Consider the following 72,089-nt stretch of genomic DNA (forward strand, 5'->3'; position numbering starts at 1 on the left):
AACCAGAACCTGCAGATTCCTCCTGAGCAACGTCAGAAGGATCCGCCCATTCCTGACAAAAGAAGCCATCCAACTCCTCATCCAATCAACAGTCATCTCCCGCCGCGACTACTGCAACGCACTGCTCGCTGGCCTCCTGGCCACTGCCACCAAGCCTCTTCAACTCATTCAGAACGCAGCTGCACGAATCCGCTTCAAGGCCCTCGACCGCTCCCGCCTACCTCCGGTCAATGGTCTCCAACTACACACCCTCAAGACCCCTACGCTCTGCATCTTCTGGCCGCCTCAGACCCACTCCTATCCGAGCTCCGGGAGGGTCATCAAGGAGAAGTCGCCTATTCTCAGTCCTTGCCCCACAATGGTGGAATGAACTACCCACCCCAGTTAGAACAGCCGAAACCCGTCCAATCTTTCGCCGTCGACTAAAGACGCACTTCTTCAACCATTATCTGAAATAAAAAATGTAAAAATAAAAAAGATATCTAACCCTAACTAACCTTACTGTCATGCACTTGTCCTAATAAACTAACCTACACTGTAGCACTCAACACTTTGATGAACATTGTTACTCAGCTGATAGAGTTGTACCCTTCCTGATGACTTGTCGTACAGAACTTGTAAGTCGCTTTGGATAAAAGCGTCAGCTAAATGACGTAAATGTAAATGGTGCGTGTTCACGGTGCCATGTGGAGGAGGGTGGAGGAGGGTGGTGCGTGTTCACGGTGCCATGTGGAGGAGGGTGGTGCGTGTTCACGGTGCCATGTGGAGGAGGGTGGTGCGTGTTCACGGTGCCATGTGGAGGAGGGTGGAGGATGGTGGTGCGGTTCACGGTGCCATGTGGAGGAGGGTGGAGGAGGGTGGTGCGTGTTCACGGTGCCATGTGGAGGAGGGCGGTGCGTGTTCACGGTGCCATGTGGAGGAGGGTGGTGCGTGTTCACGGTGCCATGTGGAGGAGGGTGGTGTGTGTTCACGGTGCCATGTGCCGTAGGGAAACCGTGCAGGGTTCCCTCGGAGGCGTGTGGTTCCCATCTAGACAAACGCAAACCCCCTGAGTGGTTGTGGGATCTGCCTATGGGCTGAGTTTTACCAGCAGGTTACCTCAAGGAATGTGACAGAGTCAGATGCCCAGCGATACCAAGATCAACAGCTGGACTGTTAAGAGCTGTATTTCACCATAGAACCTATTGGCTAGTTAACCTATTTAGCCTCCATTATCCATTTTACTTCACAAACGATAAAAACACCAACATAAGCCGTGCCATATTTATTATTCGCTATGTATGTATGCATGGGTGAGACCATAGGGCTGCTCTTCATTAACCTCATCACTACCTACCTTACCAACCTCATCACTACCTACCTCATAACCCACTACCTACCTTCATACTTGATTAATTGAAAAATGGAGGACCCTTATGTAAACAAGACGAAAGTCTTTTTCTGGTCTTCATCCTCTTAGCAGTTGTTTGTATTGAGCTGTACTGTATTGTACCCATCTGTTAATAAAGTTTTCAATCAATCAATAACTACCTACCTCATCACTACCTACCTCATCACTACCTACCTCATCACTACCGACCTCATCACTACCATTTACATTTACATTTAGTCATTTAGCTGACGCTTTTATCCAAAGCGACTTACAACTTCTGTACGACAAGTCATCAGGAAGGGTACAACTCTATCAGCTGAGCAACAATGTTCATCAAAGTGTTGTGTGTTACAGTGTAGGTTAGTTTATTAGGACAAGTGCATGGCAGTAAGGTTTTTATAAAAAGAAATTGAGATCAGGCGGGCCGCTGCGTTCTGAATGAGTTGAAGAGGCTTGGTGGCAGCGGCTGGGAGGCCAGCAAGCAGTGCGTTGCAGTAGTCGAGGCGGGAGATGACTGAGGAGTTGGGTGGCTTCTTTTGTCAGGAAGGGGCGGATCCTTCTGACGTTGCTCAGGAGGAATCTGCAGGTTCTGGTTGTCGCTGCGATGTGAGCAGAGAAGTTCAACTGGTCATCGAGGACAACACCAAGGTTGGGGACGCGGTCACAGCTGCATTCTCGACTGTGATGGAAAGGTCGGTCAGGGGGGATAACTACCAACCTCATCACTACCTACCTCACCAACCACATAACTATCTACCTCATCACTACCTACCGCATCACTACCAACCTCATCACTACCTACCTCATAACTACCAACCTCATCACTACCTACCTCATCACTACCTGCATCATCACTACCTACCTCATAACTACCAACCTCATAACTACCAACCTCATCACTACCTACCTCACCAACCTCATCACTACCTACCTCACCAACCTCATCACTACCAACCTCATCACTACCTACCTCATCACTACCTACCTCATCACTACCTACCTCATCCCACCAACCTCATCACTACCTACCTCATCACTACCAACCTCATCACTACCTACCTCATCACTACCTACCTCACCAACCTCATCACTACCTACCTCATCACTACCTACCTCATCACTACCTACCTCATCACTACCTACCTCATAACTACCAACCTCATCACTACCTACCTCATCAGAGACCGAGCTTTCGCTGCAGCTGCCCCCAGACTGTGGAACTCCCTCTCCCCCCTCATCCGAGGCTCTGACACCATCAACCTCTTCAAAACCAAGCTAAAAACCCACCTGTTCACACTTGCCTTCAAGCAACACGGCCCCGCACCCAAGTAGCCCACCCCTGACTTTTTTTTTAAGCCACAGATTCCGTTGTTTTGTTTTGTTGTTTGTTTGTTTGTTAATTTCAACCACTTCATCCAATTGGACAGAACTTGCCTCCTTTTTTATTTTTTTTATCTCTTATCTTATTTGTTTTTTCTTGTTGTTACTATACACAGATCTTTTATGTATTTTATTATATTTTTTCAATTTTATTTCTTGTTTTTTTTCCATCCTTTCCTTGTACAGTGTCCTTGAGTCTGAGAAAGGCGCTTCTCTCTTAAAATCCAATCTATTATTATTATTATTATTATTATTATTATTATTATTATTATTATTATTATTATTATTATTATTATTATTATTATTATTATTATTATTATTATTATTATTATTATTATTATTATTATTATTATTATTATTATTATTATTATTATTATTATTATTATTATTATTATTATTATTATTATTATTATCACTGCCTACCTCATCACTACCTACCTCATCACTACCAACCTCATCACTATTTACCTCATCACTACCTACCTCATCACTACCTACCTCATCATTACCAACCTCATCACTACCTACCTCATCGCTACCAACATCATCACTACCTACCTCACCAACCTCATCACTACCTACATCATCACTACCTACCTCATCACTACCTACCTCATCACTACCTACCTCATCCCACCAACCTCATCACTACCTACCTCATCACTACCAACCTCATCACTACCTACCGCATCACTACCTACCTCACCAACCTCATCACTACCTACCTCATCACTACCTACCTCATCACTACCTACCTCATCACTACCTACCTCATAACTACCAACCTCATCACTACCTACCTCATCAGAGACCGAGCTTTCGCTGCAGCTGCCCCCAGACTGTGGAACTCCCTCTCCCCCCTCACCCGAGGCTCTGACACCATCAACCTCTTCAAAACCAAGCTAAAAACCCACCTGTTCACACTTGCCTTCACGCAACACGGCCCCGCTCCCAAGTAGCCCACCCCTGACTTTTTTTCTAAGCCACAGATTCCGTTGTTTTGTTTTGTTGTTTGTTTGTTTGTTAATTTCAACCACTTCATCCAATTGGACAGAACTTGCCTCCTTTTTTATTTATTTTTATCTCTTATCTTATTTGTTTTTTCTTGTTGTTACAGATCTTTTATGTATTTTATTATATTTTTTCAATTTTATTTCTTATTTTTTTTCCATCCTTTCCTTGTACAGTGTCCTTGAGTCTGAGAAAGGGGCCTCTCTCTTAAAATCCAATCTATTATTATTATTATTATTATTATTATTATTATTATTATTATTATTATTATTATTATTATTATTATTATTATTATTATTATTATTATTATTATTATTATTATTATTATTATTATTATTATCACTACCTACCTCATCACTACCTACCTCATAACTACCTACCTCATCACCACCAACCTCATCACTACCAACCTCATCACTATTTACCTCATCACTACCTACCTCATCACTACCTACCTCATCACTACCTACCTCATCACCACCAACATCATCACTACCAACATCATCACTACCAACCTCATCACTACCTACCTCATCACTACCTACCTCATCATTACCAACCTCATCACTACCTACCTCATCACTACCAACCTCATCACTACCTACCTCATCACTACCTACCTCATCATTACCAACCTCATCACTACCTACCTCATCGCTACCAACCTCATCACTACCTGTCTCATCACGACCTACCTCATCACTACCTAACTCATCACTACCTACCTCATCACTACCAACCTCATCACTACCTACCTCATCACTACCTACCTACCTCATCACTATCTACCTCACCAACCTCATCACTACCTACGTCATAACTACCAACCTCATTGTAAGAGCCAAAGCTATATATATTTAGGGTATTGTATTATATGAATGTTTAATCTTGATTGGATTTAGATAAAGTCATTAACCGTCATATTTGTCATAATAGAGCATTCTGGAACCTAGAACCTTCTAGAACGTTTGTGGTGATGTCATAATAGGCTTTCTGGAACATAAAACAGTCCGGAACATTTGGGGTGATGTCATAGTAGTCCTTGCTAGTACGTAAAACATTATGGAACCACCGTATGACGTCATGATAGAAGGTTATGGAATCTTCGTGATGTCTCCGTATGAGGTCATGACGAACATTCTAGAACCTTTGGGTCTCTATATAAGCACTTCGAGAATCTCCCTTAGAGAGAGTAAAGGTGTTTAAATTTTTGGGAGTTTGGTTTGACGAAAGATTGAATTGGGCTGTTCATATAGAGAAAATCCTGGCAACGTGTGAAAGAATAGTGAATGTGCTGAGAAGTTTGGCTGGGAGTGGGTGGGGAGCGGATAGAGAGACCACGTGCATGATATACCAGGCGATGATCAGGTCAACAATTGATTATGGTTGTTATGTGTACGGCTCTGCGGCCAAGTTTAATTTGCGAAAGCTGGATGTGCTTCAGTGCAAGGCTTTGAGAATCTGCTGTGGAGCTTTTAAGACCACCCCTGCTTCAGCACTATTGGTAGAAATGGGGGAGTTGCCCCTAAACCTGAGGAGAGTAAAGTTAGGGCTACAGTACTGGGCAAAATTGAGTGGGACAAGTCTGTCCTTCCCAGCTAGGTGTTTACTTTCAGGAGATGGGGATAAGTATAAACCTTTTTTGGCCAGTATTGATCAGTGGGCCAGGAAGTTGAGACTGCATCAGGGGGGAGTGGCGGAGCACACTCGGTGGCTATCAGTGCCATTTTGGCTATTGCCTGATCGAGTCATTGAACTTAGGTTCTTGAAGGAGGAGGATAAGGGCGAGATTGTGGAGGAAATAGAGAGGTTCCTTCTGGAATCAGGGGCTCTGGAGGTGTACACTGATGGCTCTGTGGATCCTGAAAGTGGGAGGGCAGGATTTGGGTGGTGGGTGCCTTGGTTAGGGATCGGTAAGGGACAAAGAATATCCAATGGCAGCTCAGTATTTGTGACAGAGTTGCTTGCCATCCTCTGGGCATTGTGGTGGGTGGAGGAAGTGGGACCAAGCCAGGTGATTATATGCTCTGACTCGGCTGCTGCACTGATGGCTCTGAGTGCAGGTGGGTCTAAAGCTCGCCCTGATCTCATTCAGGAAATAATGTTGGTTTTATATAGGATTGCGAAGGCAGGCTGGTCAGTGGAGTTTTGTTGGGTCCCGGGACACGCTGGGATTGCGGGGAATGAGATGGCTGACTCCCTTGCCAAACAGAGCCTGGGAAGGGAGGAAGAGATAGGTATTTCAATGGGAAGAGTAGAACTCAGAGATAAGATAAAGAAAGGAGTTGAGGCTGAGTGGCAGGATGAGTGGGAAAGGGGGACCAAGGGAAGGCACTATTTCTCTCTGCAGCCTCGGGTCAAGATCAAGGTGGAGGGATATGGGTCAAGGAGTGATAGGGTGAAGATGTGTAGACTGAGGCTGGTGCACTGTGGGTTGAACAGTAGCTTGTTCATTGTGGGCAAACATCCAGATGGGGTGTGTGAATGTGGAGAGACTGAAACTGTCGGGCATGTCTTCCTAGAATGTGAAAGGTATAGGAAAGAGAGGGAAATCTTTTATAAAAGTCTGGTAGAGCTGGGAGTATCTTCCTTCTCTCCTAAATCATTCTTTGGCATGGATAATGAGAACCACCAGTTGATCACAGAGGCAGTGCTGACATTTCTGCATGCTTCAGAGTTGTACCAGAGGATATAGCGTTAGTGTATGTATTAGTATTGGACAGGCAAGAGGAGCAGAGAAGAAGGAGAAAGTGTGAGTTGAAGAGGCCTAAAGATGGAACACCACTAGTGTAGTATAAGAAATCCCGCGGAGGGGGGCTCAGACAGGAAGTAGCAGCAGTAGCTGCACTCCAATGGACAATGTAGGTGATGACGGGGTCCAGTAGAAGAAGAAAAAGAAGGAGAAGAAGGAGAAGAAGAAGAGCCCATAAAAAGAATTGCGGAGGGCAGTAATACGCCTCGATGCGTCTACTCTGCCGGAAATTCAAATAAGAAGAAGAAGAAGATGATGTTTGGATTGTGATTGTATGACAAGAGGAGCAGAGAAGAAGGAGACAAACAAGAGGAGCAGAGAAGAAGGAGACAGAGACAATAGTAATGTGTTTTGAAGATGAGAAGAAGAAGAAGAAGAAGAAGAAGAAGAAGAAGAAGAAGAAGAAGAAGAAGAAGAAGAAGAAGAAGAAGAAGAAGAAGAAGAAGAAGAAGAAGAAGAAGAAGAAGAAGAAGAAGAAGAAGAAGAAGAAGAAGAAGAAGAAGAAGAGTGTAAACTAGATTGTAGTTAGGCAGCAATACGCCGAAAGGTGTCTAGACTGCCGGAAATTCACGAGAAGAAGAAGAAGAGCGGCAGTTTTGCATCTTCGACCAGACTGAACGGGACCGAAAGGATGGACTCAACAATGGACTGAAGCCAGAAGCCCGCAACGGGATTTACGGCTTTCACATTATGAAGGAATTTTCATGTGTCGAGTCGGCTGTGATTTTGGAGACTGGGAAAACCACTTCTGTAAAGAAAGACTTTGCAAATAAACCATTTGGATATCTTTACTATACACTGGAGCGGCTGTGGACATTGCTTTTCTTTATCAACGGACGTACTACTCACGAGTAAGTAATTTGACCAGTGGAGTGGATCGCCGGCCCTCACATTAGTAAGAAAACTCTGTTCCAAGAGGAAAAATGAACAACACGAACTACTGGAGCGCTGAAGGAAGGATAACAACAAAATGTCGAGACCTAAGAAGGGTGAAAGGACACAAAAGGTCCAGGAGGAAAAGTCTGTGATGCCATTAATGAAAGGAAGGCTAAGTTAGGTAATCTAACTGATCACATGAAGGAGATGAATCAATTAATGGATGCGGATGACGACGGTAATTTGGAAGTTGTACAGCAAGGATTGGTAGAATTCAACAGTCTGTTCGGAGAGTTTGGTGCGCTTCATACCGCAGTCCAGGCCGCACTAAGCCAGACCTCAGAAGAGAAGAGGAAGAAATATCAGGATGAATGGTTCACGCCGAAGGCGGACACATTGTCCCACTTCACAGAAAAGGCTGGCACATGGATGGAGGAGAGAGAGAGAGAGAGCGAAAGAGAGAGAGAGAGCAGGCCTGGGATAGAGGACTAAAAACGAACAATGACATCTCCAGATATATATATATATATATATATTTATACAATATATATATATATATATATATATATATATATATATATATATATATATATATATATATATATATATATATATATATATATATATATATATATATATATATATATATATATTGTATAAATATATATATATATATTTATAGCGCCCAGCAGGTGTCAGCCACAGCGGTCTCTCTGCCCCGTCCCACACCCCGTGGCTGCTCTGCTCCACCGTATGAAAGAGAGAGAGGCGTGGGGGAGGGGGGCACACAGGGGAGAGGGTTGGGGGATGGGGGGGTGGGGGTGTGCGTGGGGGAGGGAGGAGGGGGGGCCGGGCAGCTGCCGCCAGGGATTAGGTACCTGAATCCAATCTTGAGGGGCAGTGGGCTCCAGTGGCCGTTAAAGTGTTTTCTGGAGAATTTCTCGTGTTCCCACACCAGCTTGTTATTTCCAGATTTTAGTGCCGCCTCACTGGAGATGAGCTCTGCACAGTTTTGTCAGTCGTGGTTAAGATGTAGCTTGACGCTCAGATGACTTGTATAATCCCATCTGGAGAGGCAAACCCCACAGGCAAATCATTAGTCGCCTTTTTTCCCCTGTGTTTTGCATTGTTTTCACAGGATGAGGTGTCGTCATCTGAGAACATATTAAATATTATATACATGCCTTTCCTGCTGTTCAGCTGTGACAAGAACCGTCCCTGCCGTTCAGCTGTGACAAGAACCGTCCCTGCCGTTCAGCTGTGACAAGAACCATTCCTGCAGTCAGCTGTGACAAGAACCCTCGCTCTTGAAACCAGAGATTCAGAATCGCAGCCACAATCTCCATAACATGTGTGTGAAGAGATCTTGATAAAAAACGCACATGTACAAGATGGCGGCTCCCACGTAAATCTTCTATTTTCTACCTAAAGTTGAGCCTAAAATAGTTTCTGACAACATTTTGAATGGCAAGATTGCTATCCTATTGCTGGATCTCGAGTCATATTTGATCTGCAACGTCTAGTCTGAAAGTTGGATCTGAATTTCGTCCAGCGGAACTTTAACTCTTGTGTGGTGGTGTTTGCGTTTCTTTTACTACTGTCTGGTGGACCCACAACATTATTGGGATTTTAAAATAATGAAGCTGTAACAATTTATGTAAAATACTTAACAGATGTTAACTTTATCTCAATTGCAAGCAATCTAGACAGCATAATATATGGTTAGGATTTGCCATTTACCTCTGTTAGATCACATTTATCAATCAAAGTGATTGATAACTCATTATAAAGTATTCTGTATTTTGTTCTGACAAATAATAAACAAACTTGAACTTGAACTTGAACTTGAAGCGCTATTTGTTTTTTGTGATAAAATCTGATGTCTAAGAAACATGAAGACATGAATGGAATAAATCATGTTTATCTTGAAAGATATAAATGAAACAAGGTGCAGACAGTGAAGGAACACAGTGTATATAATATAAATGAAACAAGGTGGAGGCAGTGAAGGAACAGTGTATATAATATAAATGAAACAAGGTGCAGACAGTGAAGGAACACAGTGTATATAATATAAATGAAACAAGGTGCAGACAGTGAAGGAACACAGTGTATATAATATAAATGAAACAAGATGGAGGCAGACAGTGAAGGAACACAGTGTATATAATATAAATGAAACAAGGAGCAGACAGTGAAGGAACACAGTGTATATAATATAAATGAAACAAGGTGGAGACAGAAAGTGAAGGAACACAGTGAACCTTTTCGTTGAATTTGTACCATAATTTACTTGTTTTCACCTACACCTGACACACGTTGGGATCCAGTGGACCAAAACACCATGTAATATAAATGTGTAGGGGGTGTTATTTTATATGAGACGTCACAATGCAACACTATGGTAAATGGTGCATTTATATAACTCTTTTATCCAAAGCCCTTTTCAATTTGTTCCTCACATTTTTACCCATTCATTCACACATTCACACACCGGAGGCAACCATGTGTAGCAGGGTGGATTATCCCTGCTTTATGGGAGTGGTTGTACACGGCCACCTGGTAGCGGGACGCAGCAGAACTCTAGCTGTAGTCTAGCTGGATCCCCGACTGTAGGCCAGGAATGTTGAAGTGGAGGTCGAGCAGCAGGAGTGGATGGGGCCTAGGATTCACTGACCTAGGGATGGTACTCTGGTCCTTCTTGCCCTCCAGGGCGATCAGCAGTCGCTCCCCACACACCCCCACTTCCCCCAATACTTCCTTAGCCCTCCCACACCTGATGGCAGTAAGATGGATGATGTATTCGCTCCCCAAAGCAGTACCCTTCCTTAATGACCTGTAGAGACCTTTAACAACTATAGGCAGGGGGTGGGGAAAGGGTTAAATGAAATACACATTAACAGACACGCACACAGTGGACCCATTAACTGTCCTTTACTGGAAGTCTGGTTCAATGTACAATTGTATTACTCAATTAGAAAAGCTATTCCCACGGTGGGCACCTAGTGCTCTCGCTCTACAATACACATGGAGGAAAGTTATTCCCACAATGAAAGTTATTCCCGCAATGAAATTTATTCCCACACTGAAAGTTATTCCCACACTGAAAGTCCCACACTGAAAGTTATTCCCGCACTGAAAGTTATTCCCACACTGGGCACCTAGTGCTCTCACTCTATATTACCGACACAGTAAGAACCTCTTCCCTTTAAGGGTTATCTACTGCTCCGCTTCGGGGTAGGTGAGCACCAGGTAAAAAGTAAAGGAGTTCAATGGGAATTTTATAAAGAACCACACATTATTATCACACTCAAACAGATTGACAGTGGGCCCACATTAGCAAAACAAGAGTCCTAGCTAAAGCCGGCTTGAAATGGTTGGGGCGCCCCAATGCACTGCTGCCAGCATTCGTTCTAAGCACCGTTTATCTTTGCCCCCAGAGAGCCTGCGCCACACAGTGAATTGTCTACCGATAACGTTTCAGCACTCAGAGCGCCGCTTGTACTTATCTAAGATGGCGGGCCTACTCTCAGCACCACTAGTCCGGGTGTTAAGATGGCCGTCGGAGATCCCACGATAACAGACAGCGGGCGGGGTAGACGCTGGGGCAGGTGAGCTGCTGGGGCAACGGCTTGGGGGGGCTGGAGGAGCGTGCAGTGTAGTGGCGTCCTCTGCTGGGCTGAAGAGGTGGGCCGACGCGCATGCTAAACTGTGGTGCTCGCCTAAACAAAGCTAAGCTGTGGGTCGTGTTGAACCCTCCTGCTATGCCGCCTATACACGTTACCGCAAGGTGGACAATATCTACCACCGGTCTTCGGCGGTTGCTCGCCTGCTGGTTCATTCACAATGTCTCTGGCTCATTAGCCAAACGCTAAGCTACCGCATATTCTTCTAGGATAACCCCGTTTTGTAACTGAGTTTATCTGGCGCATTAACCAAACGCTAAACTACCGCATATACTTCTAGGATAACCTGTTTTGTAACTGAGTTTATCCCTCGTGTGTTGAATCCCTGGAGCTCCAATCCAGTACACCTTCCTCCCTCTGTGGAAACTGACAAAGAGGTCTCTCCGCTGTCCGAGCCCCGCCTCCAGCCCATTCTTCTTCACCTGATGTCCTCCCTGCCCAGCGTGACCACCAGCTCCCCCCGGCGGCACTGCAGTGCATGCTCCACTATTCGCTGTCAAGGTTTAGAATATGGAGGATCAAGAGGGGTCAGTGTCAATGTCAGGGTAGGGATGATCAAGAGCGGTCAGCCGGTTACACAACGTCCTCGTGAACTAGGGCTGACCCCTATTAATCGATTAGTCGACTAATCGGTCTAAATGAGCGGTAGTCGACTGGCCAACCTCTTAGTCGAATATATTAAAAAAGAAAAAAAATTATTTATATATATTTTTTATCATTCTTTCCAAAAGAAAATAGGCCTAGAAGCATGGAAAACGCCAATGACACGCATACCAGAGGCTAACTGCCCATGAAAACAGGCACAGAGGCACTGAAAGAGGATTTCACCCATCTAATGAACACACTAGACTAGACAAATATCAAGATGTATCCATTAGTGGACCAATTGCATGCTTTTGCAGAGGACAAGAAGCCTTCAGTCGACTCCTTCAGACATTAAGCACCCCCCACAGCCCAAATGGATTTATTTAATTTTTTTATTATTATTATTTATTTTTTTATTATATATATTTATTTTATTTAATTTTTGTTGACCAATAGTCGACTAACGGCAAATTTTGGCCAATCCTAGTCGACCATCCAAATCCTTAGTCGGGGACAGCCCTATCGTGAACACAGGGAATGCAAAGGATTAGCGTTAAGACACCCTGAATAATAGTCAGACATATTCACGTGGCTACACATGCAAGTTGCCAACCTGCTCATCGGGAGCAGTTAGGGGTTAAGTGTCTTGCTCAAGGTCACTTCGACACGCTGCCGGAAGGAGTCAGAATCGAACTAGGAACCTTCCGATTACCAGATGACCACTTGGGCCACTGTATGATAGTATCACTTGTCATGGTCGGGGCCCGAGCCTTCATCTGCCCCATCCTGCCGCGCCCATATATGGGCAGCTTCCTGTTGCAGCATTCCCACGCTGCCAGACGAGCATCAATCAGCGCGGCTGTGAGAGATTCCCTCATCAGCAGCCCCCATATCACCTGACGGATCCTGTCGTCCCTCGTCGCAGTGTTAAACTGCCTACCTAGTTACAACGCCTGAGTCTGAAGACCTGCTAGACACTCTCGTGTGATTATTCCTGTTCTAACATTCCCTCTCTTGTGCCCAGGACCTCCGTTCCAGCGAGCCCGTCTGGACCCCTGGAGCTTGACTAAGGAGTTCCTGCTCTCACCCTCCGACACAGCCTGTGTCTACCTTCTCCAGTACTGCACAAGGAGTGCGCCTGTCCTGAAGAACATTCTCCCGTACTGCACAAGGAGTGCACCTGTCCTAAAGAACATTCTCCCGTACTGCACAAGGAGTGCACCTGTACTAACCCCAAGAACATTCCCTATTCCTGTGTGTTGTACATTTCTGGATGTAATTCTATCTGCTTGGGGAGAACTATTAAAACACCCTAAACCGCTCCATTCTCTCTCCTCCTGTGTTTACTATTGGGTTCCGCAAACCCCCCTCCTCACATCACTATTCTTGGGCCACGATATCAAGTCAAGTCAAGAGTTTTATTTGTCACGGCATACAAGCATACAGTGAAATGCGGGTGGTCATGCCCGCAGCGATTGTGAAATAATACAAGTAATAAGAATAAGACATAACAGGTATAATGTACATAAAGTTTACAAAATGCATGGTAAAAGACATGCTAAGGTCCTGCGATAGTGCAATACAGTGTTAGCTACGGATGAGGCACTGGGTCTTATGTACACTACTATACAATACTATACTATACAATATACAGTTATACTATATATCCTTATGCTATCTTGCTATATCCATCTATTTACTATACAAGAACCACTCCTGTTCTTTTTCTTTTCTTTTAAAGTGACCTTTTCATTGTGTAAAGTGACCGTTGAGTGTGAGCGTGTGCAGCATGTGTGTGTGTGTGTTTGTGCTAAAGTGACTGTTAGTGTGTGAGCATATACAGTATGTGTGTTGTGTGTGTGCTCATGTGTGCTTGTGTGTGGAGAGTTCAGTGTTCAAGACTCTGATGGCCTGGGGGAAGAAGCTAAGCCGAAGTATCTCTGTCCTAGTTGCTGGTGTGCGCAGGCGTTTGCCTGACTGCAGCAGCTTGAACAGGCTGTTGTTGGGGTGGTGAGGGTCTTTCATTATTCTGCAGGCTCTGGATTTGCACTTTTTGTTATATAAGTCTTGCAGGGGTGGTAGTGCAATACCCGTAGTGCGCTCAGCTGAGCGCACCACTCTCTGTAGGGCCTTCTTGTCCTGTGCCGTGCTGTTTCCATACCAGGCAGTGATGTTTCCAGTCAAGATGCTCTCTACAGCTCCGGAGTAGAAGGACTGGAGTATCTTCCCCGATACTCTGAACTTCCTTAACTGTCTCAGGTGGTAGAGGCGCTGCTTTGCCTTTTTTACGACTGAGTCTATGTGTGTTGTCCATGTCAGGTCCTCTGAGATGTGGACCCCCAGGTACTTAAAGCTGCTCACCCTGTCCACGGTAGCCCCGTTTATCCACAGTGGTGTGTGTGTCCCACCACTGTGTCGTCCGCAAACTTCACTATGGAGTTGGAGCTGAACCTGGCCACACAGTCATGTGTGTAGAGTGAATACAGCAGGGGGCTCAGAACACAGCCCTGTGGGGACCCGATACTCAGGGTGATGGTGTTGGAGGTCGGACCCCCCACCCTGACCGCCTGGGGCCTTTCACTCAGAAAGTCCAGTATCCAGGCGCTCAGAGCGGAGCTCAGACCCAGCTCAATCAGCTTGTCCACCAGTCTGGTGGGGACTATGGTGTTGAACGCGGAGCTATAGTCAATGAACAACAGTCCCACATAGCCCCCCTTCTGGCTGTCTAGGTGAGAGAGGGTGTTGTGTAGTACCTGAGAGACCGCATCGTCAGTGGACCTGTTTGACCTGTATGCAAATTGCAAAGGGTCCATATCACTGGGGAGGGAGGCACAAATGTAGTCCTTAACCAGCCTCTCAAAACATTTCATGACCACAGAGTGCCACCGGTCTGTAGTCATTAGATAGATAGGTTTATTGTCACAGCTTTTAGAATGTATACATTCCGAAAACGTGAGATTCTTGTTTTCCTACAGTAGGCTCCTCAACCGTAGTAGTGTGCACATACATTAAATAAATAATATACAGTACATTATATACATAAAATACATTATATACATAAAAATACAATGCATTGCAACAAATATACTTAAAGGGGAACTATCTTATAAATGGCCTTTTTGAGTGTTTAGCATTGTTTCCTAGCTATGTGAACTTATATTAATATGATCTATGTCTCAAAATTCTCATATTGGCGCATTCTTCCAATTCTCCTCTCACAATATTCACCCTCACTGAACTGAGTCATTTGAAAATGTGCGCGATATGTGATGTCAGAGAGACACCGCTGCATGTTAATGTTCAGGCGAACCAGGTGCAACCATTGTGGTTGGAGCCCAGGCTCAAAACGGCTTAAGATCTTGAGGTAGAAAAATGCTGTTTTTGAGGACTTGATTAGAAATACAAAACAATGAATAAAAAAAATATATATATTACAGAGGTGTTCCATAGACTCACAGGAATTGTGTAAAAGTGCCCAAATAGTGAAAGAAATAGTAAAATAGTTCCCCTTTAAAATAATCCTATACTATACGATATAACTTTAACAAGACATTTTGTATGTGACCATGATGGTTCAGAGTCTCTCAGTCAGTAGCCTATTGGCCCGGTGGAAGTAGCTGTTCAAAGTTCTTTTGGAGGTGGATCTGAGACTCCGGTACCGTCTGCCAGACGGCATGAGCTCGAACAGTTTGTGGTTGGGGTGGCTGGGGTCTTTCAGAATCCTGTGTGCCATGCTGACTAAATCAAATCAAATCAAATCAAATTTATTTATAGGGCCCGACAACACACGTTAATGTCCCCATGGGCCTATGGTGGGTAGCTTGCTTCCACAGATCTTCTCGGCTGTTCGCACTACTCTCTCCAGCAGTGGCGGTTCTAGACCCTTTTTAGGGGGGCTGAATGTAATGTTAGCCGCCCTAAGATTAAAAAAAAAGAATAAATTTTTTTTGTAATTCGTTTAAAAATATATATTATTCTTGTTTTATTATTATTATTATTATTATTATTATTATTATTACAGACATGGATTGCCGGTAGTAGCCTGTTGACCTCATTGGTTAACTGTAATACATTTTTTTAATGTCAAAGACGTTGTAACGTCATGTGAAGTCCCAGTCCGACATTCAACACAAGACGTGGAAGCAGATGTAGCTAGCTACCTACTGTAACTAGTTTAGTAATAGTGAATTTGCCAGTGCTGATGGGCAACAAGACAAGTATGTTGAAACGTTAGCTAGCACTATATAAAGTTACTGACTATTCTGAAAGAGAACGTTGTCAAATTGGTCATTAGTTCCATGGTGTTGGTGTAATAATAGTGTCAAAGAATGTTAACTAATGTTAGCTAGCTGATGCTATTCGCTAGTTAGCTATCAAGCTAATGTCAGTTCAGCTAATATTAGCTAGCTAGCCGAGGTAATCTGCTTGCTACAAAGGCTTAATGCTGCCATGCAAAATGAGAAAAATATGTCGTGGCCTCAAAATGTATTTAGTTACCTCAAATTAATCAATTTGGGGCCTCAAAATAATATTTTGTGGCTTCAAAATAGAAAAATATTTTGTCGCTTCAAAATAGAAAAATATTTTGTGGCCTCAAAATAGTTACCTAAAGTATTTTGTTCCCTCAAATTAATCAATTTGAGGCCTCAAAATAGTATTTTATTCCCTCATGATTTGAACAAACCTTCACTCACTGGAAATGTCTTTTTCCCATATATGAAAGTCTCCCTCTACCTCTCTTTCTCTCCCTCTCTCTCCCTCTCTTTCTCTCCCTCTCTCTATCTCTCGAACGAAGTGAGCGCTCCGTAATATGATCATTATCATTATGATCGACTGGAATAAATAAATTTAATAATAAAAAATTAAATAATAATAGGTTTACTACTTACATACTGTAGTTGTTCATAAAAGTTACCTAAATGTCATAAGTGAATTGTATAGAAACAACTCACCAAAATGTACTATTGCACAACTGATTTGACAAAAAATCTACCAAGGGGGGGGGGGGGGGGGGCCTTAACCCTTAACTTAAAAAAAAATAAAAAAAAATAATAAAAAAGCTGTAGGTGTGTTGATTCAGTTTGGCACCACATACTTATGTGAATCTGGGTTTTCTACTCTAGCATACATGAAAAACAAATACAGAAACAGACTAAATGCTCAGCATGGCGTCAGAATAGCACTTTCAAAAACCAAGCCCAGAATAGATCTGCTGGTTGAAAACTTCAACCAGCCACATACCTCTCATTAGATTTCATTGTGCCATAGATGAAATATTATACCCCTTCTAGCATGATGTCAGGTCAGTATAATCTTTAAATAAGTCAGTACAAATTAATCAGAATATTGCTCAATGTTGGGGTTTAAGGTTGAGGGACGGAGGGAGGGGGTAAGAAATGAAGTTGAAAAAGGTGAGAAATAGAAAGGAGAGTAGAACATGTTTGTTCATTTAAAAGTGTTACAAAATTGTATGTATATGTTATGAGGTGGTGAGCAACTTAACATTACACTCTGATTATTGCTGTGATGTACTTTTATAATTAAATAAATACATTTCATATACATTTGAAATGCATGGTTTGTTGTGTTTTTTATCAGTAGTTTATAAATGTATGTTATGGCAATTCATTTTTTTTATCCACTTTTTCTCCTTATTTTTCTATTTTTCTCCCATCCCAATTTCGTATTGCCAATTCTCCCCTCCCCTGTCTTGAACGTTGCTAGACTATGCCTCCCACTGGTCGGCTGTAGTGAGGATAGAAGCATTGCATCACGTGTGTTACACGAGGAGGCAGCCTGTCGCATCTTTTCACCAGACAGCGCGGACTCTCAGTGGCGAGGAGTAACGCGTGGGAGGCTCACGCTGCCCCCGATACTTCCTGTCTCTGCTGTACAAGTGTCACCCAACCGACCTGTAGGAGTCACTGTCCACAACGTCCAATCCCCACCCATCGACTTTCCACCCGCTACCTCTGCCAATTGAGATAGTATGACGACTGGACCAAGCCGCAGGCAACGCTGACTCGAGACCGGAGTCTCTTGCATTGGTGACGAGCGCAATCTCCACTACGCCACCCAGCCGCCCATGTTATGGCAATTCATGATGTATTTTTGTAAGTTTGGGTCCCGGGGAAACACCAAATTTCTCTTTTGGGTCTCGAGCTGAAAAAGTTTGGGAACCCCTGCTCTAGGGGCTGAGCCCCCCTAAAGGTCTGATGCTAGAACCGCCCCTGCTCTCCAGTGCTCTGCGGTCGCTTTGGTTGGCATTTCCAAACCATGCGGTGGTGCATCCTGTCAGTACGCTCTCCGTGGTGCCTCTGTAGAAGGCCCTGAGGATCTGTGGCTCCATGCAACATTTTTTAAGTCGCCTGAGGTGGTAGAGGCGTTGTTGGGCCTTCTTCACCACGTGGCCAGTGTGCACTCCCCAGTCCAGCTTCTCTGTGATGTGGACCCCGAGGAACTTGAAGCTGGCGACCCTCTCCACTGCGACCCCGTTGATGTGGATGGGGTCATGTCCCTCTCCCCCCACCTGTAGTCGATGATCAGCTCCTTGGTCTTGTCGACGTTGAGAGTGGGGTTGTTTTCCTGGTACCACTTTTCCAGGTTTACAACCTCACTCCTGTAGGCTGTCTCATCGCCGTTGGTAATCAAGCCAACGACCGTCGTATCGTCTGCAAACTTGATCACCAGCTTGGAGCTGTGTGTGGCTACACAGTCGTGGGTGTACAGGGAGTAGAGGAGGGGGCTCAGGATGCAACCCTGAGGGGCTCCTGTGTTGAGGGTCAGGGGGTCAGAGATGTTGGAGCCCATCCTCACCACCTGCGTGTGTTCATTAAAACCTGCTGGAGAGGATTTCTTTTGTACCAGGATTATAGTGGACACCTTGAAGCAGGCAGTATGTATATTATCATCAATACGTTAGTTTAGCAATAGGTTAAAAGTGTCATTAGATAGATTTAACTTTTCAATTTGCTGAAGTCTATTCCGAGAGGGCGACCATTTTGGAAATTTTGAACCATGGGAATTGTAGTCTTTTTGTGGCCATTTTGTAATAGACATCGCTAGCTGTCGATCAGCGTTGGAATTTTTACAAACTACACTTCCTGAAGGGATCTATGGGGTTCAAGGTTCATAGTTCTGTATGAATTTCTGTAATAACTCTTATTATTCGGGATAATATAACACAAAAGGTAAAGTTTTTGACAAATATTGAAAGGCTTTCAAGTTTCTCTTCCCTATTGTTAACATGTAGGAACAATTAGATCTGAAATTAGTTTCAAAACTGTTGCACTGTGGGGAAAATAAAAAAGTACAGTAGATTACAGTAGATTTCGTTATCTGTTCTTATGCACGCCTGGTGATACTAAATCCAAATTGAACTTGGGCATTTGAAAGATAATATATATATATATATATTAAGGCTGTCAAATATATCGCGTTAATATCGCGTTAACTCCCGATTCTATTAATGCCACTAATTTTTTTAACTCAAGATTAACTAAATTTTTTTTTTTTTTTTTTTTTTTTTTTACTAGACTTCATTCAGGTGTATTATTGATGCTCTCATTGATACTATGTTTGTTTCTGAAGTGTGTGTGTGTGTGTGTGTGTGTGTGTGTGAGATATAGAGAGAGAGGGGGGTGAGAGAGATGAGGAAGGGGCAAAAGAGAAAAAGATCTGGGAGAGTGTGTGTGTGAGGGAGAGAGGGGGGTGTGTGATTAATCAGCCCTTGTGTGTGTGAATGTAACAAGTTCCTAACGTTTTCTTTCCCCTATTATTTCATGCACACTTTATTCATTGTTTTAAATTATTATTTTCTTTTAACACTTTGGGTGCCGGCCAAAAATCCGGAAAATGACTGTGGGTTGCCAGGATTCCTGGACGATTCTAGCATATCTCATGATCTTAGCGGAGCTATTTCTATATTTTATATTATAACTATGGGGAAATGGTTGGGCTCATTTGAAGACGACAAGTTGATGTACACAATGCAAAAAACCGTTTGTTTCTGCATGTCTTCGTTCGTTCACAATTACAAGTTAAAAAACGTCAACAAAAGATAAAAGTGGAGGTAAATTATTTAGAACAGAAGTTACAGGCACTTTTATGAAAGGTGTGCCGGCGGGGGGATAATAGGTACTGAACGTGTTATAAAGCAATTTAGACTGGGATGGATGGATGGATGGTTTGATTGATTGATTGTTTGACAGATTGTTTTATTGGTTTGATTGATAGAATGTTTTATTGTTTTGTTGATAGTTTGATTCATAGATTGATTTGTTTGATTGATTGATTACTTTGTTGGTCATTTGATTGATAGAATGTTTGATTGTTTTGTTGATAGTTTGCTTGATAGAATGTTTGATTGTTTTGTTGATAGTTTGCTTGATAGAATGTTTGATTGTTTTGTTGATAGTTTGATTCATAGATTGATTTGTTTGATTGATTGATTACTTTGTTGGTAATTTGCTTGATAGAATGTTTGATTGTTTTGTTGATAGTTTGATTCATAGATTGATTGGTTTGATTGATTGATTACTTTGTTGGTCATTTGATTGATAGAATGTTTGATTGTTTTGTTGATAGTTTGATTCATAGATTGATTTGTTTGATTGATTGATTACTTTGTTGGTCATTTGATTGATAGAATGTTTGATTGTTTTGTTGATAGTTTGCTTGATAGAATGGTTGATTGTTTTGTTGATAGTTTGATTCATAGATTGATTGGTTTGATTGATTGATTACTTTGTTGGTCATTTGATTGATAGAATGTTTGATTGTTTTGTTGATAGTTTGATTCATAGATTGATTGGTTTGATTGATTGATTACTTTGTTGGTCATTTGATTGATAGAATGTTTGATTGTTTTGTTGATAGTTTGATTCATAGATTGATTTGTTTGATTGATTGATTACTTTGTTGGTCATTTGATTGATAGAATGTTTGATTGTTTTGTTGATAGTTTGCCTGATAGAATGTTTGATTGTTTTGTTGATAGTTTGATTCATAGATTGATTGGTTTGATTGATTGATTACTTTGTTGGTCATTTGATTGATAGAATGTTTGATTGTTTTGTTGATAGTTTGATTCATAGATTGATTTGTTTGATTGATTGATTACTTTGTTGGTCATTTGATTGATAGAATGTTTGATTGTTTTGTTGGTAATTTGCTTGATAGAATGTTTTATTGTTTTGTTGATAGTTTGATTCATAGATTGATTGGTTTGATTGATTGATTACTTTGTTGGTCATTTGCTTGATAGAATGTTTGATTGTTTTGTTGATAGTTTGATTCATAGATTGATTTGTTTGATTGATTGATTACTTTGTTGGTCATTTGCTTGATAGAATGTTTGATTGTTTTGTTGATAGTTTGATTCATAGATTGATTTGTTTGATTGATTGATTACTTTGTTGGTCATTTGATTGATATGCCTGGCGCTAATGAACAAGTAAGTTTTATAACTACTGGTGTAGGTCCAGACAACATTATTATAAAATACAGAATACTTTACAATGCAAAAAACTTGAAACTTTGATGCCATGAACATTTTTATTGTAAAATATGTTCAATAAACTGGGTGACAAGTCATCAGTACCAACCATTGTTGCTGTGCATTATATGCTGGTAACATTCACAGTATAGGATTATGGTAATTTACCAAGACAATACCTTATAAAAAGTGAACACTGGAGGATAATCAACCATTGTTTCAGTGCATTTAGGAGTTTGTTGGTAACATTCACAGTATAGGATTATGGTAATTTACCAATACAATACCTTATAAAAAGTGAACACTGGAGGATAATCAACCATTGTTTCAGTGCATTTAGGAGTTTGTTGGTAACATTCACAGTATAGGATTATGGTAATTTACCAAGACAATACCTTATAAAAAGTGAACACTGTGATGATAACCAACCATTGTTTCAGTGCATTTAGGAGTTTGTTGGTAACATTCACAGTATAGGATTATGGTAATTTACCAAGACAATACCTTATAAAAAGTGAACACTGGAGGATAATCAACCATTGTTTCAGTGCATTTAGGAGTTTGTTGGTAACATTCACAGTATAGGATTATGGTAATTTACCAAGACAATACCTTATAAAAAGTGAACACTGGAGGATAATCAACCATTGTTTCAGTGCATTTAGGAGTTTGTTGGTAACATTCACAGTATAGGATTATGGTAATTTACCAATACAATACCTTATAAAAAGTGAACACTGGAGGATAATCAACCATTGTTTCAGTGCATTTAGGAGTTTGTTGGTAACATTCACAGTATAGGATTATGGTAATTTACCAAGACAATACCTTATAAAAAGTGAACACTGGCTGATGATAACCAACCATTGTGTCAGTGCATTTAGGAGTTTGTTGGTAACATTCACAGTATAGGATTATGGTAATTTACCAAGACAATACCTTATAAAAAGTGAACACTGGAGGATAATCAACCATTGTTTCAGTGCATTTAGGAGTTTGTTGGTAACATTCACAGTATAGGATTATGGTAATTTACCAAGACAATACCTTATAAAAAGTGAACACTGGAGGATAATCAACCATTGTTTCAGTGCATTTAGGAGTTTGTTGGTAACATTCACAGTATAGGATTATGGTAATTTACCAATACAATACCTTATAAAAAGTGAACACTGGAGGATAATCAACCATTGTTTCAGTGCATTTAGGAGTTTGTTGGTAACATTCACAGTATAGGATTATGGTAATTTACCAAGACAATACCTTATAAAAAGTGAACACTGTGATGATAACCAACCATTGTTTCAGTGCATTTAGGAGTTTGTTGGTAACATTCACAGTATAGGATTATGGTAATTTACCAAGACAATACCTTATAAAAAGTGAACACTGTGATGATAACCAACCATTGTTTCAGTGCATTTAGGAGTTTGTTGGTAACATTCACAGTATAGGATTATGGTAATTTACCAAGACAATACCTTATAAAAAGTGAACACTGGAGGATAATCAACCATTGTTTCAGTGCATTTAGGAGTTTGTTGGTAACATTCACAGTATAGGATTATGGTAATTTACCAAGACAATACCTTATAAAAAGTGAACACTGGAGGATAATCAACCATTGTTTCAGTGCATTTAGGAGTTTGTTGGTAACATTCACAGTATAGGATTATGGTAATTTACCAAGACAATACCTTATAAAAAGTGAACACTGGAGGATAATCAACCATTGTTTCAGTGCATTTAGGAGTTTGTTGGTAACATTCACAGTATAGGATTATGGTAATTTACCAAGACAATACCTTATAAAAAGTGAACACTGTGATGATAACCAACCATTGTTTCAGTGCATTTAGGAGTTTGTTGGTAACATTCACAGTATAGGATTATGGTAATTTACCAATACAATACCTTATAAAAAGTGAACACTGTGATGATAACCAACCATTGTTTCAGTGCATTTAGGAGTTTGTTGGTAACATTCACAGTATAGGATTATGGTAATTTACCAAGACAATACCTTATAAAAAGTGAACACTGTGATGATAACCAACCATTGTTTCAGTGCATTTAGGAGTTTGTTGGTAACATTCACAGTATAGGATTATGGTAATTTACCAAGACAATACCTTATAAAAAGTGAACACTGTGATGATAACCAACCATTGTTTCAGTGCATTTAGGAGTTTGTTGGTAACATTCACAGTATAGGATTATGGTAATTTACCAAGACAATACCTTATAAAAAGTGAACACTGGAGGATGATCAACCATTGTTTCAGTGCATTTAGGAGTTTGTTGGTAACATTCACAGTATAGGATTATGGTAATTTACCAAGACAATACCTTATAAAAAGTGAACACTGGAGGATAATCAACCATTGTTTCAGTGCATTTAGGAGTTTGTTGGTAACATTCACAGTATAGGATTATGGTAATTTACCAATACAATACTTTATAAAAAGTGAACACTGGAGGATAATCAACCATTGTTTCAGTGCATTTAGGAGTTTGTTGGTAACATTCACAGTATAGGATTATGGTAATTTACCAAGACAATACCTTATAAAAAGTGAACACTGGCTGATGATAACCAACCATTGTGTCAGTGCATTTAGGAGTTTGTTGGTAACATTCACAGTATAGGATTATGGTAATTTACAAAGACAATACCTTATAAAAAGTGAACACTGGAGGATAACCAACCATTGTTTCAGTGCATTTAGAAGTTTGCTGGTAACATTCACGTCACATGAACTACAGGGCATATCTTACTTGGTCTCTCGCATCGATGACTGCATTGTCCATTGATAAATGGATGAAGCGCCAGATGATCTGTGGACCAAAAAATATCCAATACATGCTTCCAAAGTATATAAATAATAGGCCAATGGACTGCATTAGAAAAGTGTGGTATGTTACCTACAGTATATACTTTTTTAAACTGGGTGACTGTCAGCAACCATTGGTTCTGTGCAAACGGTAAAAATGAGGGGGGAAAAAGATAAATAAAAAAAAACTATATACACACACAATGCAAATTATGAATGGAGTCGATACAGCTAGATCGCTAACATAACGTCTCATCTGCAAGTGGTCCAAACATGCCTATGCAATATCGACAACCGTGGCCCAAATACATGTGTTCAACGCATTTGTCTTGTACAGAAAACAGTGCAACTACCCATACACTATACTATACTATACTATACTACAATATACTATACTATACTATACTACACTATACTATACTACACTCAGCTAGCTATACTATGTACCGGTACACATGGTTCTGTCTGTATCACACAATAATGGATTATTTAGAAGTAATCTGTACTTCTGTGTGCCGGATTATTTAGAAGTAGTCTGTACTTCTGTATGACAACTAATAAAGAAACTATTTAGAGAAATCCCTCTTTGTGTGGTACAGAGCGAAGCATTTGTCACGATGCAGGGGGACTTTGCACGATGAGCAAAAATATCTGGTCTCACTCCTGATGCCACGCCTACTGCAGACACGACATTTCCTACACGGTAGCTTTTTCTTCGGGGTGGCTTTGTATGCAACCATTACATGCTTCACAAAGCCACCCACTAATCTGCTCTGCGGGTCCCCCAGTGGGGCCCTAGGGTCGACACGCCCCACCTGCTCAGCCCCTGCCTCCTCCTCATCCCCACCCCCTGCCTCCTCCCCTGCCTCCTCCCCTGCCTCCTCCCCTGCCTCCGCCTCCGCCTCCATCTCCGCTGTCACCCCAGGAATCTTCTTCTCCTTACCGTCTGTGTAGGTCCGCGCCACAGCCCTGGTGAACCGGAAGAGGTTGGAGTAATGCCCTTGTGGGTGCTTTTTTTTGTACAAGACAAACGCGTTGAAGATACATATTTGGATCAGATACATCACAAACTTTTTGGTCCACTTTCCAGTCTTACGTGTAACCGGATAGTACGATATATTCTGATCCAGCTGATTGACGCCGTTCATGAATTTATTGTACTCCAGGATTGATGATGGCTTGAGCATCTCCACCCTCAGCGCTTTGCCCTTCTTCTGCTTCTTCCACACCATCGCCTTTTCCATGGTGTCCTCGTGGAAGCTGCTGATGGTCTTCACGATTCTCTTATCGCGCCATGCCACGATCAGGACCTCCTTGTTGTTGACCGCAATGCGCTCCCCCACACCGATGTCACGTTTGGTAATGTTCTTGATGATGGCTGGCTCGCCCCGGTGCTTCCTGAGGGTACCACAGACGTCGGTCCTCAACTGTCGGAGCCTGGCGGACATACGTACCGAGTTGTAGAAGTTGTCCATGAAGAGCGTATAGCCGGCCCCAGACAGACGTCCAAGCAGACCGACGACCGTGTCCCCCAGGAGCGAGCCTTCCCGACAATATGGCTTAAATGAAAAGCAATATCCTGTGCGTGATTCGCACAGGAAGTAGGACTTGATGCCATAGCGGGTGGGCTTGTTGGGGTTGTAGACCCGGAAGGTCAGGCGGCCTCGCCATGCCATCACCCCCTCGTCAATGGCGAGCTCGCGTTCAGGCTGGTACAGCTCCTTGCACCTCGCGTTTACATGGTCGACTACAGGGCGTACTTTGCACAATTTGTCTCTAACCTCCAGGGAAGTATTGTCCGCAAAGTGGAGGAATCGCCAGATCAATTGGAACCTGTTGCGTGGCATGGTATCAGAGTAGTACGGTGTGTACATCATGTCGTCAGTGGTCCACATCTGGTCCACGCGAGGCTTCCGCAGGACACTGCTAAGGAAATGGAGTCCGAGGAACTTCTTCAGCTCCTTCAATGTGAGGGGCTTCCAAAGCAGTGCCCTGCTACTGGTTAGCGTGGGGTCCAGCCGGGCAATGGACTGCTCAGCGTAGAGGTTGGACTGGGCAACAATAGAGTTCAGAAAAGCATCTGTCAGGAACAGATCCATCCATTTCGCAGGCCGGTAAGATCTGAGTGCCTTGGCGTCCTGGAGCAACCCCGGTTGGGCTGTGAAGGGGATCCTTTGAGGCACCCAGCCCTCACGAGACCAGGCATTCTCCTCTTCCTGACGGATCGCAGCCCTGCTCTTCACTCCTCCACGACCTGTCAATTATACAAATATACTATAACACCCCTACTGTAGACATTCATATGCCACGTAGTTACAAACTGTGTGAGTGAATGAGTGAGTGTGTGTGGGGTTCAGATGTCAGAGCTGGACGTGGTGTGGGGGTCAGAGGTCAGAGCTGGAAGTGGTGTGCAGAGTGAGGCCAACTTACCGCTCTTAGATGTGCGTTTCCGCCCTGCAACAGGTTCCGGCATGTCCAGACTAGCATCCAGTTCTAGAATCACATGATGTAATACATTACACTAGGGCAACGCATTGTCATTGTATTTACCACCATCACCACCAGACCAGGCCCTGCAGCAGCCAGTCACCACCAGGCCCAGGCCCTGCAGCAGCCAGTCACCACCAGGCCCAGGCCCTGCAGCAGCCAGTCACCACCAGGCCCAGGCTCTAGCAGCAGCCAGTCACCACCAGGCCCAGGCTCTAGCAGCAGCCAGCTACCACCAGGCCCAGGCTCTAGCAGCAGCCAGTCACCACCATGTACAATTACCTGCAGGAGTAGAATGTGATCCTATGTCGTTGCCAGTCTCAGCATCACTATCTGCAGGGTCTGCGCCAGAATCTGAATTGGATTAAATTCATTCAGTAAGTAAGTCTCACAAAACACAATAGTAATACATTTACACATACATAAATGTAGTTAGTACATACCCAAGCATGTTGGTGTATTGGCCCCGGATTCGGTTTCGGAGTGTTCTGCTGTGTGAACACAAAATAAATCAGCGGCCATCAAAGCATGTACATGTGTGTGTGTTGTAATCAATGGAATTTTACATATGCTACAGAACCATGCATTTAAATATAGGCCTCGCCATGTGCCCATGCCATTGTGTATGTGTGTGCTGTAATCAATGGAATTTGCATATAGAGGCCTCACCATGTACTGCGAAGTTCAAAGGTGTTGGAGAGGATGCATGTCTTTTGATCTTGTGTGTGTGTGTGTGTACACACACTGCACACACACACACACACACATACACACACACATCAAATGGCATGGGGTGAGGCATCTACACACACACACACACACACACATCCATGTAACTAAATGTAGTGGCCTGTACATGCCTACTATATCCTATATCATTCAACTATCGATTTGAACATGCACAAAACAATATTCACATTGCAACATACCAATTACCACGTCGACCACCACCACCACGTCGTATCATGCCCAGCATGCAACTATTATCACTTACATGATAGCTACACACTTCAAAGAGCCACTTCAAAGGGCGTGCACATGCACACACACACACACGCACACAAGACAACCTAACTGTAGCACATGGTAGCGTGGCATGTACTACATGCCTACTATATCCTATATCATTCAACTATCGATTTGAACATGCACAAAACAATATTCACATTGCAACATACCAATTACCACGTCGACCACCACCACCACGTCGTATCATGCCCAGCATGCAACTATTATCACTTACATGATAGCTACACACTTCAAAGAGCCACTTCAAAGGGCGTGCACATGCACACACACACACACACACGCACACAAGACAACCTAACTGTAGCACATGGTAGCGTGGCCTGTACTACATGCCTACTATATCCTATATCATTCAACTATCGATTTGAACATGCACAAAACAATATTCACATTGCAACATACCAATTACCACGTCGACCACCACCACCACGTCGTATCATGCCCAGCATGCAACTATTATCACTTACATGATAGCTACACACTTCAAAGAGCCACTTCAAAGGGCGTGCACATGCACACACACACACACACGCACACAAGACAACCTAACTGTAGCACATGGTCGCGTGGCCTGTACTACATCCCTACTATATCCTATATCATTCAACTATCGATTTGAACATGCACAAAACAATATTCACATTGCATTAGTAAACATGACGTACCGTTGCCCCGTCGACCACCACCGTGTCCGACTCCCACGTCTGAATCGTGCGATGAATCAGACTCATACCTCCGACCCAAGCCGAGATCATCGTCAGATGATTCCGGAGCTAGAATATAATAAATGCATATCAGCGTTAGGTTTGGCAAACTAACGTTACATAGTCACAGAATAAGCGGTAGGTAAATCATCAAATACACGTTTCACACACACACAATCACATGCATATCGCCGGCGTTGGTTTGTCGAACTAACGTTACATAGTCACAGTATGTAAATCATCAAATACACGTTTCACACACACACACAATCACATGCATATCGCCGTTGGTTTGTCGAACTAACGTTACATAGTCACAGTATGTAAATCATCAAATACACGTTTCACACACACACATATATATATATATATATATAAGACCGTGTAATTACCTGGTGGTTCCCAATCGGCGCTCCCATCAGATTCGTGGGCGGTCGAATCGCTGTCCCCTGACTCGCATGAAGAAGCTATGACCACAGCGGCAGCCTTCCTCTTCCTCGAACTGCGTCGGGTAGAGCCGCTCCCGGTCCCGGGGCGAGACGCGTTACTGGGCCCAGCAACGGTCTCACGGCTCTCTCCGATCGGAGCTACCAAAGACGTTGGTGCTGTTGGTGCTGCTGCTGCTTGAACAACCGCGGGTCCAAACGCCAGCTTCGTCTGAACAAAGCGACCCGCCGCCGGATTGTCCCCTCGCTTTCCTACACACGTCTCTTCATACTGATCTAATAATCTAAATGAAACTACTAACTGATCAAACTACTATTACTACTACTGAAATATACTACCTAGACTACACACTAATCCCTCGAATAGTACTACTACTTAGCACGACTAAGTACTTTCTAAAGCACAGCTGAAACCTTACAATTAGTCTGATACTACCACTATACTGTATAACACTATAAATATAGACTATAGGCTGATCTCAATTCAAATCTCTCTCTCAATCTCTCTCTCTCTCTCTATCGCTCTATCTATCTCTCTCTCTCTCTCTCCTCCAAAACCTCGTAGATTCTGGGATCGCGCTAACATTTTATACCTGTGGTTACATTGGCCAGGTATGCTGGCCAATCAAATGCCAGATTCATTGTGGGGTACAATATTCCCCCTATTGTGATAGTGTTAGAAAATAGGGGGACACTGCCACCTAGTGAAATTTGAGAGGAAATGCAGTTTCCGGTTAAAATTTTCTTCCAAAAGCTCGGCGGTGAAGTTCAGACGGGGAACATCGAAAAAAGATGTAAACAGATCAAAGACGCTGTACAGCGTCCTCGGCACCTTGAGCATGGCCGGGAAAGACGTTGTAAATCGTTTCTAGGCACCCAAAGTGTTAAGTTATTTTGTGCATCACTCTGTTTTGAATTTGATGCAAATTTGCAATGCATGAGGGTCATCCTTTTGTGTTAAATGGCTGCACAAAGCAAGCATTTGTTGACTCGCATGTTGATAAGAGTATTAAAACTTGGAACTTGAAAAAGATCTGTTTAAGGTAAAAAAGAAATTAAAAATAAAAATGCGATTAATTTGCGATTAATCGCGAGTTAACTATGGACAATCATGCGATTAATCGAGTTAAATATTTTAATCGTTTGACAGCACTAATATATATATATATATATATATATATATATATAATATATATAAATGTGCGAATTGGCTATAATAAGGTAATTTATAAGCCTCCTATTCTATATTCTATAATAATATTTCAAATTGCATTGGTCCGGATGGGAGAATTCAGTACTGTATCTACAGAACCTTCTGTGTAATCATCTTCCCTTTATTAATTTCCTTAGATTTATTGTACACATGATCTCAAGAAGGTACTGAACGAGATCAGTGGCAGTGTTTAATGTTTGGTCATTATTAGCATGGTGTTATTCACTGTCAAAGATGCAAAGAAAAATCATAATTCATATTCTCCTTTGTGTCATCACAATTTAAGCAAGCCTAGTAATAGACACAATATTTCTGACACTGTGAATACATTCCCTGAGGTCCATAGATGTCCCTAGATACCAAGAATATGCAAATGGTACTTGTGGAAGTGGAGCAATATTCCATTTACCTAGGTATATATTTTAGGCGGATTTTCAGAAAATATTCCACGGGTGGAACAGGTTAAGTATACGTCCTGTTATCCCATCTGGGCCAGCTGCTTTTCTGGTGTTCACCCGCATAAATGCTCTTCTCACACTGTGTTCCGTCAATGAGAGAGTGCCCCCCCCCCCGTGGATGCCCCCCCCCCTCCACGACGACCGGTGCGTCAGTGACGCCGTTAGCCGGTGAGCTAGCGTCGCCACTGTTTGCACCGAACCACGCGTAAAAGGAGTTGAGTTGATCCGCGAGAGAGGCGTCGGCACTCCCAATTGAGGGGGCGCTGACTTTGTAGTCAGTTATCGTGTGTAGTCCTCGCCATAAACCTCTTGTGTCGTTCTGGGCCATTTGCGCCTCCATCTTGCATATGATAGTATAACGATTCTTGAGGGACGATATGATACTATCACAATTCTTGCGTTATGATAATAATAATATTACAATAATACAGGGGGGTCCGTTATACACAGTATGTCTGTACAGTATACTGTGATACATCATGATCTTTAGATAAAATCAGGGTGCGATCCACGGGGGGAGCTCGGTCCGCTATAGCTCCCCTAGATCAGACATCAGCTCCCCTGGGTCTCTAAAGCTCCCCTGGGGGTCTCTAAATTACTGAAAATAAATGCTACTTTTGCCATGCATTTCTAATTTTTCTGTAATTTTCTGTATTATCATCGTGTATAATAATAAACGTATGCTATTTTGGATGTATGATTAATGATTTGCGCACTAATTCACACGTAATATGGCAACATGCATGCTATTCTTGCAATTACCATTCGGAGCGCGGCGGCGCTGCAGCCTGCATGCACGCACGGCACAAATCAAACTTGACCCACTTTGCTCCGGTGGGGACTATTATTGACAACGCCCGGTGACCGTGCCGGCGCCTGCCCTGCGGTCGTACTATCAGAACACAGGATAGGATACTGTAGACAGTGTTGGATGATGATCTATCATCTAACTAAATGGATCCTTTTTTTTTTATCATGGAATGTGCTGTGGAAGCCCAGACCGTCCAGACGGCCGGACCTCAACAAGTGAGTTGTCTAGTATTATGTGTTCTGTAGTTACTGAAACTGATTGAATATATGACAGGATTCAAGAGGTTTATTTGTCACATACATACATACATAAGGCCTACAGGCTACAGGCTACAGTAACGTCTGCGAGTGCGATCACAGTATCCTCCAACAGTCCGACTGCTCCCCCCCCCCCCCCGCAAAAAAATATTATTTGGCTCACCCAAAGACCATGCTATGGTTCGCACACTGGATAAAATAACATAATTGACGGAAGATCCATATGTGGTCTTTCATTATAAATGATTGGAATAGTACAGTGAAAAATATCAAGATACCGGCTGTCACGTATCCATACGTTATCATGGATCTAGTCAGCCGATACCTTTTGCTTTCTAAAAGATACTGGATGGCCTATTGATTGTAAAATAACTATTATTTATTAACAGTAATCGATGGACAAGTGATTTTGTTCGCAGATGATTTAGTTGGAAGACAATTGAACACTGTGTTTGAAATTATTGTTAAGGGTTTTATTGTAATAAGGGGCAGGACCTGCATCTTGCTTCTTCCTATTCCTTTTAGGACAAGAGACTGTTTTGTTTATTATTTTATCTTACTTTATTATAATTTTAGAAATGTTTGAAAATTATCTTTTTTACATTGTATGTTATTTCTTGAATATTTGTATTGTTCAAACTAAACTATTCATGCATTCATTCATTCAGTATCACAATATTATACATATTGATACCCCCCACCCCTAATCAATAACACCATCTCTTATCTCTGTTTCACCTGGCAAACCAGAGGAAGTCTCTCTTCACCTTCTGCTCTCTTCTCACCAGTCAGCACTGCTCCTCCTCCCTCATTAACCTCGTTTTTCCAAGTTCTTTAATAGTTGTCATACAGAAGTACAGAATACTTTCATACAAAATGCTTCTTACTGTTACGCTCCAGAGACTGTGCTAGACAAGATAGTATCAAATAACATAATAACATAATATAGCATGAATTTAGAAGAAGAAAATGAGGTCACAGTGTTCGGTATAGACATATGTACAATGTTCTGAGTTACCATATAATATACAATACACAATACTATGCAGTGTACTAATGTACAGTACGATCTAGTGCAAAGCAGAAATGGGATGAGGTACAATTTTAGGTACAATTTACAGTAAGGTGTACGAGTTGTAGTGCAATCCTTCATCCATAAATATAAAGTGTGGGGAGTGGGTGCTACAGTGTGTTTGTTTAAAGTGGGTGTGTGCTATAAGTGTGTGGAGTGGGTGCTACAGTGTGTTTGTTTAAAGTGAGTGTGTGCGTGTGGATGTGTGTGCTATGTGCGTTTGGTGGTTGTTGTTGTGTAGTGTTCATTCATTGTTCGTTTAGCAGCCTGATGGCCTGGGGATAGAAGCTTCTTCTGAGTCTTTCTGTGCTCGCCTTGAGACTCCTGTATCGCTTGCCTGACCGCAGCAGTTCAAAGAGGCAGTTGTTCGGGTGACTGGAGTCTTTAATGATTCTCTTAGCCTTGCCCTTGCAACGCTTGTAGTAAATGTTCTTGAGGGTGGGGAGCCCCCCTCCAATTGTGCGTTCGGCTGAACGTGTCACTCTTTGTAGTCTGCTTTGGTCTTGTGCAGTGCTATTCCCAAACCAGGAGGTGATGTTGCCGGTCAAGATGCTCTCTATTGTACATGAGTAGAAGTTCTTAAGGATCTTCTGGCTGACTTGGAACTTCCTTAGGCGCCTGAGGAAGTAGAGGCGTTGTCGTGCCTTCTTCACAACACTGTTAATGTGTGTGGTCCATGTCGTTTTTCCACTTCATAGCTGTCCTAATGCAGCCCCCCCGACACCCCCAACACCCCCACACCCCCACCACAAACTCCTAGAAGACTCTAGGGCTGACCTCGACTAGTTGAATAGTCAACTAATCGATCGAAAGGAGCCGTAGTCGACTGCCAACCTCTTAGTCGAATGCAAAATAATTAAAAAAATTAAGTATAATATATACATTATATATATATATTTTGTATCATTCTTTCCATAAGCAAAGAGGCCTAGAAGCGTGGCTAATGCTAATGGCACGCATACTAGTGAGGCTAACTGCCTAAGAAAATGGGCACAGAGGCACTGAAAGAGGATTTCACCCATCTAATGAACACCCTAGACAAATATCAAGATGTATCCATCAGTGGACCAATTGCATGCTTTCGCAGAGGACAAGAAGGCTTCAGTCGACTCCTTCAGACATTAAGCACCCCCCACAGCCAAAATGGAATGATCCAAAAAATATATTATTTTTTTTTATCCACTTTTTCTCCCATTTTCTATATTTTTCTCCCATCCCAATTTCGTATCATCCAATTCAACCCTCCCCTGTCACGAACGCTGTTTCTTGCCTCCCACAAGCCGGCTGCAATGTGGACTAAGTCATACATAGCACAAGTCCCCTTCGGTACTTGAGGTAACAGCAGTTGCATCTTTTCACCTGCGCAGCTCGATCTCTCAGTGGCGAGGAGTAACGCGTGGGAGGCTCACGCTGCCCCCGACACTTCCTGATTCTACTGCGCAGGCGCACCAACCGACCTGTAGGAGTCGCTGTCCACAACGCCCAATCCCCACGCTTCAGTTTCCCTCCCCGTAATACGGCCAATGTGTATTACTGCGGACGACCAGCTAAACTGAAAACAATGTGGAGCGCTGGATTCGAACATGCAAACCCAGCGTCTCCACATTGGTGGCGAGTGCCTTGCCCACTACACCACCTAGCCGCCCCCAAAAAATATATTATAATAATTATATATATATATTGTGACAAGCCTGGTGGTGTTCAGACTCGTCACGGTTAAAAAACAAACAAATTAAATTGTCCACACAAGCACAATTTCAATCAATAAAATATATTGATTGAATTAGAGCAAATTATAGTCCGATGGGCAATTAGAGTAGTCATATAACAGTCCAAGGTCAAAAACACAAAACAGGCTCTCGTACAAAAAAGGGATTGTCTTCCAGTCCAGGGTCAGTTACACAGTCCAGGGTCAGTTACACAAGGGGGTTTCTCAGCCAGTCTAGGGTCCAGTACCAACGAACACCTTCTCGCCTTCACCTCTCCTCTCAACTACCTCTCACATCACAGACTCCGTATAACAATCTCTCTTTGTACTTCGCTCCTTCCTCACCTCCACTCAACCATACTCTGTCTGTCCTAGTGTTTTATGTTATGTGTGTCTGGTGTGTGTGTGGGGGGGATGTGGGTGATCTTGTGGTGCACAGGTGTGTTCTATCAGTCCTAATCAGCTGCCTAATTGCTTCTCCTCTGCACGTGGCTGTAGTATCTCCCATCCTTCACGTAGCCATGGGACGGGGGATTATATCTGCCACAATATATATTTGTTGTCAGCCAGGGGGGTAGTCGACTATAGTCTCCTTAGTCGGGGACAGGTCTAGAAGACTCCAAATCCTCTTGAATGAAAGGCAGTGAGCAAAGACGACGCAGGGCTTCACCCTCCAGCAGAGTCTTCGTCACAACACAAAGACGACGGAGGGCTTTACCCTCCAGCAGAGTCTTCGTCACAACACAAAGACGACGCAAGGCTTCACCCTCCAGCAGAATCTTCGTCACAACACAAAGACGACGCAGGGCTTCACCCTCCAGCAGAGTCTTCGTCACAACACAAAACGATTGTCGAACGTTCAGTTTGTTTGTGTTCACGGTGGTTCCGTACGTCTTCGCTAATTTGATACAGAAGTTGCAGCTTTATCATAATGTTTGTGACATAAAGTTGTCATCATCATCATCATCATCATCATCATCATCTTCATCATCATCATCATCATCATCATCATCATCATCATCATCATCATCATCATCATCATCATCATCATTATCATCATCATCATCATCATCATCATCATCATCATTATCATCATCATCATCTGTCTTCCTGCTGTCTCCCTGCTGTCTCCTGTCCTCTTGCTCTGTCTCCTGCTGTCTCATGTCCTCTTGCTCTGTCTCCTGCTGTCTCCTGTCTCCTCTGGCTCTGTCTCCTCTGGCTCTGTCTCCTGCTGTCTCCTCTGGCTCTGTCTCCTGCTGTCTCCCTGCTGTCTCCCTGCTGTCTCCCTGCTGTCTCCTCTGGCTCTGTCTCCTGCTGTCTCCCTGCTGTCTCATGCCCTCTGGCTCTGTCTCCTCTGGCTCTGTCTCCCTGCTGTCTCCCTGCTGTCTCCTCTGGCTCTGTCTCCCTGCTGTCTCCCTGCTGTCTCCTCTGGCTCTGTCTCCTGCTGTCTCCCTGCTGTCTCCTCTGGCTCTGTCTCCTGCTGTCTCCCTGCTGTCTCATGCCCTCTGGCTCTGTCTCCTCTGGCTCTGTCTCCCTGCTGTCTCCTGTCCTCTCTGTCCCCAGTCTGTGCAGCAGCAGCATATCAGCCTGTGAGAACTATTCCAGCAGCCTATTGACAGAGATGTGTATTCATCTCCAGATGTCCGTCAGAGTCCACTATGAAGCTCATCATCTGGTTACTATAGTAACTAGGGTACATACTGTAGCCAGACTTGGGTGCTGTCATCATAATTAACCTCTTTGTGATTGTCTTTGCTCATTTAATGCAGTTTAGGACGAGCAATTATATTATGTGATTTACTTGAGATCAATGAATTAATTTGATTTACAGATGTACTTGTCGGGAGATGATAGTCACGGCTGACTTCTTCTGTCAGGATCTGAATGATCTGAACTTTCTGGACAGTCCTCTGGCGCCCCGGGGTGGTCTGTTCGCGGTGCTACAGGCCGCCGCCTTTCGTATGGACTTTTGTGTACACATATTGTCAAGTCTGTTGTCTGTCTTGCTCCCTGTGTATCTCCCATTAGTCCGGACCGCTCCGTCGGCCGGCAAGGCCCCTGTGGTTAGCTTAGCCCCTGTAGCCAATGTATCTTTGGCAGCTACCCCCTTAGCTCTCTTAGCTAACACTGCCCAGGCAGCTAGCACAAGCCCAGTAGCTAGTCCTGCCCCTGTAGCAGTTTGCATAGGCCCAGCGGCCCTCACTACACAGGCAGCTAGCACTAGCCCAGTAGCTAGTTCAGCCCCTGTAGCCATTGCAGCTTCGGCAGCTATCCCCTTAGCTCTCTCTGCCCCCACAGCCAAGTCAAGGGTTCCTTCTGTTCGGAGGCTCAGTGTAGGCTCGTTCTCTACCACTTGCTTACTCCCTCCTGCTACTGCTAGCGAGGCTTCTGCAACTGGCAGAACCTTTGGTGATAGAGCAGCCTCTGCAGTAGCTACCTACCTAGCTGTCCTCGCGTGCACAGGTCCTATAGCTAACGTAGCCTCAGATGCCGGGACCGCCCCTTCGGCCGGCATGGCCTCCGTGGTTAGCACAGCCCCTGCCGCTAGTGTAGCCTCGGTAGCTACCGCCTCTGTCCAGTCCGCTAGAGCCCCGCCTGCTAGCGTAGCATGCACTGCTAGCAAGTCTCAAGAGGCTAGCAAAGCTAAGAAGACTAGCATAGCCCTTCCCGCTAGGGTAACTCCTACTGCTAGCACCTTAGCCCCTCCCGCTAGTGTAGCTTCTACAGCTAGCGCCTTAGCCCTTCCTGCTAGTATAGCATCTACAGCTAGCACCATAGCCCTCTCTGCTAGTATAGCGTCCCCTACTGGTCCCGTAGCCCCCCTTGGGGACGGGTTTCATGAGGCACATTCCCTCCTACAAGAATTCATGGGCAATTATTCTCCGGCCTGCAGTCTGGAGGAGCGAAAGAACGCGTATCGCCTGGTGTTCTCCATGATGAAGCGGAGTCCTGAAAGAGCATGCGAACTCCGGGTACTGGCCGGGAACATGTTTAGGGTGCTCTTCCAGGACCCCAGCTCCCCAGCCGACTGCCAAGCTGCTAACCCTGGTAAGGCCTCCACCACCAGCATGGCCTCTACTGTTAGCATAGCTGCTACTAGTTCAGTCCCTACTGCTAGCATAGCTTCCACGGCTAGCATGGCCTTCTCTGCTGGTGAAGCCTCTACCGCCAGTGTGGCCCCGGTTGTTAGCACTGCTACTGCCAGCACCATAGCCCCGTCTGCTACTGTAGCTCCTACTGCTAACAAGTCACAGAGAGCTAGAAAGTCTAGGAAGGCTAGCATAGCCTCACCTGCTAGGGTACCTGCTGCTAGCACCCCAGCCCTGCCTGCTAGCCCCACTGTGTGTGTAGCGCATTCAGCTAGCATGGTCTCCATGGCTATCCCAGCCCCTACTGCTAGTACCATTCCTACTGCTAGCGTAGCTTCGTCAACTAGCCTGTTTCCCACTGCTAGGACTGCCCCTTCAGCTAGTAAGGTCAGTTTCCCTAGAGCCGCCCTGTCGGCTAATCTCTTGGCTTCCACAGCTAGTCCAGCCCTGTCTGCTAGCTTAGCCCCTGCAGCGAACCAGGCCTCAACAGCTAGTACAGCCCCGTCTGATAGCTTAGCCTCTGCAGCTAACCAGGCTTCCACAGCTAGTCCAGCCCTGTTTGCTAGCCTAGCCCCTGCTAGCTTACTCCAGATCGCCCATGTAACCTCTGTAGCTGGCGCCATTGCTATTCCTGCTAGCATACCCTCTACAGCTAGCACATCCCCCACTGCTAGCAGACTCTCTGCAGCCAGTACTGCTCCTGCACTTAGCATAGCCCCTGCTAGCTTACTCCAGATTGCCTATGTAGCCTCTACCACCAGCATGTCTCCCACTGCTAGGACTGCCCCTTCAGCTAGCAAGGTCAGTCTCCCCGCTGCTAGGACTGCCTCTTCAGCTAGCAAGGTCAGTTTCCCTGGAGCCACCCCGTCGGCTAACCCCTCAGTCTCGTCCGCTAGAGCCCCTGCTGCTAGCACCTCAGTCTCATCCGCTAGAGCCCCTGCTGCTAGCGTTTCGGTCCCGTCTGCTAGGGTTCCTACGTCTAGTCCCTCAGTTCCGCACGCTAGAGTTCCTACTGCTAGCGCTCTAGCCCCGCCGGCTGGTGTAGCCCTAACAGCTAGCACGGGCCCTGCAGCTAGCATTTCCCAGGTAGCCAACCCAGTCTCTACTGCCAGTTTAGCCCCTGTTAGGGCAGCTCTAGCTGCCCCTGTTCCTCCTCCGGCTCCCGGGGAGACCCCGACGTCTGGTCCGGGTTGTGCCCCTGCTCCTGTCCCCGGGGAGTCTCCTGCCTCCGGCTCGTCGTCTGGTCCCGGCTCCTCGTCTGGTCCAGCCCTGCGCCGTGGCCTACGCCGTGGTCTACGCCGTGGTCTGCACCGAGGTCGATCTGCACCTGGAGAGTCGTCTGGTCCAGCCCTGCGCCGTGGTCTACGCCGTGGTCGACGCCGTGGTCAACGCCGAGGTCTGCACCGAGGTCAATCTGCACCTGGAGAGTCGTCTGGTCCAGCCCTGTGCCGTGGTCTACGCCGTGGTCGACGCCGTGGTCAACGCCGAGGTCTGCACCGAGGTCGATCTGCACCTGGAGAGTCATCTGGTCCAGCCCTGCGCCGTGGTCGACGCCGTGGTAAACGCCGAGTTCTGCACCGAGGTCTACACCTGGTCGACACCGTGGTCAACGCCGAGGTCTGCGCCGAGGTCTACGCCAGGAGGGTCCCCCATCCGGGGTCCTGCGCCCGGTCCCAAGACCTCCACCTGGAGTGGCTCCCGTCCGGGGTCCTGCTCTGGGGTCGTCGTCTCCGCCCTTCATCTCCGGGTCCCCTGGTTCGGTCCCGGGGTCTGCTCCTGGGGGGGTCCCCGTCCGGGGTCCTGTTCTGGAGTTGTCACCCTCGCCCCTTTGTTCCGGGCCTCCTCACCGGGCCCCTGTCCCAGTGCCCGGCCTCCGCCGTTGGGCTCCTGTCCCCGTCTCCAGCCCCCCTCTCCGGGCCTCTGTCCCTGTCTCCAGCCCCCCTCTCCGGGCCTCTGTCCCTGTCTCCAGCCCCCCTCACCGGGCCCCTATCCCCATCTCCAGCCCCCTCGCCGGGTCCCTGTCCCCGTCTCCAGCCCCCCTCACCGGGTCCCTGTCCCCGTCTCCAGCCCCCCTCTCCGGGCCTCTGTCCCTGTCTCCGGCCCCCCTCTCCAGGCCTCTGTCCCTGTCTCTAGCCCGCCTCTCCGGGCCTCTGTCTCTGTCCCCCTCTCCGGGGCCCCTGGTTCCGTGCCCTGTGCGCCCTTCTCCGGGCTCCCCTCTGGTCCCGTTCCCCGGTCCCCCTGCTGCTGGGCCCCTCCTGGGTTCTTCCCCCCCCCCCCCCCCGGCTCCTGTTTCCTGTGTCCTCGTCCCCAGTTTTTTCCGGGGTTTTCGGCCCTTCGCCCTGCCTGTCCTGTCAGGATCTGAAGGATCTGAACTTTCTGGACAGTCCTCTGGCGCCCCCGGGTGGTCTGTTCGCGGTGCTACAGGCCGCCGCCTTACGTATGGACTTTTGTGTACACATATTGTCAAGTCTGTTGTCTGTCTTGCTCCCTGTGTATCTCCCTGCTGTCTCCTCTGTCTCCTGCTGTCTCCCTGCTGTCTCATGCCCTCTGGCCCTGTCTCCTCTGGCTCTGTCTCCCTGCTGTCTCCCTGCTGTCTCCTCTGGCTCTGTCTCCTGCTGTCTCCCTGCTGTCTCCTCTGGCTCTGTCTCCTGCTGTCTCCCTGCTGTCTCATGCTCTCTGGCTCTGTCTCCTCTGGCTCTGTCTCCCTGCTGTCTCCTGTCCTCTCTGTCCCCAGTCTGTGCAGCAGCAGCATATCAGCCTGTGAGAACTATTCCAGCAGCCTATTGACAGAGATGTGTATTCATCTCCAGATGTCCGTCAGAGTCCACTATGAAGCTCATCATCTGGTTACTATAGTAACTAGGGTACATACTGTAGCCAGACTTGGGTGCTGTCATCATAATTAACCTCTTTGTGATTGTCTTGTCTTATTAATGCAGTTTAGGACGAGCAATTATAGAAAAAAACAGTCTCTCAGCCCCATGGCTATGTGATTTACTTGAGATCAATGAATTAATTTGATTTACAGATGTACTTGTCGGGAGATGAGTACATCTTCTGTCAGGATCTGAATGATCTGAACTTTCTGGACAGTCCTCTGGCGCCCCCGGGTGGTCTGTTTGCGGTGCTACAGGCCGCCGCCTTTCGTATGGACTTTTGTGTACACATATTGTCAAGTATGTTGTCTGTCTTGCTCCCTGTGTATCTCCCATTAGTCCAGATGTTCTAGTCTCCCTTGTATTCCCTGTGTTGTTCTGTTACAATGTTTATTCCTGCCTGTTAGTTCAGTGTCTAGTCTCCTCCCTTGTATTCATGTGTCCTGCCTGTCAGCCCCCAGCTGTTCCTTGTTGTCTAATTAGTACCTGTATATATTCTCCCCGCCCCTGTCTTCCAGTGTCGCGTCATTGTTTGTTGTTTTCCCGTCAGTACCCTTCCGTACTGTGTGTATCTCCGTATCTCCTGTGTCTGTACCTTCCCGTATTTGTAGTCCATGTTTTCCAGCATTTCTGAGGTTTTGTTTTCCCCTGTAACGTGTGCCTTTTGACTATGCTCAAGTAAAGCTATTATTATTATCGGAACGTCGACTCGTTGCCTCGTCTCTCTTACTCCACATTGTCCCGCGATTGAATTCTACACTCCTCTCCTAAACTCGGATCCTCACATCTTCAGGAACCAGAGGCTGTGTGGATGGTTTCACTGGCATTCTGTTGCTAGGAAACAGTTTGGACTGTTTGGACCCAAGTTGATTTCCTGCCAATTATTAATGTTAGTAAAACACTGCGACAGGAAGTGAACCCGGGTCCCTTTTTAAATGTTTACGCTGTCAAGGCGAAAGCGTCTGTAGCTTAAGAGAATAGTTTTACTGGATAGTTTGTGTGATAGGAGAGTGACTAGGGAGACACTGTAACTGCAGCCATGTACATGATGTTAAGATAAGATACTATATTCCTTTATTGATCCCTTGGGGAAATTATGTGTCATAGCAGTATGGGGGAGGGGGGAGGGGAGGTACAGGTATGGGCAGGGTAATAGTAGAGATACATACATATAGGCAATACAATTAGATCTGAATATAAAGATATGAGAAAAATAAACAGGTATGTATGCCCTATCGGTTATATTATATGTTACAATAAATATAGGCAATAAAGAATTTTTATCTGAATATATACTATGAGTAAGAGTAAAAGTAAACACACACAAGGTGCAGTATACACAAGGTACCCTAACTGGTATGATATGATATCCTCGTCACTCGGTCGAGCTCCAGCTCTGTCACTCAATGTCTTTTCCTAAAAGTACCCGTTTTATCTGGCACGGTTTCTGAAATTTCAAAATGACTTCAGGAATTTTTTTTTAGAACATTATTCCACATATATATGGAATATATATGTGGAAAGTCACAGCACTTTGCGAGCGTCTAGCGCAGGGGTGGCCAACCTGTGGCTCGCGAACCGCATGTGGCTCTTTGCCCGCCAATGTGTGGCTCTTCCATCAAAAAAAATTATAATAATAATTATAATATTTTTATTTATTATTATTATTATTATTATTATTATTATTATTTATTTTAATTTCACTCAAACCTGTGGTAAACCTCATATTTTTATATTCAGAGGTAATTATATAGTTTACACTGTTTATTTTTCTCATGTTTCTTATATAAGCTGTCGGGTCATCTGACCCGTTCTGGCGGGAATCAGTGACATTTTCTCCATGGCTGTGCTAGTGTTAATAAAAGACACATAGACACGTTGCCAAGAAGTGAATTCACCTCTTGGTATAGCGGTCTGTGCTGTCGCCCGTGGTGCGGCAGACCCGGGGTTGAAAATCCCTCGGGCATCGACGTCAAAAAGGTGACGTGTCACAACCGTTACATTGGTGCCGTAAGACCCAGATGCCTTGGGTGGAGTGAGTTTAACAACTTTAACAACCGTTACATACAGTATGTATATGTATATGTATATATCTTAAGGCTGTCAAAGTTAATGCGATATTAACGCATTAACGCACAATTCTTTTAACGCCGAAATCTTTTTAACACAATTAACGTCTTAAAAATATATATATTTACATCTTTTTTATAAATTTTTTTTACTAGACTTCACTCAGATGTATTATTGATACTCTCATTGAGACTCATGTCTGTTTCTGACTCAAAGTGTGTGTGTGTGTGTGTGTGTGTGTGTGTGAGAGAGAGAGAGAGAGCGAGAGAGAGAGAGAGAGAGAGAGAGAGAGAGAGAGAGAGAGAGAGAGAGAGAGAGAGAGAGAGAGAGAGAGAGAGTCCTCAGCCCTTGTGTGTGTGAATGTAACAAGTTGCTAACGTTTTCTTTCCCCTATTATTTCATGCACACTTTATTCATTGTTTTAAATTATTATTTTCTTTAAGTTATTTTGTGCATCACTCTGTTTTGAATTTGATGCAAATTTGCAATGCATGAGGGTCATCCTTTTGTGTTATATGGCTGCATAAAGCAAGCAGTTGTTACTCTTTTTATTATTGTCTATTTTTAAACTGCAATAGAATCAAACCATGAACAAGGTGGCCTATTGGGATGTTAGATCCTAATGTGAAAAACTGTGATGATTTTTTATGTCTTAAGTACTCATTTTGTGCCTGTCTTTTTTCAGTTGTGAAGCACTTTGTGCTGCTATTCTTGTATGAAAGGTGCTCTACAAATAAAGTTAATTATTATTATTATATTATTAGCATGAACGGAACAAATAAAAAATGAAATGAAAACAAATTAAATCATGCCTCTACTCAGTCCAGTAAACATGTCAATCATAAAGATTTGAATCTTTAAAACATTTTCTTCCCCTCATGTCCTGGTGTTTATTTCTGTCCTCAACACCATAATGTCTCACAGTCACGTAGTCCCTTCCATTCTGTCATTGGTCCTACATATATAGTCCTACATCTATAGTCCTACATCTATGTCCTACATATAAAGTCCTACATCTATAGTCATACATATATATAGTCTACATATATAGTCCTACATATATAGGCCTACATATATATAGTCTACATCTAATAGTCCTACATATATAGGCCTACATATATATAGTCCTACATATATAGTCCTACATCTATAGTCCTACATATATAGGCCTACATCTAAAGTCCTTCATCTAAAGTCCTACTGTACATCTAAAGTCATTCATCTAAAGTTATTCATCTAAAGTCAATCATCTAAAGTCCTTCATATAAAGTCCTTCATCTAAAGTTCTTCATCTAAAGTCCTTCATCTAAGGTCCTTCATCTAAAGTTCTTCATCTAAAGTCCTTCATATAAAGTACTTAATCTAAAGTCCTTCATATAAAGTCCTTCATCTAAAGACCTTCATCTAAAGTCCTTCATCTAAAGTCATTCATCTAAAGTCCTTCATCTAAAGTCCGACTGTACATTTAAAGTCCTTCATATAAAGTCCTACATATAAAGTCCTTCATCTAAAGTCCTTCATCTAAAGTCCTGGCTTCATCTAAAGTCCTTCATCTAAAGTCCTTCATTATACTGTACTTCTAAAGTCCTTCATATAAAGTCCTACATATAAAGCCCTACTGTACATCTAAAGTCCTTCATATAAAGTCCTACATATAAAGTCCTTCATCTAAATTCCTTCATCTAATGTCCTTCATCTAAAGTCCTACATCTAAAGTCCTACATATAAAGTCTACTTCATTGACAGCTGGCATTTTCCTGAACATACTGTAATGTAAACAAATGCGTTACGTTTAAAGTCGGCGGTCGTCGAGGGGGTTGAACAGAATCCCTGCATTTATCAGACTGTCATAATACTCTCCTGTAAATAAACTCAACTTGGCAGGTGATGCCACCAGGGGTGTAAAGTACTTGAGTAATTGTACTTTGTTACAATACTTAAGTACTGTTTTGGGGGATTTGTACTTTACTCTAGTATTATTAGGTTTGTATACATGTAGTTTTACTCAATTACATTTCAGAGAAAAAAAAACATACTTTTTACTCCTTACATTTAAAATGCAGACCTACAAAGTACAAAGTACGTACAAATCTCGCAGGTCCAACCATTTTAATTCGTATATTTGTTTCTCTGGCCGAACTAACGTTAACATTATTAACGTATTAATCCTGCGGCCGCACTTTATTTAAAAACAGCCAATCAAATCCCCATCAATGGAACATTTACCCGCCCATACCCATGCTGATTGGTCCTTGTGCAAGACTAGAAAGCGATCTTTGTTTAACCTCTTCCACCCGGAGCCTATTTTCGGAAAATCCGCCTAAAATATATACCTAGGTAAATGGAATATTGCTCCACTTCTACAAGTCCATTAGCATATTCTTGGTATCTAGGGACATCTACGGACCTCAGGGAATGTATTCACAGTGTCAGAAATTGTGAGGATTGGTTCTTTCCCCGCCACACGCTTCTTGGGGTGCTGTGATGATTGGTTCGTTGCCTAACGCACACTTCTAGGTTAAGTATCAATTACCATCACGCACCTGATGTGTGTGCTAATCAGCGCCCCAGAGGGCTTTATATACCTGGACCTTCTTTCTATCGAGGCCGGGTCGTTCTGGAATACAACTGCATTTGCCTGCTTTTTCCCCGTTGCTGTTCCTGGTCTACTTTCTCTCCAGGACCTTTCTGTGGAGAACCGCTGTTGAGAACCTTGTTCCCCGTTTGGAGCTGCGCCTCGTTTACCCGCTTTACGCGTTGCGCTTGGGTGAGTGGAACCAAACCCCTCTGGATTATTCTGATTGTGTGTTTTAGAAGAGCCACTGAAGATTTCGTTACCCCTCTGGATTATTCTGATTGTGTGTTTTAGAAGAGACACTGAAGATTTCGTTACCCCTCTGGATTATTCTGATTGTGTGTTTTAGAAGAGACACTGAAGATTTCGTTACCCCTCTGGATTATTCTGATTGTGTGTTTTAGAAGAAACACTGAAGACTGTCACTGTCAATTGGTTCTGGACACAGCTAAGGGAGGAGGGAATCACACTGCCTCTGTGTTTCGTTGGACTCTTTCTGATACCTCTCTCTCTCTCCGTTTTCCACCTTGAGTAAAAGCTGGGAGTATGTGCAGAGCCGCTACAACGTCACATGCCATTTCCCCACCGCTATCACCAGGAGGATTCTGCAGAGCCGCAGATGACTCTGCCGAAGGCAGTCTCCCTGTTTGTTTGATAATTGTACTTTACCCTTTTTTTGACTCTATAAATAAATACGCCCTGGTATTTGGCTAACTCTGAACTACCTGTCTGTGCTGTTGCGTTTGAGGTCGTTACAAACCATAACAGAAATATTGTGTCTATTACTAGGCTTGCTTAAATTGTGATGAAACAAATGAGAATATGAATTATGATTTTTCTTTGCATCTTTGACAGTGAATAACACCATGCTAATAATGACCAAACATTAGAAACTGCCACTGATCTCGTTCAGTACCTTCTTGAGATCGTGTGTCCAAAAGATATAAGGAAATTAATAAAGGGAAGAGGATTAAACAGAAGGTTCTGTAGATACAGTACTGAATTCTCCCATCCGGACCAATGTAATTTGAAATATTATTATACAATATAGAATAGGAGGCTTATAAATGACCTTATTATAGCCAATTCGCACATTTATATATATACATATATTATCTTTCAAATGACCGAGTTCAATTTGGATTTAGTATCACCAGGCGTGCATAAGAAGTGAACAGATAATGAAATCTACTGTCATCTACTGTACCTTTCTATTTTCCCCACAGTGCAACCGTTTTGAAACTAATTTCAGATCTAATTGTTCCTACATGTTAACAATAGGGAAGAGAAACTTGAAAGCCTTTCAATATTTGTCAAAAACGTTACCTTTTGTGGCTTATTATCCCGAATATTAACAGTTATTGAAATAATTCATACAGAACTCTGAACCTTGAACCCCATAGATTCTTCCAGGAAGTGTAGTTTTAAAAACGTTCAACGCAGAACCATATCTGTGGAACTCTGCTACAAAATGGCTGCAAAAAGACTACAATTCCCATTGTTCAAAATATCCAAAATGGTCGCTCTCGCGGATAGAATTGGCCAAATCGAAAAGTTAAATCTATCTAATGACACTTTTAACCTATTACTAAACTAACGTATTGATGATAATATACATTCTACATGCTGTTGTGACATGTTCATGATGTTAATACATTTGAAATTAAAATCGCAACTTTTATACAACACTCTGAAAAATATTGATTTATGACCAGATGTCATTTGCGGTCCGCCGATGGACCGCACAGGGTTAACAGGTTAAACACCTGCTATCAGAAGAATAGACAGTCAGAGTGACGAGCTACAGAAGATGGCCACAAAAGATAGTACGAGTGATGAAGAGAACGAAACGGTCGGCGTGGATGGACAAGACGAGCACCCATGGCCCTATCTCCATGAAATGTTCTCTTTACTTTAACTTTTTAGTACTTAAGTACATTTAAAAGTAGAAACTAGGGATGCACCGATATGAAAATTTGCGGCTGATACCGATACCGATAGTTCAACTAATACTAATATGTAAACATTTTTAAGAACATGTTTTAGCCCTATGCTTGACTATTATTTTAGGCATGGCAACAAATAAAACAATAATAATAAAATGAATAAATAAAATATTAAATAAATAAATAGGCTACACGTCTCTTTTTTTGTGTTACAAATTGTGCTCACCGATATGAACATAGGCCTCTTTACTTACTTAAAAAAGGAAACATCAAGACATATGTTGATATGATATTCCACCAATGCCAATGAGTATTGCTGAAGTCTGAGTCATACAATACCCACTGGCTTTCATAACCTAACAGACTAACTTGACTAAAACGTTTATGAGTTTTAAGAGTTTAAGAGACAGCACTCACTGTATCTCTCTCAAACAAAGCCCCATGTTCTCCAGTAATATCTCCATATTATCTGAATTTGCAATGCATGTGTCATGTCAGGCAGAGCCATACAACAGAACAATTTTGATTGACAGTCGATTCTGCCAATTACATCACACGGCTTGCACCCAGCTCTGCCTTTCTTACCACCAATCGGCAACACTTATTCGTTTTTTTACTTCCGGGAAGTCCGCCATTGATTTACACGAGAGAAGCAAAAACAAACCTAGCGGAGCTAATAATAACGTTAGCTCCCCGCCGTCCACGAGTAGGCTACCAGCTCCGCAGGAGTACCAAACGAGGCATAATGAATTTACTGCAAAGAATGTTATAATAAAAGCTCTTCTATACATTTGTCTGATTGAAAACTTTATTAACAGATTGCAGAATGGCTACAATTCAGTACGGGCTCTCTGAGCAAAGGAAGGAACTGAGATATGAATGACCAAATGCTTGCTAATATGGTCGGGTAAATATGCTGATGTTATTGAATGTGTAACTATAAAATGCTAATGCCACAAAACGAATGCCTTTGTTAATTATAAGTAACGTTGATGCAGTAGCGTGTGGGGGGCTGTGCAGTTCGCTTGACTGAAACCCCATGGTTTGAACATGTGGACTGGACAACACAGTAGAACGAATAATCGAATTCAGATTCAGTTAGTGCCAGAATGCTTGTGACAGTTTGCAGAACGTCGGAGGAGTAGGAAGGGTTTTAGTTGCTTTCATTTTTTCAAAGTTTGAACGTGTGGACCAGATTGACGCGACACAAATTGACGGATATTTATCGGCCACTGCCATCGGCAAATTTAAGCTTATCGGCCGATAGGCCGATGGCAGTCAACAAGGCACTTATCGGCCGATACCGATACCCGACCGATATATCGGTGCACCCCTAGTAGAAACCTTTTTACTTTTACTCAAGTGTGTTTTTAGCCAGATACTCTGACTTTTACTTGAGTACGATTTTGAGATGATACCCATACTTAAGTATAATTTCTGCACTGTAAAAATTAACCAGCTTTTCACAACATTTAACAGTATTATCTTACAGTAACATATTGTAATTAAGGCCTCCTGTAATATCCCAACAAATACATGTAAAAAAAAGACAGTATCTTTTGATTTCACATTATATTATTCGTATTTCACAATAAAATACCGCAATCAAAATCCTCTGTAATATCACATCAGATGTTGTAATCTCACAATAGCATATCAACATATCACATTATATTATTCTTATTTCACAATAAAATACCGCAATCAAAATCCTCTGTAATATCACATCAGATGTTGTAATCTCACAGTAGCATATGAATATTTCACATCATTTATTTATTATTTCACAATAAAATATTGTAATTTTATAAAAAACAAGACGAAAGTCTTTCTCTGTAATATCACATCAGATGTTGTAATCTCACAATAGCATATCAACATATCACATTATATTATTCTTATTTCACAATAAAATACCATAAAATATTGTAATTTTATAAAAAAAAACAAGACGAAAGTCTTTCTCTGTAATATCACATCAGATGTTGTAATCTCACAATAGCATATCAACATATCACATTATATTATTCTTATTTCACAATAAAATACCACAATCAAAATCCTCTGTAATATCACATCAGATGTTGTAATCTCACAGTAGCATATGAATATTTCACATAATTTATTTATTATTTCACAATAAAATATTGCAATCAAAATCCTCTGTAATATCACATCACATTTTGTAATCTCACAGTAGCATATGAATATTTCACATAATTTATTTATTATTTCACAATAAAATATTATAATTTTATAAAAAACAAGACAAAATACTTTCTCTGTAATATCACATCAGATGTTGTAATCTCACAATAGCATATCAACATATCACATTATATTATTCTTATTTCACAATAAAATACCATAAAATATTGTAATTTTATAAAAAACAAGACGAAAGTCTTTCTCTGTAATATCACATCAGATGTTGTAATCTCACAATAGCATATCAACATATCACATTATATTATTCTTATTTCACATTAAAATACCATAAAATATTGTAATTTTATAAAAAAACAAGACGAAAGTCTTTCTCTGTAATATCACATCAGATGTTGTCACATCACATTATATTATTCTTATTTCACAATAAAATACGGCAATCAAAATCCTCTGTAATATCACATTCTGATTGACAAGCTAAAAGCAATTGGTTTTGATAGCTTATCAGTGAGCTGGATGCAATCCTACCTGGAGGGGAGAGAACAGGGCCCTGTTTCTTGTACCTGGATAACTGAGTTAGCCGGATAACTTTAGCTGGATAACTGGGTTAGCCGGACTTTCCGATTTCATGTACCTGGATTTTCCAAATCACCATGACAACATATCCAAAAGTTTGAGCCTGGTCGAAAGCAGAGTTCAAGTTCAAGTTAGCCTGAACTATCGCCACGCCCCCGCAAAGAAGTGACAGCCCGTTTCCTGAAACTATTCCCACAGTCTACGATCTGCATTATACCATTCTGAATTACGTTTTTGTGCTCCATTCTTCCAGAGGGGGCGTTTGAAATGTAAAATAGACCCAAAATGCTGATATTAAATTCACTTTGTCCTAAATAATGCACGTTATATATACCGTGGCGACGGTGGCGCTCGCTCGTGCGATGTACACATGATGTGGTTATTTTAATTGTAACTGGGATTAAGATGTCTGATGAGATGCGCTGTTTGACGGATTTGAGAAATTGAACGAGCCGTTGACGTCACATTAATGAATGAGGATAAAGAGATAAACTTCATTCAAAACAAAGGATATTCTAAACACGGGTCTCTCGTTCATTAATGTATAAACAATGAATTTATCCCATCTGGCCCAGTGGCCCAGCGGTAGTGCTCAAGCCTGCCAATCCAGCGACCGGGGTTCAAATCCCGGTGTTTCCAATATGATTTTTTTGAATATAATATTAATGATTATACGCCAAAGTAGCCTGGTTTTAAGTTAAAATATTATAAATCTACATGCATTGAGGATGTCATTCTTTATATAGCTCTCAACGTGCACCAAATTGAATTATTCCTATATTGCAAAAAGAAGGAAAAGACTAGGGTCTTGAACCCCGGTCGTCCGTGTGAAAGTCAAAAGAAGAACCCGTTACACCACAGAGAAGATAAGTAAAAGATTGACTATACATCAATCAATGGGTAAGAGAGCCGTATCGTAATTCTGTATAACAGTTAACTAATAATTTTCGCTAGCAAGATCTCATTTGATTATTCAATCCAGCAGGCAAGTTTAAAGAAATATAATCTGATTGATTGAGGTAATGAGGGACTTAGAATTAGCCTATAGATAACGCATTTAACTTGTCGGCGAGGCGATTGAGCCGTATTGCAATCTGTCAATAAAGTCTTAAATCAATTAATCAATCAATGCCGTTGAGAATCAGGATCTCTGCCATCGATACGTGCTGTCTTTTCACCTAAAACGGCCGCGCGCATTTAGCCTGACTCGCAAGTCTGGCTTGAGTTAACGAGACTGAATCCACCTTTGTGAAACAGGAAAATCCCGGCTTCGAACATCGGGTTAACTGAAGCTGGATAATGGACATCTTGATCGACTTAGTTGAACCACGTACATGAAACAGGGCCCAGATGGTAGAGGTAAACGGTACTCTACCCCCCCCCCCTCACAGTGAGCTGTGGTGTTCCACAAGGAAGCATACTAGGACCGCTACTCTTCCTAATTTATGCAAATGACATGTCGTCAGCCTGTGACTGCAACTTGTTCCTGTTTGCGGACGACTCAGCCCTGCTGGTCTCTGACAAGAACAAGTTGCAGGTTGAAAAAACCCTCAGCTCGGAACTAGGCAAAATCTGCATATTTTTGCTGATAACAAACTATCATTACACATGGGCAAAACAGAGTCCATTCTCTTCGGTTCAAATAACAAACTCAGCAAGACCGACGGCTTCTCAGTTGCAGTGGGTGACAATATTGTCACAAGGAAAGACGAAATTACCTACCTGGGTTCCATCCTAGAGGCAAATCTTTCCTGTGACAAAATGGCATCCAATGTAATAAAAAAAGTCAACCAACAAACTAGATTCTTGTACCGGATCTCCTCTCTGGTAAACAACAATACCCTGAAGACTCTGGCAGGAGCACTCATTCAAGGGTACTACGACTATGCGTGCACCTCATGGTACCAAAGCACCTCAAAGGCGCTTAAAACAAAATTACAAACATCACAAAACAAACTGGTCAGACTACTACTTGACCTTAACCCCAGAACCCACCTCACCCCTGCCCACTTTGACAACCTAGGATGGCTTAGAGTAGACGACAGAGTACAGCAACTTGCAATGGGCCTGGTCTACAAGATACACTATACGACTAAGGTACCCATGTACATGTCAAAATACTTCCCAAGGTCAGTGAATACCACAACCACTACACCAGAGGAAGCTCAACAAATCATGTTAAACCCAGATTCGGCTCAAACAAGGGACTAAACACGTTTCGCAATTATGCCACATCAATGTGGAACGCCCTACCCAAAGCTGTAAAGGAATGTGAATCCCTACCCACATTCAAAACTGCTCTTAAAGAGCACCTACGGGAGGCTGCAATTCGAAACTGGCCACCGTAAATGCCCAAAACCCCCACCACCTCCTCAGGGGCGTATCTAGACCCAGCACTTCAGTAGGGCACAGAAGGGCACCAACAACTACGAAGCGGGAGCGCGTAGCGCGACCGCGGAAAAAATTTGGCCGGTTTTGGCCGGTTTGTGGGCGAAAATGGGTGGATTTTGTAACTATTTTTTTTTAACTTTATTTCGGTTTTATGGTTAGGTTAGGGTTATGTTATTTAATTATTTTGGGGAGCCAGCCCCCCAAACTCCTGAAATGCATAGAAATCTATGAAATAAATAAAACAATCTGACATTTATATTAATTAAAAAGAGCTAGCCACCCAAACCCCTAAAATACATAGAAATCTATGCATTTTGGAACAGTTACTATATATATAGTCAATAAAGCATTTAGTCATACTTAAAGTTTAAAGTGCTTTACTTGCATTGAACATTGCATTGAACATTGAACATTGAGGAGACATCATTAGAAAGCACAATGTATGTTTCCATAGTTACGCAGATGACACACAATTGTACATCTCCGCTGAACCAAATGATCACACAGCTATAAACTCCATTTCCGCCTGTCTCTTAGCAATAAACAAATGGATGACGAACAACTTCCTAAAATTAAATGAGGGCAAAACTGAAATCCTACTAGTCGGTCCTATAACAAAAAGAGAAATGTTACAGAGCAATATGGGGCAACTTACTCCTTGGATCAAACCCGAAGTTACAAGTAAGTGATCATCTACTACTGGTCTATTGAAGGTTCCAAGCCACAGTCTAAAGAAAATCAGGGATGCAGCCTTTGCTAACTATGCACCAAAGTTATGGAACACACTACCTATGGACATTAGGGAAGCTAGATCTCTTAATATTTTCAGAAATAAGCTAAAAACGTACCTCTTCACCATAGCCTTCTAATACACCCCGCTGTTGATTGTACTGTAGCACTATTTTACTCTGGCCATTCTATTGCATAATTTTACTATCTATTCTACTATTCTATTATTGCACTGTATTATTGGTGTGCAAACCAGTCAACTTACAAAAAAGAGCCTGTTGGAGGATTTCAACAAGATAAATGCAGTGCAAAATATTTCACTATAATATTTCAAAGCGAAGTAAAAAATATTATAATAATTATTTGATCATGTTAAATTATCATTTGATCATGTTAAAAAAGGGAAAATAAAAAACATTTGTTAAAAAAAAAAAAAAAAAAAAAAAAAAAATTATTTTATTTTTCATCACTGGGGCACAGATGATCATCACTAGGGCACGTGCCCTAGTGATAGTGGTCTAAATACGCCTCTGCACCTCCTAATAGACAGTCCCCTCCCCACCGCATGTAATATATTCCCTCCCCGCCGTATGGATATTTCTCTCCCACCCACCCCCTCCTAAAGTACAGTCCCCTCCCCATCATATGTATATACTCTGTCAGGATCTAGGGGTAACAGTACTGGATATTTGAATACCGTTTATGTCACAAATGTATCAGTACTAAATACCTATATGTCCCTATGCCATAAATGTCATGTATGTTGTGTATGTCATAAATGTCTATATGAATTGAAAATGGGGGACCCTGATGGAAACAAGACAACGTCTTTTTCAGGTCTGCATCCCCTTAACAATTGTTTGTATTGAGCCGTACTGTATTGTACCCATTCTGCAATCTGTTAAATAAAGTTTTCATTCATTCATTCATTCATGTTGTAATCTCACAGTAGCATATGAATATTTCACATAATTTATTTATTATTTCACAATAAAATATTGCAATCAAAATCCTCTGTAATATCACATCACATTTTGTAATCTCACAGTAGCATATGAATATTTCACATAATTTATTTATTATTTCACAATAAAATATTGTAATTTTATAAAAAACAAGACGAAAGTCTTTCTCTGTAATATCACATCAGATGTTGTAATCTCACAATAGCATATCAACATATCACATTATGTTATTCTTATTTCACAATAAAATACCATAAAATATTGTAATTTTATAAAAAAAAACAAGACGAAAGTCTTTCTCTGTAATATCACATCAGATGTTGTAATCTCACAATAGCATATCAACATATCACATTATATTATTCTTATTTCACAATAAAATACCACAATCAAAATCCTCTGTAATATCACATCAGATGTTGTAATCTCACAGTAGCATATGAATATTTCACATAATTTATTTATTATTTCACAATAAAATATTGCAATCAAAGTCCTCTGTAATATCACATCACATTTTGTAATCTCACAGTACACATAATTTATTTATTATTTCACAATAAAATATTGTAATTTGATAAAAAACAAGACGAAAGTCTTTCTCTGTAATATCACATCAGATGTTGCAATCTCACAATAGCATATCAACATATCACATTATATTATTCTTATTTCACATTAAAATACCATAAAATATTGTAATTTTATAAAAAACAAGACGAAAGTCTTTCTCTGTAATATCACATCAGATGTTGTAATCTCACAATAGCATATCAACATATCACATTATATTATTCTTATTTCACAATAAAATACCGCAATCAAAACCCTCTGTAATATCACATCAGATGTTGTAATCTCACAGTAGCATATGAATATTTCACATAATTTATTTATTATTTCACAATAAAATATTGCAATCAAAATCCTCTGTAATATCACATCACATTTTGTAATCTCACAGTAGCATATGAATATTTCACATAATTTATTTATTATTTCACAATAAAATATTGTAATTTTATAAAAAACAAGACGAAAGACTTTCTCTGTAATATCACATCAGATGTTGTAATCTCACAATAGCATATCAACATATCACATTATATTATTCTTATTTCACAATAAAATACCATAAAATATTGTAATTTTATAAAAAAAACAAGACGAAAGTCTTTCTCTGTAATATCACATCAGATGTTGTAATCTCACAATAGCATATCAACATATCACATTATATTATTCTTATTTCACAATAAAATACCGCAATCAAAATCCTCTGTAATATCACATCAGATGTTGTAATCTCACAATAGCATATCAACATATCACATTATATTATTCTTATTTCACAATAAAATACCGCAATCAAAATCCTCTGTAATATCACATCAGATGTTGTAATCTCACAGTAGCATATGAATATTTCACATAATTTATTTATTATTTCACAATAAAATATTGCAATCAAAATCCTCTGTAATATCACATCAGATGTTGTAATCTCACAGTAGCATATGAATATTTCACATCATTTATTTATTATTTCACAATAAAATATTGTAATTTTATAAAAAACAAGACGAAAGACTTTCTCTGTAATATCACATCAGATGTTGTAATCTCACAATAGCATATCAACATATCACATTATATTATTCTTATTTCACAATAAAATACCACAATCAAAATCCTCTGTAATATCACATCAGATGTTGTAATCTCACAGTAGCATATGAATATTTCACATAATTTATTTATTATTTCACAATAAAATATTGCAATCAAAATCCTCTGTAATATCACATCACATTTTGTAATCTCACAGTAGCATATGAATATTTCACATAATTTATTTATTATTTCACAATAAAATATTATAATTTTATAAAAAACAAGACAAAATACTTTCTCTGTAATATCACATCAGATGTTGTAATCTCACAATAGCATATCAACATATCACATTATATTATTCTTATTTCACAATAAAATACCATAAAATATTGTAATTTTATAAAAAACAAGACGAAAGTCTTTCTCTGTAATATCACATCAGATGTTGTAATCTCACAATAGCATATCAACATATCACATTATATTATTCTTATTTCACATTAAAATACCATAAAATATTGTAATTTTATAAAAAACAAGACGAAAGTCTTTCTCTGTAATATCACATCAGATGTTGTCACATCACATTATATTATTCTTATTTCACAATAAAATACGGCAATCAAAATCCTCTGTAATATCACATTCTGATTGACAAGCTAAAAGCAATTGGTTTTGATAGCTTATCAGTGAGCTGGATGCAATCCTACCTGGAGGGGAGAGAACAGGGCCCTGTTTCTTGTACCTGGATAACTGAGTTAGCCGGATAACTTTAGCTGGATAACTGGGTTAGCCGGACTTTCCGATTTCATGTACCTGGATTTTCCAAATCACCATGACAACATATCCAAAAGTTTGAGCCTGGTCGAAAGCAGAGTTCAAGTTCAAGTTAGCCTGAACTATCGCCACGCCCCCGCAAAGAAGTGACAGCCCGTTTCCTGAAACTATTCCCACAGTCTACGATCTGCATTATACCATTCTGAATTACGTTTTTGTGCTCCATTCTTCCAGAGGGGGCGTTTGAAATGTAAAATAGACCCAAAATGCTGATATTAAATTCACTTTGTCCTAAATAATGCACGTTATATATACCGTGGCGACGGTGGCGCTCGCTCGTGCGATGTACACATGATGTGGTTATTTTAATTGTAACTGGGATTAAGATGTCTGATGAGATGCGCTGTTTGACGGATTTGAGAAATTGAACGAGCCGTTGACGTCACATTAATGAATGAGGATAAAGAGATAAACTTCATTCAAAACAAAGGATATTCTAAACACGGGTCTCTCGTTCATTAATGTATAAACAATGAATTTATCCCATCTGGCCCAGTGGCCCAGCGGTAGTGCTCAAGCCTGCCAATCCAGCGACTGGGGTTCAAATCCCGGTGTTTCCAATATGATTTTTTTGAATATAATATTAATGATTATACGCCAAAGTAGCCTGGTTTTAAGTTAAAATATTATAAATCTACATGCATTGAGGATGTCATTCTTTATATAGCTCTCAACGTGCACCAAATTGAATTATTCCTATATTGCAAAAAGAAGGAAAAGACTAGGGTCTTGAACCCCGGTCGTCCGTGTGAAAGTCAAAAGAAGAACCCGTTACACCACAGAGAAGATAAGTAAAAGATTGACTATACATCAATCAATGGGTAAGAGAGCCGTATCGTAATTCTGTATAACAGTTAACTAATAATTTTCGCTAGCAAGATCTCATTTGATTATTCAATCCAGCAGGCAAGTTTAAAGAAATATAATCTGATTGATTGAGGTAATGAGGGACTTAGAATTAGCCTATAGATAACGCATTTAACTTGTCGGCGAGGCGATTGAGCCGTATTGCAATCTGTCAATAAAGTCTTAAATCAATTAATCAATCAATGCCGTTGAGAATCAGGATCTCTGCCATCGATACGTGCTGTCTTTTCACCTAAAACGGCCGCGCGCATTTAGCCTGACTCGCAAGTCTGGCTTGAGTTAACGAGACTGAATCCACCTTTGTGAAACAGGAAAATCCCGGCTTCGAACATCGGGTTAACTGAAGCTGGATAATGGACATCTTGATCGACTTAGTTGAACCACGTACATGAAACAGGGCCCAGATGGTAGAGGTAAACGGTACTCTACCCCCCCCCCCCCTCACAGTGAGCTGTGGTGTTCCACAAGGAAGCATACTAGGACCGCTACTCTTCCTAATTTATGCAAATGACATGTCGTCAGCCTGTGACTGCAACTTGTTCCTGTTTGCGGACGACTCAGCCCTGCTGGTCTCTGACAAGAACAAGTTGCAGGTTGAAAAAACCCTCAGCTCGGAACTAGGCAAAATCTGCATATTTTTGCTGATAACAAACTATCATTACACATGGGCAAAACAGAGTCCATTCTCTTCGGTTCAAATAACAAACTCAGCAAGACCGACGGCTTCTCAGTTGCAGTGGGTGACAATATTGTCACAAGGAAAGACGAAATTACCTACCTGGGTTCCATCCTAGAGGCAAATCTTTCCTGTGACAAAATGGCATCCAATGTAATAAAAAAAGTCAACCAACAAACTAGATTCTTGTACCGGATCTCCTCTCTGGTAAACAACAATACCCTGAAGACTCTGGCAGGAGCACTCATTCAAGGGTACTACGACTATGCGTGCACCTCATGGTACCAAAGCACCTCAAAGGCGCTTAAAACAAAATTACAAACATCACAAAACAAACTGGTCAGACTACTACTTGACCTTAACCCCAGAACCCACCTCACCCCTGCCCACTTTGACAACCTAGGATGGCTTAGAGTAGACGACAGAGTACAGCAACTTGCAATGGGCCTGGTCTACAAGATACACTATACGACTAAGGTACCCATGTACATGTCAAAATACTTCCCAAGGTCAGTGAATACCACAACCACTACACCAGAGGAAGCTCAACAAATCATGTTAAACCCAGATTCGGCTCAAACAAGGGACTAAACACGTTTCGCAATTATGCCACATCAATGTGGAACGCCCTACCCAAAGCTGTAAAGGAATGTGAATCCCTACCCACATTCAAAACTGCTCTTAAAGAGCACCTACGGGAGGCTGCAATTCGAAACTGGCCACCGTAAATGCCCAAAACCCCCACCACCTCCTAATAGACAGTCCCCTCCCCACCGCATGTAATATATTCCCTCCCCGCCGTATGGATATTTCTCTCCCACCCACCCCCTCCTAAAGTACAGTCCCCTCCCCATCATATGTATATACTCTGTCAGGATCTAGGGGTAACAGTACTGGATATTTGAATACCGTTTATGTCACAAATGTATCAGTACTAAATACCTATATGTCCCTATGCCATAAATGTCATGTATGTTGTGTATGTCATAAATGTCTATATGAATTGAAAATGGGGGACCCTGATGGAAACAAGACAACGTCTTTTTCAGGTCTGCATCCCCTTAACAATTGTTTGTATTGAGCCGTACTGTATTGTACCCATTCTGCAATCTGTTAAATAAAGTTTTCATTCATTCATTCATTCATGTTGTAATCTCACAGTAGCATATGAATATTTCACATAATTTATTTATTATTTCACAATAAAATATTGCAATCAAAATCCTCTGTAATATCACATCACATTTTGTAATCTCACAGTAGCATATGAATATTTCACATAATTTATTTATTATTTCACAATAAAATATTGTAATTTTATAAAAAACAAGACGAAAGTCTTTCTCTGTAATATCACATCAGATGTTGTAATCTCACAATAGCATATCAACATATCACATTATGTTATTCTTATTTCACAATAAAATACCATAAAATATTGTAATTTTATAAAAAAAAACAAGACGAAAGTCTTTCTCTGTAATATCACATCAGATGTTGTAATCTCACAATAGCATATCAACATATCACATTATATTATTCTTATTTCACAATAAAATACCACAATCAAAATCCTCTGTAATATCACATCAGATGTTGTAATCTCACAGTAGCATATGAATATTTCACATAATTTATTTATTATTTCACAATAAAATATTGCAATCAAAGTCCTCTGTAATATCACATCACATTTTGTAATCTCACAGTACACATAATTTATTTATTATTTCACAATAAAATATTGTAATTTTATAAAAAACAAGACGAAAGACTTTCTCTGTAATATCACATCAGATGTTGTAATCTCACAATAGCATATCAACATATCACATTATATTATTCTTATTTCACAATAAAATACCATAAAATATTGTAATTTTATAAAAAAAACAAGACGAAAGTCTTTCTCTGTAATATCACATCAGATGTTGTAATCTCACAATAGCATATCAACATATCACATTATATTATTCTTATTTCACAATAAAATACCGCAATCAAAATCCTCTGTAATATCACATCAGATGTTGTAATCTCACAATAGCATATCAACATATCACATTATATTATTCTTATTTCACAATAAAATACCGCAATCAAAATCCTCTGTAATATCACATCAGATGTTGTAATCTCACAGTAGCATATGAATATTTCACATAATTTATTTATTATTTCACAATAAAATATTGCAATCAAAATCCTCTGTAATATCACATCAGATGTTGTAATCTCACAGTAGCATATGAATATTTCACATCATTTATTTATTATTTCACAATAAAATATTGTAATTTTATAAAAAACAAGACGAAAGACTTTCTCTGTAATATCACATCAGATGTTGTAATCTCACAATAGCATATCAACATATCACATTATATTATTCTTATTTCACAATAAAATACCATAAAATATTGTAATTTTATAAAAAAAACAAGACGAAAGTCTTTCTCTGTAATATCACATCAGATGTTGTAATCTCACAATAGCATATCAACATATCACATTATATTATTCTTATTTCACAATAAAATACCGCAATCAAAATCCTCTGTAATATCACATCAGATGTTGTAATCTCACAGTAGCATATGAATATTTCACACAATTTATTTATTATTTCACAATAAAATATTGCAATCAAAATCCTCTGTAATATCACATCACATTTTGTAATCTCACAGTAGCATATGAATATTTCACATAATTTATTTATTATTTCACAATAAAATATTGCAATCAAAATCCTCTGTAATATCACATCACATTTTATAATCTCACAGTAGCATATGAATATTTCACATAATTTATTTATTATTTCACAATAAAATATTGTAATTTTATAAAAAACAAGACGAAAGTCTTTCTCTGGTCTGCATCCCCTTACAGTTTTTCTCGATTGCTAAAGCACCATTTCTAGATCTCTGAGCACAATGACCAGTTGCCTAAACACATTTAATAAATCAGGCCCCCAGGACACATTTCACCTCAATCTCAGATTTCACAAAACTCTGAACACATTGGCATTTGCCAAAACACACGTTGCAGAACTCTAAACACATTCGCACTTACTCTAAACACGTCAGCACTTGCTAAAACACACGTTGCACAACACATTCTCATTCACTGAACACATTTTGCTCACACGATGCAAAATGGTAGACTCAATCATCAAAAGTTGACCACAATGAGAGCACGGGTATCATTGCTTAAACACGGTGACTCAAAATTGAAGACACCTGCAAATAATGTGACACCATCTGTAACTGAGGGGTACAATTCCCTGACTGTATTGTTAGATATGGTATTTAATACCACTACCTCTTGTACTTTAACTTCTGGCCATCCAGTACATGATATAAATATGATGAACACTTTCCCACCTGATGAAACGAAGTCCACACAAATGTACAAATCGAATATTTAATATAGCAAAAGGTATATACAACGTTCACTTGTTTACACTTATGATTTGAAATGCACTTGTATGGCAAATGAGTATTCGTAGGTAAATCAACATTGAATGTCCAATCTCTGGTTACGCAGGGAGTAAGTATACAACCTGGATATTTAGGAAACTATAGCGAAGGTACTTAAATGATTATAGCTGGATACACTAAGGGGGGGGGGGGGGGTCCCGCTGGTTGTAAGACAGTAGGAGGGGGGGGTTAGAGAAGCCGCTGGCGGTATCCCATCTGGCCGACGATTTCTTGGGAGAATTCAAAGTCTTGAACACGGTGCCCACAGAACCTCGGTCCGCAGACGAATACAGCCGGACCCTCTGGTGGACGGTAGCTGCCGGTCCACAACGGAGAGACGTGAGGCGACCTCACTGGTGTAGAGCGCCGTCTCACCTGGAGTCCTCTCCGGGGGGTAGTTCCAACACTCCGCAGTGTTGGCCGTTATCCATGGAATAATCAAAGCACCCAAAGCATAATCCAAGCCGTGGAAGGCTCGCCGTCGTCCGGGTAGAGTAATCCAATATACAGGTCCAGTCGCCCTGGCCCGGAGCTCCTCGGATGCAAGCACCACTAGTGGTCTGCCCAGCCTGGTTAAGCGTCCAGATAACGTCAGGAACGATGGGGGTACTGATAACTTTATAACTCTAACCGACACGATGCACCATACATAAATAGACTATTATTAGCTTAATAGAATACGTCCAACTCGACGGTATAGTGCCAAACTATGACTATTCAACTATTAATCCACACGATATCTCAATGCCTATTCTGAGGCCAAGTAGGCCTTACTGCACCACACGTGCGTCGTGGGTGAGGCTTCGCGTCTGTTACTCTGTTGGAGGGTAAAGAACTGGACTAAAAAGGAAGTTCTACTTTACTTGCGCCATATATATATGCGCTATGAACAAATAGTACCATTCGTATTTCGCCAGACGTATTCCTACGCGGAACCGGGGCTTGCCACGACATGTTGGGCGGCACGATTGAACTTGAACCTAGGGGTATGGCTGATACCAGGTTCTCGTCCAATGGTAGAATGAAACTATTATGGGCTGTTTAGTAGACTAAAGGGATATTCAGTGCATATTGTACAAGGAATATACAGGGGATATCAAACGATATACAAATACTATTTAAATATATATATATAAATAAATATATATATTCGGTTTAATCTGATCCTTCACAACAGCCGCCCCCTAATTAGTCCCACCTAATTAGCTAAGCAGAGACAGATTAACCGCACTGTCTACCACTCAAGGTCCGCTGTAAGGGTCAGTCAACTCACAAAGTCATGGGGTCATGGTCATCATCGATAGTATCTGGGAGTCGGGGCAGTTCTATTAGCCTTGCCACGGGTCGTGTGTAAGTGCGCCCTTGAGTCTGTGCTCATGGTCGGAAGGAGCTCGATATGTATCGCTCTGGTGGTCATGCATTTGAATACAATACCCCACCGCTTCTCGGTTCCTCTTCCTCTCTTTATATACAACGGGCCAAAACAGTCCATGCCTGTGGAGTGGAATGGCTTGTCGCCGAGTCGGAGGCGACAGGGAGGTATGTCAGCCATCCGTGGTATGCTGGGCTGCGTGCGCCACTTACGGCAGTCTAGACAGGTTCGCTGGAAGCGCCGCACTGCTTCTCTCCCTTGCAGTATCCAATAACGACGTCTGATCTCCGCGAAGACTCTCTCTGCTCCTGCGTGGTGTACATCCTCGTCGTATTTCTTTATGATCAGCTCTGTGACCTTGTGTCGGCTGTTCAAGACTATCGGGTACTTAATGTCATCCGGTAGATCGGGGGCTCTCCGCAGGCGACCACCCACTCTGATGAGATTATGGGCGTCACTCTCGGGTGCCAGGTGGAGCAGTCTGCTGTCTGATGGGACGGGGTTTCCTCCCTGTAGACAGTCTAGCTCATCGGGGAACGAGTCTCTCTGGGCTCGTTGTAGTAGAAGAAGTTCTGCTTCTTCGTAGTCAGCTGCTGACATGTCAGTGGTGGACTGAATCTCTGGGTGGTGCCACAGGAATGTCCTCTGCTGCGCACTCTCTAGGGTAATGCAGTCATCTATGTTGGGGTCTGTGGAGGCGACTGTGCTCAGTCCACAGAACATAGGTTTCTTGTTCTCAGCCTCTTCGTTACTTGCTTCCCGTGGGGTGGGCGTAGGCCACTCTCCTTCCGGGAGCTTGAGGAATTCTGGTCCGTCACTGTAGATGTTGCGACGGGTGAGGTCATCCAGAGACATTCCCCGGGTGATGACGTCAGCTGGGTTGTGTTTGGTGTCCACATACCGCCAGCTCGCTGCTTCTGTTAACTCTTGAATCTCGGTGACTCTGACTCCCACGAAGACTTTGTATCTGCATGAATCAGACTTGATCCATGTGAGTACTGTCGTGGAATCTGACCACAAGATTGTTCTGTGCACCGGAATGGTGAGTTCACGTTGGATTAACGTGGCTAGATGCGCTCCTGCTAGGGCTGCGCAGAGCTCTAGACGCGGGATAGATTGTTGCTTTCGGGGGGCTATTCTTGAGCGGGCCAGGATGAAAGCAGTGTGTATCTTTCCTCCCTTCTCTTGGGCACGCAAGTAGGCCACCGATCCATAGGCTACTTCGGAGGCGTCGCTGAAGACGTGTAGATCAATCTTGCATGTCTCTGGCCTCACTGTGGATGGGAAGTAGCTGCGGCGTATGTTGACGCCTGGGAGTGAGCGGAGTTCCGTCTCCCACTCTCTCCATGTTGAGGCAAGGTGTGCGGGTATTGGGTCGTCCCAGCCCTGGTCCTTGTCCCATAGTGCTCGTACAATCATCTTTGCCCTGGTGGTGTAAGGTAGAATACATCCCAACGGGTCATATTGTCTGGCGAGTGTTCTGTACACACTCCGTCTGGTGGTCGGTATCGCCGTCGACCTTCCCTGCTCTGGAGCCAAGGGTTTGTGTCTATAGTGGAGCGAGTCTGTTTTGAAGCGCCAGACTAGTCCTAGTGTCATTTCTTGGGCTTCTCCTGGGATGGTCGCCATCCAGGTCTCGCTGCTGGCAGCCTTGTCCGCGGGGGAGAGGCTGCGCAATACGTGCGGGTCACTGCTGGCCCACTGCCTGAGATCAAAGCCGCCTTTGATCAGGGAGGCGTGTAGCTTGATTAGGAGAGCCTCGGCTTCTTCTTGAGTCGAAACGCTTTGTAAACAGTTGTCCACGTAGAAACTGTTCTTCACACTGTGTTGGACCTCTTCATCTGCTGTTGGGTCCTCTGCGACGTGTTTCTGTAGTGCAAATGTAGCACAGCACGGGTTGCATGTGGTTCCGAAGGGGAGTACTTCCCACTGGTAGATGGCTGGGTTCTCATCTCCGATCCTCTCTCTCCATAGGAACCGCAGCAGGGGCTTGTCCTCCTCCACTAGTCTCACCTGCAGGAACATCCCTTTGATATCCCCGCTGATAGCCACCTTGTCCTGGCGGAAGCGCAGTAGCACGCCTAGTAGGGAGGGGCCGAGTGTGGGGCCGGGCAAGAGCTCTTTATTCAGATTTTGGGATCCGATCTGGTAGCTGCAGTTAAACACAATGCGATCCTTGCCGTTGTGATGGACCTTGTGATGCGGCACGTACCATGATTCGGTCGTCTGATCGGCCTCTTTAATGTCAATCTTTGTTACGTGTCCCGCTGTGATTAGCTTCTCAATCTCAGCGCGGTACACACGCTCTTGAGCGGGGTCTTTGGCTAGGCGCCGCTCCGTGTTCAATAGATAGCGCTCCGTGGCGTCTTTCTTTGCGTGAAAGGTGGGCATTCCCTCTCGCCTCAGGAGTGGAGTTGCGTATCTCATCACTCCGCCGACTGTGACTCTCTTTGTCCCCTGCTCGAGTAGGTTGATGGCGTAAATGTCTTCTTTAGAGCGAATATCTTTCTTTCCGTTCTTAAAGGGCATTGTCTCTAGTGTCCATAGTCTCTCGACATGCTGCAGGAGAGTGGTGTCTTCTTCTGTCGTTCTGGAGTGGAAGCAGCTAGTGGCTGCTGTTCGGTTGAGAGATTTAGCGAGGGGGCCTTGTAGGGTCCACCCTAGGCGGGTCTCGACTGCTGCAGGACAGCCTCGGGGTCCTGTATGGACCCGGTCAATCGGGACTATGAGTTCTGCATGGTCGGAGCCTATCAGCAGGGTCGGGGTAGCGCCGTCTATGAGCGGGATAGGTAGTTGTCGCAGGTGCACATATTTATCCATCAATTTGGCGATGGGGTAGGTGTACTGCGATAGTCCTATTTCTTGGCTGGTGAAAGCATTTGTAATCTTATACCGTCGCTCTGGCTGCCCGTTTGCTGCGATAGTGAAGGAGACATTCTCGCCCTTTATCGTCTTTAAATCTCTTCTTATTGTCCGAATCGTCATTTCGTTCTGGCTCCCCCGCAGTCCCAGCTGGGCCGCAGCGGACGCGAGCAGAAGGGTCTTCTCTGACCCGTCATCAAGGACGGCGTAAGTGTCCATGACTTTATCTTGGTAGCTCAATGTCACACGGACTACCTTTAAGAGCACTTGGGCGCCGCTGCTGCTGGCGGGGTCAATGTACATGACACTTGCCTTGGTGCCGCTCGATGGTGCAGGTGGAGGCCGTCTTCTGTTACTTTCGTGTAGTATATCTAGATGGGCTCCGTCGCACCGACTGCACCTTTTCTTTAGGCGGCATTCGGCTGCCATGTGTGGTCGCGCACATCGGTAACAGCGCCTGTTGGACTTTATCCATTGACTCACTTCTTCTGCATTCATCTTTGTGAATAGGTCACATTGTGACAGCCAGTGTTCTTTCTCACAGTAGGGGCAAACCATCTTCCACTTCTCTTTTCTCGAGGGGGTACTGTGGCTCTTACTGCTCGGTACTGACTCTGATTGGTGCATGACAGTCACCGATCTTCTTCCATCATTTATTCTCCTGGGTCCCTCTCTGGAGCTTGGCGTGCTCCGCCCGAATGTATCCAGTCGTAAGCTGCTGACTTCTCTCGCCAGGAAGTCGGCTAGATCAAGGAGGGATGGTTCGGGGCCGTTGGGATCCCGGTAGTCTCTCTGCCGCCTAAAACGCTCCTGTCTTGCGGGTGGCAGCTTCTCCAAAATCCTCTCGACGTTAGAGTTGGCGTATAGCTCATGCATGCCCTTTTCCCGTTGCGCTCCCAGCATCCCTACCAGGGACTGCACTTTGATTGACAGGTCGTCTAGTGAGCGATTGTCTGTTGCTGGGGGTAGGCGATCAATATGCCTTATCTCTTGGATTACGTAATCCCATATACGTCCATATCTCTGGTCCAGCGCTGCCAGGGCCGCTGTGTATGAGGTCGAAGAGGTGGCATAGGCTAGCGCTATATTGTGCGCTCGCGGTACTTTCAGGTGCTTCAGTAATATTGCATACTTGTGGCGTTCATCAGCGACATCCACCATCATTGTCTCTAAGCACATCCGGAGCTCCGTGTACTGTGCTCGACTCTCATAGGCGAAGTCTGGAAACGACGGCGTGGCAATGTATGACGCCGTGGATGGCTGATACATCGGCGAGCGTTGGGGGAGAGACCTCCTGGGCGAGTCCCCTCTTGCGCCTCGCTGTGGGCTGGTACTGACAGGGTACCATGGCCCGCTGGTCCAGGTGCTATTCCTCGGGGCTGGTCGTGCGTCGTGCTCACCCGTGAATAGAGTCGGGGGTCTGTAGCGCAGCGCCGCGGGGGTATAGCCTGGGCTGTACTGGACCTCCTGGTCCGGTGGAGTACTGTGCTGTCGTCGGGCTTGGTTCTCCTCCTCTCCCTCTTCTTCCTCTATCAGATCTTCCAGATCCTGTAATCGTTTATTTAGCTTCTCCGCAGTGTATGCCGCTCCTTCCTTGTAGCCGGGTCTCGCTTGGACCGGTCTGGGAAGGGGGTCTGCGGGGGGTATAGGCTCGGTCTGTTGGTCAAGTTCAGGGTCGCTTGCTCGTTGAGGAGACGCTGCCCTTGACTGTTGTCTCGACGAGTTCCTTGAACCCCTGGCGGAGGGAGAGGGTGTTGCCTTGCGGATCAGCTGCTCCATTAGCTGCGCTTGTAACTTGTCGCGTTCGACTTCGCGCTTGGTGAGATCTGCTTCTCTTTGGGCACCGGCAGCGCTGGGCGTCGGCCCGGTCTCTTGCCATATTCTCTTCCGTCTGAAGGCGTCTCATCTCCAGGCGTGTGCGCTCTTCTTCGCTCCGTTGTTGCGCTTGGAGTTGTTCGCGCTCGCTAAGCGCCTGTGCTTGGAGACGATCGCGTTCACCCTGAAGTCGATCGCGTTCGGTAGAGGCTGTCAGGCTGACGAGGAACGCCTGTTGTAGCATCCTCTCCGCTTCGCTGGGGGAAGGCGGTTGTGGAGGTGAGCCGCTCCTGCGTGAGCCGCTCCTGGGGGTACTCGTTGGGGAGTCCTGGAGCTCTATTTCCTCGGCGCTCTCCTCCTCTTCTTCCGTGCAGAGTTCTCTCTCTGTAGGGTTGTCTTCCTCCCGGGGCTGGTCGGGGACTACTTCTTCGGTAGTGGCGTGGGGTAAAGGCATGTCAGCTCCCTCCTGGTCCCCACCGTGAGCTTGGTCAGTTACATTAGGACCTACTAGGGCCTCTGTGGTCGGGGAAACCTGGTCGTTAAGGTCAGACATAATTTTACTTTCTACTTTTACCGCGTTTACCGTTTGTCGAAGGCTAGGTAGTTGACTGACAGTGTAATCCTCTAAGTACTGAGGTGGCTGTCGTCTGCGCCGCAGGCGTTCTAGGTTAGGAGGACCGTTTCGTGGAGTGTTCATCATAGGCCATTTCAATATTAATAACACTATATTAATATTACACTAGTTACCCTCCGGCTCGAAGGACCAATTGTAACTGAGGGGTACAATTCCCTGACTGTATTGTTAGATATGGTATTTAATACCACTACCTCTTGTACTTTAACTTCTGGCCATCCAGTACATGATATAAATATGATGAACACTTTCCCACCTGATGAAACGAAGTCCACACAAATGTACAAATCGAATATTTAATATAGCAAAAGGTATATACAACGTTCACTTGTTTACACTTATGATTTGAAATGCACTTGTATGGCAAATGAGTATTCGTAGGTAAATCAACATTGAATGTCCAATCTCTGGTTACGCAGGGAGTAAGTATACAACCTGGATATTTAGGAAACTATAGCGAAGGTACTTAAATGATTATAGCTGGATACACTAAGGGGGGGGGGGGGTCCCGCTGGTTGTAAGACAGTAGGAGGGGGGGGGTTAGAGAAGCCGCTGGCGGTATCCCATCTGGCCGACGATTTCTTGGGAGAATTCAAAGTCTTGAACACGGTGCCCACAGAACCTCGGTCCGCAGACGAATACAGCCGGACCCTCTGGTGGACGGTAGCTGCCGGTCCACAACGGAGAGACGTGAGGCGACCTCACTGGTGTAGAGCGCCGTCTCACCTGGAGTCCTCTCCGGGGGGTAGTTCCAACACTCCGCAGTGTTGGCCGTTATCCATGGAATAATCAAAGCACCCAAAGCATAATCCAAGCCGTGGAAGGCTCGCCGTCGTCCGGGTAGAGTAATCCAATATACAGGTCCAGTCGCCCTGGCCCGGAGCTCCTCGGATGCAAGCACCACTAGTGGTCTGCCCAGCCTGGTTAAGCGTCCAGATAACGTCAGGAACGATGGGGGTACTGATAACTTTATAACTCTAACCGACACGATGCACCATACATAAATAGACTATTATTAGCTTAATAGAATACGTCCAACTCGACGGTATAGTGCCAAACTATGACTATTCAACTATTAATCCACACGATATCTCAATGCCTATTCTGAGGCCAAGTAGGCCTTACTGCACCACACGTGCGTCGTGGGTGAGGCTTCGCGTCTGTTACTCTGTTGGAGGGTAAAGAACTGGACTAAAAAGGAAGTTCTACTTTACTTGCGCCATATATATATGCGCTATGAACAAATAGTACCATTCGTATTTCGCCAGACGTATTCCTACGCGGAACCGGGGCTTGCCACGACATGTTGGGCGGCACGATTGAACTTGAACCTAGGGGTATGGCTGATGGCGCCAGGTTCTCGTCCAATGGTAGAATGAAACTATTATGGGCTGTTTAGTAGACTAAAGGGATATTCAGTGCATATTGTACAAGGAATATACAGGGGATATCAAACGATATACAAATACTATTTAAATATATATATATAAATAAATATATATATTCGGTTTAATCTGATCCTTCACAACACCATCCATATTGGCCAGTTTAGAATGCACAACCTCATTGCTTAAACACAATGACTCAAAATTGAAGACACCTGCCAATGATGTGACAACACCTATATAGGCCAGTTTAGACTGCACAGTTTGCTGAAGGTGCCAAACAGCCGGCATGCCAGAGCTTTCTTCCCCCGCTGCCTGGCGAGGGAAAACATAGCCTGCGATGTCAATGAGGTCATGTGGCCTGACCCCGCCCGACGACGTGATGCCAGGCCCCTCCACAGGCCCCCCCACAGGCCCCTCCACAGGCCCCCCCACAGGCCCCCGCACAGACCCCCCCACAGGCCCCTCCACAGGCCCCCCACAGGCCCCTCCACAGACCCCCCCACAGGCCCCTCCATAGACCCCCCCACAGGCCCCCGCACAGACCCCCCCACAGGCCCCCCCTAAGGCCCCCCCACAGGCCCCTCCACAGGCCCCTCCACAGGCCCCTCCACATACCCCCAACAGGCCCCCCCACAGGCCCCCTACAGGCCCCTCCACAGACCCCCCCACAAGCCCCTGCACAGACCCCCCACAGGCCCCCCACAGGCCCCTCCACAGGCCCCCCCACAGGCCCCCGCACAGACCCCCCACAGGCCCCCGCACAGACCCTCCCACAGGTGCCCGCACAGGCCCCCCCACAAGCCCCCACACAGACCCCTCCACAGGCCCCTCCACAGGCCCCCCCACAGGCCCCTGCACAGGCCCCCCACAGGGTTGCTAGGGTGTTTCTAGGTGGTTGCTAGGGTGTTATAGGTGGTTGCTAGGGTGTTTCTAGGTGGTTGCTAGGGTATTTTTAGGTGGTTGCTAGGGTGGTATATGTGGTTGCTAGGGTGTTTCTAGGTGGTTGCTAAGGTGTTACAGGTGGTTGCTAGGTTGTTATAGGTGGTTGCTAGGGTGTTATAGCTGGTTGCTAGGGTGTTTCTAGGTGGTTGCTAGGGTGTTATATGTGGTTGCTAGGGTGTTTCTAGGTGGTTGCTAGGGTGTTATAGGTAGTTGCTAGGGTGTTTCTAGGTGGTTGCTAGGGTGTTATATGTGGTTGCTAGGGTGTTTCTAGGTGGTTGCTAGGGTGTTATAAGTGGTTGCTAGGGTGTTTCTAGGTGGTTGCTAGGGTGTTATATGTGGTTGCTAGGGTGTTTCTAGGTGGTTGCTAGGGTGTTATGGGTGGTTGCTAGGGTGTTTCTAGGTGGTTGCTAGGGTGTTATATGTGGTTGCTAGGGTGTTTCTAGGTGGTTGCTAGGGTGTTATAAGTGGTTGCTAGGGTGTTTCTAGGTGGTTGCTAGGGTGTTATATGTGGTTGCTAGGGTGTTTCTAGGTGGTTGCTAGGGTGTTATAAGTGGTTGCTAGGGTGTTTCTAGGTGGTTGCTAGGGTGTTATATGTGGTTGCTAGGGTGTTTCTAGGTGGTTGCTAGGGTGTTATGGGTGGTTGCTAGGGTGTTTCTAGGCGGTTGCTAGGGTGTTATAGGTAGTTGCTAGGGTGTTTCTAGCTGGTTGCTAGGGTGAAAAGCATGGTGAAGAGGTCATGACCCGGGTGGGCGGGGTTTGCCATGATCTTCCTCGCCCTCCTCAAGGCCCTGGAGGAATGTAGGGACTCGAGGGAGGGAAGGGGGAATCACCCGCTGCAGCTTGGCCTTGTCCCTGACCGTGGCTACAGGGAACCAGGTGATTATGGAGAGGGTGAGGATGGACTGGATGATGGCAGTGTAGAACTGGACCATCATAGTCCTCGGCAGCCTAAACTTCCTCAGCTGACGTAGGAAGAACATCCTCTTCCGGGCCTTTTTATTGAGAGCGATGGTGTTCAGCTCCCATTTCAGGTCCCGGGAGAGTGTCATGCCGAGGAAGCGGCAGGACTCCACAGTGGCCACCGGGGTACCTCCCAGAATGATGAAACCCAAGGTCGCTTTACAATCAAGAGGGCTAGGGAAATGAGGCAGTAGGGGAAAAGGGGAGGATGAGGGCAGGTAAGGGATAATGAACCTAATCTAATCTAAACTAACTAATGGGGAAGAGCCTTGGTGAAGAGGTGTGTTTTGAGAGCAGTTTTGAAAGTGTCCAGGGGTTGGGGACTCTGGCAGGAGTTCAAGGTTACTACGACTATGCTTGCACCTCATGGTACCAAAGCACCTCAACGGCGCTAAGGCCTAGCAGGCCAGCCTGGGTTAAGTACACATGATTGTTGTGTGATAGCCCAGCATTTCAACCCTTAAAGGGACGGGGTCCATTACTGTGTATTGACCGGTGTGGAAAGAGAACTAATCATGGTGTTGAGTAACAGGGGAGCTAACAGCAGCAGCTAAAGAGGCTAACAGGGGAGCTAACAGCAGCAGCTAAAGAGGCTAACAGGGGAGCTAACAGGGGAGCTAAAGAGGCTAACAGGGGAGCTAACAGGGGAGCTAACAGCAGCAGCTAAAGAGGCTAACAGGGGAGCTAACAGCAGCAGCTAAAGAGGCTAACAGGGGAGCTAACAGGGGAGCTAAAGAGGCTAACAGGGGAGCTAACAGGGGAGCTAACAGCAGCAGCTAAAGAGGCTAACACGGGAGCTAACAGCAGCAGCTAAAGAGGCTAACAGGGGAGCTAACACCAGCTAAAGAAGCTAACGGGGGAGCTAACAGCAGCAGCTAAAGAGGCTAACAGGGGAGCTTACAGCAGCAGCTAAAGAGGCTAAAAGGGGAGCTAACAGCAGCAGCTAAAGAGGCTAACAGGGGAGCCTAGGCATCATTGGGACAGGTCTCTGCTCATCAGCAAGGAAAGGTACTGCTTTGGGGAGAAAGTATATCATCTATCACTACTTCCACCGGGTGTGGGAGGGTGCGG

Source organism: Notolepis coatsorum (assembly GCF_963971535.1).
Source record: "Notolepis coatsorum genome assembly, chromosome: 3".
Classification (NCBI taxonomy): domain Eukaryota; kingdom Metazoa; phylum Chordata; class Actinopteri; order Aulopiformes; family Paralepididae; genus Notolepis; species Notolepis coatsorum.